The sequence below is a fragment of the Zea mays genome, chromosome 9 (assembly GCF_902167145.1).
Source record: "Zea mays cultivar B73 chromosome 9, Zm-B73-REFERENCE-NAM-5.0, whole genome shotgun sequence".
Lineage (NCBI taxonomy): Eukaryota > Viridiplantae > Streptophyta > Magnoliopsida > Poales > Poaceae > Zea > Zea mays.
In genome coordinates this window covers 153,235,283-153,306,093 of record NC_050104.1, presented here as the reverse complement: position 1 = coordinate 153,306,093, position 70,811 = coordinate 153,235,283, and the positions used below count along the sequence as shown (strand labels likewise).

Genomic DNA, 70,811 nt, shown 5'->3' with positions numbered 1-70,811 from the left:
TAATTGATCTTTAGTGTTAATGTAAGAAATCTCGATATCCCCCTTTTGTTGGTGATCCCTAAGAAAATGATACCGAATGGCTATGTGTTTAGTGCGGCTATGCTCGACAGGATTGTCGGCCATTTTGATTGCACTCTCATTATCACATAGCAAAGGGACTTTGGTTAATTTGTAACCGTAGTCCCGCAGGGTTTGCCTCATCCAAAGCAATTGCGCGCAACAATGGCCTGCGGCAATGTACTCGGCTTCGGCGGTGGAAAGAGCGACCGAATTTTGCTTCTTTGAAGCCCAAGACACCAAGGATCTTCCCAAGAACTGGCAAGTCCCCGATGTGCTCTTCCTATTGATTTTGCACCCCGCCCAATCGGCATCCGAATAACCAATTAAATCAAATGTGGATCCCCGAGGGTACCAAAGCCCAACCTTAGGAGTATAAGCCAAATATCTCAAGATTCGTTTTACGGCCGTAAGGTGAGATTCCTTAGGGTCGGATTGGAATCTTGCACACATGCAAACGGAAAGCATAATGTCCGGTCGAGATGCACATAAATAGAGTAATGAACCTATCATCGACCGGTATACCTTTTGATCCACGGACTTACCTCCCGTGTCGAGGTCGAGATGCCCATTGGTTCCCATGGGTGTCTTGATGGGCTTGGCATTCTTCATCCCAAACTTGTTTAGAATGTCTTGAGTGTACTTTGTTTGGCTAATGAAGGTGCCCTCTTGGAGTTGTTTGACTTGGAATCCTAGAAAATACTTCAACTCCCCCATCATAGACATTTCGAATTTCTATGTCATGATCCTACTAAACTCTTCACATGTAGACTCGTTAGTAGACCCAAATATAATATCATCAACATAAATTTGGCATACAAACAAGTCATTTTCAAGAGTTTTAGTAAAGAGTGTAGGATCGGCCTTTCCGACTTTGAAGCCATTTGCAATAAGGAAATCTCTAAGGCATTCATACCATGCTCTTGGGGCTTGCTTGAGCCCATAAAGCGCCTTAGAGAGCTTATAGACATGGTTAGGATACTCACTGTCTTCAAAGCCGGGAGGTTGCTCAACATAGACCTCTTCCTTGATTGGTCCATTGAGGAAGGCACTTTTCACGTCCATTTGATAAAGCTTAAAGCCATGGTAAGTAGCATAGGCCAATAATATACGAATTGACTCAAGCCTAGCTACGGGTGCATAGGTTTCACCGAAATCCAAACCTTCGACTTGTGAGTATCCCTTGGCCACAAGTCGAGCTTTGTTCCTTGTCACCACACCATGCTCATCTTGTTTGTTGCGGAAGACCCATTTGGTTCCTACAACATTTTGGTTAGGACGAGGAACTAAATGCCATACCTCATTCCTGGTGAAGTTGTTGAGCTCCTCTTGCATTGCCACCACCCAATCCGAATCTTGTAGTGCTTCCTCCACCCTGTGTGGCTCAATAGAGGAAACAAACGAGTAATGTTCACAAAAATGTGCAACCCGAGATCTAGTAGTTACCCCCTTATGAATATCGCCGAGGATGGTGTCGACGGGGTGATCTCGTTGGATTGCTTGGTGGACTCTTGGGTGTGGCGGTCTTTGTTCCTCATCCTCCTTGTCTTCCTCATTTGCATCTCCCCCTTGATCTATGCCGTCATCTTGTGGTGGCTCATTTGATTGATCTTCTTCTTCATCAACTTGAGCTTCATCCTCATTTTGAGTTGGTGGAGATGCTTGCATGGAGGAGGACGGTTGATCTTGTGCTTTTGGAGGCTCTTCGTATTCCTTAGGACACACATCCCCAATGGACATGTTCCTTAGCGCGATGCACGGAGCCTCTTCATCACCTATCTCATCAAGATCAACTTGCTCTACTTGAGAGCCGTTAGTTTCATCAAACACAACGTCACATGAGACTTCAACTAGTCCAGTGGACTTGTTAAAGACCCTATATGCCCTTGTGTTTGAGTCATAACCAAGTAAAAAGCCTTCTACAGTTTTAGGAGCAAATTTAGATTTTCTACCTCTTTTAACAAGAATAAAGCATTTGCTACCAAAAACTCTAAAATATGAAATGTTGGGCTTTTTACCAGTTAGGAGTTCATATGATGTCTTCTTGAGGATTCGGTGTAGATACAACCGGTTGATGGCGTAGCAAGCGGTGTTGACTGCCTCCGCCCAAAACCGATCCGAAGTCTTGTACTCATCAAGCATGGTCCTTGCCATGTCCAATAGAGTTCGATTCTTCCTCTCCACTACACCATTTTGTTGTGGAGTGTAGGGAGAAGAGAACTCATGCTTGATGCCCTCCTCCTCAAGAAAGCCTTCGATTTGAGAGTTCTTGAACTCCGTCCCGTTATCGCTTCTTATTTTCTTGATCCTTAAGCCGAACTCATTTTGAGCCCGTCTCAAGAATCCCTTTAAGGTCTCTTGGGTTTGAGATTTTTCCTATAAAAAGAATACCCAAGTGAAGCGAGAATAATCATCCACAATAACTAGACAGTACTTACTCCCGCCGATGCTTATGTAAGCGATCGGGCCGAATAGATCCATGTGTAGGAGTTCCAGTGGCCTGTCGGTCGTCATTATGTTCTTATGCGGATGATGAGTGCCAACTTGCTTTCCTGCTTGGCATGCGCTACAAATCCTGTCTTTCTCAAAATGAACATTTGTTAGTCCTAAAATGTGTTCTCCCTTTAGAAGCTTATGAAGATTCTTCATCCCAACATGAGCTAGTCGGCGGTGCCAGAGCCAACCCATGTTAGTCTTAGCAATTAAGCAAGTGTCGAGTTCAGCTCTATCAAAATCTACCAAGTATAGCTGACCCTCTAACACTCCCTTAAATGCTATTGAATCATCACTTCTTCTAAAGACAGTGACACCAATATCAGTAAAAAGACAGTTGTAGCCCATTTGACATAATTGAGAAACAGAAAGCAAATTGTAATCTAAAGAATCTACAAGAAAAACATTGGAAATAGAATGGTCAGGAGATATAGCAATTTTACCCAACCCTTTGACCAAACCTTGATTTCCATCCCCGAATGTGATCGCTCTTTGGGGATCTTGGTTTTTCTCATATGAGGAGAACATCTTTCTCTCCCCAGTCATGTGGTTCGTGCACCCGCTGTCGAGTATCCAACTTGAGCCCCCGGATGCATAAACCTACAAAACAAGTTTAGTTCTTGACTTTAGGTACCCAAATGGTTTTGAGTCCTTTGGCATTAGACACAAGAACTTTGGGTACCCAAACACAAGTCTTTGACCCCTTGTGCTTGCCCCCAACATATTTGGCAACTACCTTGCCGGATTTGTTAGTCAAAATATAAGATGCATCAAAAGTTTTAAATGAAATATTATGATCATTTGATGCACTAGGAGTTTTATTTCTATGCAACTTAGCATGGGTTGGTTGCCTAGAGCTAGATGTCTCACCCTTATACATGAAAGCATGATTAGGGCCAGAGTGAGACTTCCTAGAATGAATTCTCCTAATTTTGCTCTTGGGATAACCGGCAGGGTATAAAATGTAACCCTCGTTATCCTGAGGCATGGGAGCCTTGCCCTTAACAAAATTGGACAATCTTTTAGGAGGGGCATTAAGTTTGACATTGTCTCCCCTTTGGAAGCCAATGCCATCCTTGATGCCAGGGCGTCTCCCACTATAGAGCATACTTCTAGCAAATTTAAATTTTTCATTTTCTAAGTTATGCTCGGCAATTTTAGCATTTAATTTGGCTATATGATCATTTTGTTGTTTAATTAGAGTCATGTGATCATGTATAGCATTGATATCAATATCTCTACATCTAGTACAAATAGTGACATGTTCAACAATAGATGTAGAGGGTTTGCAAGAATTAAGTTCAACAATCTTAGCATGAAGAATATCATTTTTATCTCTAAGATTGGAAATGGTAGCATTGCAAACATCTAGTTCTTTAGCCTTAGCAATTAAATTTTCATTTTCTACTCTAAGGCTAGCAAGAGAAATGTTTAAATCTTCAATCCTAGCAAGCAAATCATCATTATTATCTCTAGGATTAGGAATTGAAATATTACAAACATGTGAATCAACCTTAGCATTTAAACTAGCATTTTCATTCCTAAGGTTGTCAATCATCTCACGGCAAGTGCTTAGCTCACTAGATAGTTTTTCACATTTCTCAATTTCTAGAGCATAAGCATTTTTAACCTTAACATGTTTCTTATTTTCTTTAATTAGACAATCCTCTTGGGAATCCAAAAGGTCATCCTTTTCATGAATAGCACTGATTAATTCATTTAATTTTTCTTTTTGTTCCATGCTAAGGTTGGCAAAAAGGGTACGCAAATTATCTTCCTCATCACTAGCATTATCATCACTAGAGGTTTCATATTTAGTGGAGGATCTTGATTTTACCTTCTTTTTGCTGTCCTTTGCCATGAGGCACTTGTGGCCGACGTTGGGGAAGAGAAGTCCCTTGGTGACGGCGATATTGGCGGCGTCCTCGTCGTCGAAGGAGTCACTTGAGCTTTCGTCGGAATCCCATTCCCGACAAACATGGGCATCGCCGCCCTTCTTCTTGTAGTACCTCTTCTTCTCCTTTCTTCTCCCCTTCTTGTCGTCGCCTCGGTCACTGTCACTTGATATAGGACATTTAGCAATAAAATGACCGGGCTTACCACATTTGTAGCATACCTTCTTGGAGCAGGACTTGTAGTCTTTCCCCCTCCTTTGTTTGAGGATTTGACGGAAGCTCTTGATGACGAGCGCCATCTCCTCATTGTCAAGCTTGGAGGCGTCGATTGGTTGTCTACTTGATGTAGACTCCTCCTTCTTTTCTTCCGTCGCCTTGAATGCGACGGGTTGAGCTTCGGATGTGGTGGGTTCGTCAAGCTCGTTGATCTTCCTCGAGCCTTCGATCATGCACTCAAAACTTACAAAATGCCCGATTACTTCCTCGGGGGTCATTTTAGTATATCTAGGATTACCACGAATTAATTGAACTTGAGTAGGGTTAAGGAAAATAAGTGATCTTAGAATAACCTTAACCACCTCGTGGTCGTCCCACTTTATGCTCCCGAGGTTGCGCACTTGATTCACCAAGGTCTTGAGCCGGTTGTACATGTGTTGTGGCTCCTCCCCTTTGCGAAGCCGGAACCGACCGAGTTCCCCTTCGATCGTTTCCCGCTTGGTGATCTTGGTGAGCTCATCTCCCTCGTGCGCGGTTTTGAGCACATCCCAAACCTCCTTGGCGCTTTTCAACCCTTGCACTTTGTTATACTCCTCTCTACTTAAAGAGGCGAGGAGTATCGTTGTCGCTTGAGAGTTGAAGTGCTCGATTTGGGCCACCTCATCCTCATCGTAATCCTTATCCCCTACGGATGGTACCTGTGCACCAAACTCAACAACATCCCATATACTTTTGTGGAGTGAGATTAGATGAAATCGCATTAAATCACTCCACCTAGCATAATCTTCACCATCAAAAGTTGGTGGTTTGCCTAATGGGACGGAAAGTAAAGGTGCATGTTTAGAAATGCGAGGGTAGTGTAGGGGGATCTTACTAAACTTCTTACGCTCTTGGCGTTTAGAAGTTACGGAGGGCGCATCGGAGTCGGAGGTCGATGTTGATGAAGTGTCGGTCTCGTAGTAGACCACTTTCCTCATCCTCTTTTGCTTGTCCCTACTCCGATGCGGCTTGTGGGAAGAAGATTTTTCCTTCTTCTCTTTGTGGTGAGAAGAAGATTTCTTCTCCTTCCCTTTGTTGGAGGAGATCTTCTTCTTCTCCCTCCTCTTGGTGCGGGACTCTTCCGATGAAGTGCTCCCTTGGCTTGTAGTGGGCTTTTCGCCAGTCTCCATTTCCTTCTTGGCGTGATCTCCCGACATCACTTCGAGCGGTTAGGCTCTAATGAAGCACCGGGCTCTGATACCAATTGATAGTCGCCTAGAGGGGGGGTGAATAGGGCGAAACTGAAATTTACAAAATTAATCACAACTACAAGCTGGGTTAGCGTTAGAAATATAATTGAGTCCGCGAGAGAGGGTGGAAAACAAATCGCAAGCAAATAAGAAGTGTGACACGCGGATTTGTTTTACCGAGGTTCGGTTCTCGCAAACCTACTCCCCGTTGAGGAGGCCACAAAGGCCGGGTCTTTTTCAACCCTTTCCCTCTCTCAAACGGTCCCTCGGACCGAGTGAGCTTTCTCTTCTCAATCAAACGGGAACAAACTTCCCCGCAAGGATCACCACACAATTGGTGTCTCTTGCCTTGGTTACAATTGAGTTGATCGCAAGAAGGATTGAAAGAAAGCACGATTGCAAAAGCCAAGCGACAAGAGCGACAAATAACACACGGATCACTTTCTCTCTCAAGCCACTAATCACTAATGATCTCTTTTCTCAATTGTGAAACTTGGAGAGATGGAGGCTTTGAATGTGTCTTGGAATGGATTGCTAGCTCTTGTATTGAATGTTGAAGGTTGGAATGCTTGGATGTCTTGAATGGAGGTGGTTGGGGTTGTATTTATAGCCACCAACCACTTCCTAGCCGTTGGGCCATTCTGCTGAGCGCGGACGGTCCGCGAGCCAGGTCCGGACGGTCCGCCCTTGTAGATCAACGGCTGAAAATGCAACGGTCAGCAGTAACGGCTATATCAACGGCTATATTGCATTTAATGCGTCGTCAGATGTCAGACAGAGCCAGTCGCGGACGGTCCGGTCGTGCACCCCGGACGGTCCGCGAGGCCCTCTATAATTCATTTCTCCGAACCCGTCACCTTCGGGTTTTTCGGTTTCTTACCGACCGGACGGTCCGCGCCTGAGGCCGGACAGTCCGCGCGAGGGCTCGGACGATCTTTGCTTTCCCTTCGGACAGTCCGTAGTGGAAACTTGTGTTTTTGCATTGGTTCTGTCCGAGGGTCATTCTTGTGTCGCGGACGGTCCGCCGCAAGGGCCCGGACGGTCCGCGCTTGGCCTGTTTTTCCAAAAAACTTCTCCTGTCCGGAATAATCTACAGTATTCCGGACAGTCGATTTCGTATAGTTATAGATGAACCTTTGGCACCTGTAGAACATATAATCTGGAGCAAACTAGTTAGTCCAACAATTTGTGTTGGGCAATTCAACCACCAAAATTATTTAGGAACTAGGTGTAAGCCTAATTCCCTTTCACGGAGCAACGGCTATCTCCGCGCCAACGGCTACCTGCAGAGCAATAAATGCGCGCGCAGCGCGCAGAAGTCAGGCGTGCCCATACTGGCACACCGGACAGCAAACATTACCTGTCCGGTGTGCACCGGACACCCAGGCGGGCCCACAAGTCAGAACCTCCAACGGTCAGAATCCAACGGCAGTGATGACGTGGCAGGGGGCACCGGACTGTCCGGTGTGCACCGGACTGTCCGGTGCGCCATCGAACAGACAGCCTCCCAACGGCCACTTTTGGTGGTTGGGGCTATAAATACCCCAACCACCCCACCATTCATTGCATCCAAGTTTTCCACTTCCCAACCACTACAAGAGCTCTAGCATTCAATTCTAGACACACCAAAGAGATCAAATCCTCTCCAAATTCCACACAACGCCATAGTGATTAGAGAGAGTGATTTGCTTGTGTTCTTTCGAGCTCTTGCGCTTGGATTGCTTTCTTCTTTCTTGATCTTTCTTTGCAATCAAACTCACTTGTAATTTGAGGCAAGAGACACCAAACTTGTGGTGATCCTTGTAGGAACTTTGTGTTCCAAGTGATTGAGAAGAGAAAGCTCACTCGATCCGTGGATCGTTTGAGAGAGGGAAGGGTTGAAAGAGACCCGGCCTTTGTGGCCTCCTCAACGGGGAGTAGGTTTGAGAGAACCGAACCTCGGTAAAACAAATCTCCGTGTCTCACTTGCTCATTCGCTTGGGATTTGTTTTTCACCCTCTCTCGCGGACTCGTTTCTTTATTACTAACGCTAACCCCGGCTTGTAGTTGTGTTTATATTTGTAAATTTCAGTTTCGCCCTATTCACCCCCCCTCTAGGCGACTTTCACATACATACCCTAATGGAGTAAATACCCATCGGGAATCGGGTCGCGGGTACCCATTGCCATCTCTACGCCACACGCACGCTAGATGTGGAGACTTCCGAGCGTCCGCTATCGGGGCGAGGGATTGGGCTCCCGTCGGGGTGAAATTTCTGCACACTCGGTTCTCCCTTCCCTGGCGACTTCGATCCCTGTTGGCGAGGGGGCCTCGCGCGGGGGTCGTCAGAGGAGGCGCCGAAACTGGGCTCGAAGAGGCCGTGCGCGGGTGGGCCCGACACGGACCACTCTCGACGGCTGGAAGCAAGGAGGTGGGCGGCGTGGAGAGCAAGATCTAGGAGTTTGGTGACAGCGTTGGTGTTCCTTGACGTCGAACCACCATCGCGAAGAGGTTGAGAAGGTCGACAGCGCGCGAAGAAGGTTGGTGTAGAGAAACGCAAGCGCAGCTCGTCGCCCCCATCGTCATCGTCGTCCATTCGCTCCACTGCTCCAGATCCGAATAGAACAAGGTAAAAGCTTGGATTGTGTTTGCGGATCCTTGGGTTCTCGCGGTTTCATACTTCATATGTTGCAAATCGTCCAGATCCAGAATGCCGATTAGGGTTTTCATTCTATTGTAGTCGTCAAATGAGGTTACATCCTGGTTACCAAGAGTTGTTGAAATTAAAATGCACTAATGTTTATGTACATGAACATGTTTGGTTGTGGTGAATCACCGATTGCAATGATAGTTGAACAAATCTTTGTGCAAAAGTAAGGATATGTAGTTGTTAGACTATCGCAAGCCATAGGTTTGTGTTCTTTCATGGTAAGAAGTAAACACATATACTCAATCCAAGCCATTGTTGCCTTGGTTTTGGTTTAGTGATCTTCATGAAATTGTTAAATTGTGACGGTTAGGGTTGAGAAGTCCCTTTACACACAGACAAGTAGCTGGTTCGGAGCCTGTCAGGTGTCTAGATTTTACCAAATAGGAGTAGATAACTACCTCAACAATCTGTTTTATGTAGACCATGGATTCGGAGAACGAAAAGCTCCGAAAAGCACTCGCTCATTTAATCAGAGTTGTGGAGCAGCGTTGTTGTCCACGTTGCCTTCCAACCAGTTAACTCACCAGTCTTCAATGAAATGAACCATGATTTAGTTGAGATCAAGGACCTCGCGAAGGACCTTGATCACCTAGCACTGGAAAAAGACTGGGAGGTGGAGCACATGGACCATTCAGACAATGTCGAATCATCAGATGCAGATGATGAGCTTCCGATTGACTATGATTCAGAGTTGAACAATGATGATATAATCGGCTACGACGACAGACATGACTACACTATGGATGACACCTATCCCTACTAGATTAGCATAGACCTAAATAAAGTGTTAGCACTCTGCAACCAAGTGTCAACAACTTCGCTGCTAACATTATTGTGCTGGTAGAAAAAAGGCATCCGTGCCGTTACCGCGCCGGTCTACAACCCAGGCCCATAAAAAGCCTAGACGCGAAGAAGACATGAAGGTGCCAGTGTCTGGCTCAGGCCCATATGTTTGCACGATTCGCAGCCCATCTCTCTCCTCGACTCCTTCCTTATAACACGGAGGTCCGCATATGGGCAAAGAGAGAGAAGGTGAGTGCTTTGACAAGGGAAAAAAAACCAGGTCTGTGTGTGTGTGAGAGAGAGAGAGAGGCGAAGGCAACTCAGGCGACGCGATGGCGATGGCGGCGCTGCGACGCGAGGGGAGGCGCCTCATCCTCTCCTCCACCGTCCCCAACCCGTCTCTGGCGGCCGCTTCCTCTGCGGTGACGCGATCCTCCGCCGTCTCGCAACCGTAAGGCTATGGCCTTCCCTCACTCTCAGATCTCTCTCGTGCTCGATCTGGGATTCGGGACCGGGGGGTGGGGGTGGGTGGCGCACGGGGTTTGCATCCGGGGACGTTCTAGGAGCAGTATGCCCGCGTTTGATTTGCGTATAGGTGATCAGTGCAAGCACACAACTAGAAATGTTTCGTATGTAGACCAAAGACATAGCAGCCCATTTCATATGTACCCTATCGATAAGTTTCCGTTGGTTTAGTGGTCGTGTATGCATTTGTTTAACTTGCACTCAGGAACTTGAAATCTTGTGCGTGGAATGTTCTCTCTCACTACACACATCTCTATAAGTGTGTATTTGTTGAAATGCTATCAATCTCAAGCAGCTGAGAAATTTGTATTTTTCGACTCCAAACAAAACGCTTCACACTTTTGCTATTCATAACATTGATTTTGCAAAAAAAAAAGGAACTCAAAATTTGTCACATTTCATTTTAATGCTATTTTGGACATTTTTGCTCTTATGTGTCACAGAAGGGCGCAGAAGGGCAAAAAATGCCTAAAATAATATTAAAATCAAGCATGACATGGTTTGAGTCCTATTTTTGTGAAGTCAATGTTAAAAATGATAAAAGTGTGAAGCACATTATTTGGAGTCCTAAAAACAAATTTCTCCAAGCAGCTTTGTACTCTGCACGTTTTGGTTCATATATAACCTTCTGTCTTGCTGACTGCACACTACATTAACAGGGAGATGGCTCCACTTGGTGCACGGTCTATTTCAACTCAAATCGGTAAGAGTTCTTGTAGTCTGGTTGCTTTGCTCACTTATATTAATTGGAAAAGGTTCCTCAGCACTAGTATTTTTCTGTTATGACCTGCAGTGAGGAACCGGATGAAGAGTGTCAGGAATATCCAGAAGATCACAAAGGCTATGAAGATGGTTGCAGCATCAAAGCTCCGGGCAGTTCAGACAAGGACTGAAAATTCACGTGGCTTGTGGCAACCGTTCACCGCCCTTCTTGGGGATGCTCCTAGTATGTGTATATATGGTGTTTCCAAAGCCACTGGATACTCTTTTGTCTAGTTACTTTCATATGTTCTGTCTTATGTGTAGTTGATGTTATGCTTCTTTGACATTGTTTTGATCTGTCACCCATAATGCTCAGTAACATACTGTAAGATTTAAGTTTGATTTATTAGTTGAATTTAGTCATTACAGGGTTTGCTAGTAGTATCATGAAATGTTCAAGCTATGCTTCTTTAACTAGTTTTTTCCCCCTACATGTAAGGGGCATCGTTCCTGCAACATGTACTTGGAAGTATATTTCAAGTCGATCAGTTGAAATATTGATGTTTCTTGTATGCTTTTATCAGAAACTAAAAGATACAGTGTGATACTTCTGTAGATACAACGTTTCATCAAAATCAGTCTATATACTAGTGTGTTCCGTTTCATCAAAATCAGTCTATATACTAGTGTGTTCTTTTCATGTTTATCGGATGAAGATTTCTTCTTGCGAGCAAATTTCCACATCAAGAAAAAATTGTAGTGAGTGTGTGACACAGATGGCCTTTGCTCATAGTATTCTTTTGAACTTTTTGGTCATGTGCTGTTGCATTGCTCTGCAGAGGTTTGAAGTTTACTTAAGTTTTCTCATGTTGATCTTCAACTTTTTCTGCTTTGACTCGACAGGTGTTGACGTCAAGAAGAATGTGATTGTGGCCATTACCTCTGATAAGGGACTCTGTGGTGGTATTAATTCAACATCAGTGAAAGTTAGCAGGGCCCTTCACAAATTGACATCTGGTAGTTTTTCACTTGGTTGGCATGAATATAATCTTTATATATTGTTCCAAGTTCGTGAATTTAATCTTATCGTCCTATTTTCAGGTCCAGAAAAAGAAACCAAGTATGTTATATTAGGAGAAAAGGGCAAAGTTCAGCTGTTGCGTGACTCAAAGGACAGCATTGAAATGACTGCAACTGAACTGCAGAAGAACCCTATCAACTACACACAGGTCTGTTTTTATTAGTTTCCAGATCAAGGTTTGCATATGTTTTAGTTCAAAAAAGATTTGCATCTGTTTATTTTCTTGATGCCTGATTGTTTTCACCTAATCATGCTGTGGTGTTTGTTCTCTGCCTCTCCGGGCTATATAACTCCTTGACTAATTTGTGAAGCTACTATTCTGAATGTGCAGAAAAAGGATATCTAGTCGGTTAACTTCAATGCAATTCTGGACTCTTCTAGGCCCAAATGAAATTCTCTGCTGTAACAGTCAAGAGTATAAAAATTGATCATCCTCTTTGCAAAGCAGCTGAGTGCCTGAGTCTTTGTGACATCAAACTATTGAGTATATGATAAACTAATGCTAGGAAGACCTGACCATTTGTGTGCTTCCAATCGTTTGCTTAGTAGCACTTGGATTATGAAAATATGTCTTAGCATGTTGTTGGGTTCTAACTTTAGCTTCCTTAGATGTCAGGAATGTATTGTTTCTGTGATGAAATTTGTGAATACATTCACTTTAGTACATTTTTTATATAAATATAGTTTCCTTTGTTGCTCTGAAGTTTAATGCTTTCAATTGAATGAATTGCAGGTTGCCGTGCTCGCGGATGACATATTGAAAAATGTGGAATATGATGCTCTGAGGGTTATTTTCAACAAGTTCCAATCTGTCATATCGTTTAAGCCCACAATGGTAACAATACTTTCCCCCGAGGTAAGAAGCCCTGAGCCTTGTGAACCAGTGCTTTAATCGATATCCAAAACATCGTATATTTTGCTCATTGTTTATTGCTCTTTCCTTGAGCAGGTTGCAGAAAAAGAATCAGAAGCTGGTGGGAAGATGGGTGACCTAGATTCTTATGAGATTGAAGGCGGCGAGACAAAATCAGAGATTTTGCAGAATCTAGCTGAGTTCCAGTTTTCTTGTGTAAGTCTATGATCACTAAGGCTCAATCCACCTCAACACACGTGGATTGAGCTCAATACTAGAGTACCCAAATTGGGCCTAAGGAGTTACGTGTAGCTCTGTCTAGTATCTAGGGAGAACTAACTATGCTTTATCGTTCAAAGCAACAACTTTACAATTGCTTTAGCATTTTGTGTGAAGTATAAATATACAGGAAAATGTGTAACATTCCATGAATTTGGTTTTGGGTTTAAGACTAGATAATTTTGTCTCCCTTATTGTAATATATTGCCATGTCTGGCGTACTGCAGGTCCTGTACAATGGTGCCCTAGAGAATGCATGCAGTGAGCTTGGAGCCCGTATGTCTGCCATGGACAGCTCTAGCAGAAATGCTGGCGATATGCTTGATCGTCTCACTCTCACTTACAACAGGTTTGTTTTCACCAACTAGCACCTTTTTAAGCGAGCATATTGTAATGCTACATGACCACATGAAATGCATGCGTTAGCAAACATGATTTAGAAGATACTGATCCCTCATTTTCTATATTCAGGACACGCCAAGCATCCATCACCACAGAGCTTACTGAGATTATATCTGGTGCATCGGCCCTTGAGGGGTAGTGAAGAGACTGCGGACTTCTTCCTTTTGCCGTTTGTGTTCCTCTCCCATGAAGGCTTTTTCCCTCGGGAGTCTCAGTTTCAGCTCCTTTCATTTCACTTTTCCTTGAGAAACTTGCTCTCATGCTTTGTTGCAATAATCAGGCCAACGACAATGATAGTGCCGTGCACCCTTGGCACATTGCAGAAAGAGTGTAAACAGCTATGGTTAATGGGTGGTTTTCATGAATGGTGATGATCAATATATGTATTGTTGCACATGATCAGCAATGTTGTATTGGTGGGGTGACTAATGCCTGCCGCCAAACTGAGCGATATAACGCGTCATTAATGACATTTGTTCAATCTGAACTTTAAACATTTTTCCACTTGGAGAATCTATTTTGAATTTTGGTATTTCACTTCTTGGGAGAAAGTTTACATGGTCAAATCTCAAATGAGCTTCAGGAGCTCACTTCTTGATAGGATGTTCTTCACCTCGGATTGGGAACAACTCTTTCTCAATTGTATTTTGCAGAGCCCAGCTTCTATAATCTCAGATCACTGTCCTTTGCTGTAGGACTGCATGAATTCTCACAAGGAAAACTAGGCATGGACGTTTGGTTATTTAGTTCGATGATGTCCTTGTTTTTTTAGAAAATTCGGTTCTTAAAAACTAGAGCTGAAATATACATCCAAGACAGACGGAACCGAGATTTTTATTTATTTTGTTCGGTTTTGGTTCTAACCGAATAGAATGAGGGTGTGTTTGGTTTAACTTTTGACTTTGACTTTTGCCCCCTAAAAGCCAAAAGTCAACCAAAGAGCTGGATCTAGGAAGCAACTTTTTCTAAAAGCTGACTTTCTCGTAGTGCAAATCTGAAAGCACCTCTGAACCTACTTTTAGTGGCTTTTCGGATGGAACTGTGAAAACATATATCGAAGAATTTTTAACGACTTTTAGTGGTTTTCACTAAACGGTTTTTAGCTTTTTAACAGCTTACAGCCTACAACAGCTTTTTCCACAGCTAACTGCCCACAACAACTTTTTTTTCACAGCTACAACCCAACCAAACAGACCCTGAACCAAGCGGGGCTATAAAGGCTAGCCTATAGATGGCCAATAAGTGCGAGGTTCGAGAGCTCGACATGAAACTCGCTATTTAGGCCTGATCCGAGCTCGGCATGGTCCGGTTCTATGTGGGTCTGGATCAGTCCGACACGAATAAGCGGGTCGGGCTTGGACAGGAAACTAAGCACGGTGGGCTAGCTCGGCATGACCCGTTTACCTTTAAGTCCTCTTAGCCCGTTTTTCGGCCCGCTTTTTCCGTGCTTACCGGCCCGACTCGAGTTTTTAGGATTGTCTTGCTATTGCTATTGCTCTAGCTGGGTTTTTGGGTTTGATGCTATATATAAATCATGATCATGTTCTATTTATTACTGCTGGATTAGTTATTGTTTAAGATAATATTATTGTGTTAACTAGAAGGAGATTCATCCGGGAAAACAATGCTACCATAAGGGTATAATGGGACGCCCTTGGCCAAGTAATTAGAAAAGTTAGGGAGAGATTACCTTATTCGAAATGGGCAAGCGGGTAGCACGTCGCTGCAGAGTATATGGAGGTCCTCGGGTCGAACTGTCTGTAAAGCTTTTCGGACGAGGGATTTATATGCTTCCTTCTTCGTGACACCGTAGCGGGTTTTCTCGAACTAGTGGAACTTTGAAAGGCCTCGTAGTGCTACCCTGCCTTGTCTCTTAGGTAGAGATGTATCTGATTCATGACCCTGTAGCAAATGAGTATCACGGCTTGTGGGTAAAGATGCACAAGCTCTGTAGAGTGTAAAACTGTTATATCAGTATGCTCACGGTCATGAGTGGCTCGAACACTCAGATGGTTAACTTATAGAATTAAACTTAATCTGTCATTTGCATTGCACTCTGAGATTTCTTATTAATTGTGATATCTTATTAAATTGAGATGGTAACTATTTATACTTAGTAACTGCAAATAAAATTTTAATCAACTTGTTGAAAGCAACGCTCAACTTTAATTATATTCATTGGCAAGCCTTACACTTTACATGAGAGCTCATGTACATTACTCCACAAATGTATGTGAGCTCACTATTGCTGTACTTACCCCAGGTCAAGAACAAGTACCACAAGATGATGAGCATGCAAGATGCCGCAATGAGTTTGTGAGAGGTCTTGACCGTCGTCTCTCGGTGCTGCGATGAGCTCACTCTCGCTGCGGGAATTGTTGTCGTAATATAATGTAATTATTTATTATTTTGTATAGAACTTCTATTAAATAATAAAGACGTGACATTCTTATAATGAGTCATCATACTTGATCCTAACGCATATTTAATTCGCATCCGGTTTGTCCTTAAATCTAGGTGTGACAGATCCATTTACATGAATGAACCACGAGGTACAAGAATAAATCCATGTGTCACTAAAAATGAACATCATGGAGTTTTGTCTCAGATATGATGATTTTTTAAAGCGTTGATGTTTGTTGCTGAAGTCTAACATATGTGGGCTTTATACAATTGTTCAAGCCTATGTCTTTTTTTGTATCCACTATCATGCAAAATTACTTTCTGTAATAAGCCTAAGGTCACGCCTCGTATGGAAACACCATTTTTAATTGAGGAAAATAGCTGGGCACGTGCTATGGAAATTTTCGATTCGGCTTCTCCTTGACATGTTCGAATTCGAGATATCACCGAACTGGCCTAGAACCTGCAGTTATCACCGGTCTGGCACTCTGGCCTAGATCGGATCCGAATACTCTGGATATTCAATTAAACCTCCAGCAATCACCTGTCTGGCCTAGATCAGATCCAAATACGTTGGATATTCCGTTGCTTAACTGAGTATGACACATCGATGCTTACCCCGAATATGAAACTGGAGATCCATTGCAATAAAAGTTATCTTTGTGATGAAATAGGTTCTGAGTCTTTGATTTCAGTAGGCATGTCCGTCGACATCGAGGTGGCTGGCATTTGCGATTGTACTGTGTTTCAAGAGGACATATACTATATTTTAGGTGGAATGGGTTAAATATAAAATAACAATCATCATTAGATCTAGATCGGATACACCAGATCGCTTGATTGCACGCTTGCACCAGGATAAGTGATTGCACATGATATGTCCTCGTGTTTCAAACAGGCCATAAGTTAGCTCGGCTCGGGTTTCTGGAATTCACTTCTTTGGGGGCCTTTAGATCCGCCATTAGTTTTGTACATGGTCGCACTCGCACAATTCGCACGTCAGGTCAGGCCCTCCCCTATCTGTAACTTAGACGTCACTCTTTGGTTCCATAATCTATTGGCTCGCTTTTATTCCACAAAAATGGTTTACAGAAAGCGAGAGAAGTCCGTCTGCTGGTCGCAACCGAGCAGGATGCTGTCATTGCCCAGAACGGCGGCGGCGGTGACTGTGTATGCGCTGGTCGCTCTTATCGCCGGCGCCGCCGCGGCGGGAGGTGGCGAGCAGCCGCTGTCGAGGATCGCCATCCACCGCGCCACCGTTGCGCCCCAGCCGGGTGCCTTCGTCGACGCTTCGCCGGCCCTTCTCGGCCGGGAGGTGAGCCCTCTGAAACGCTGGCGCCTCAGGCTAATTCGAGTGATCGCTGGACGCATCAGTTCGTGGGCTCGAGGCGCTCTAAGCTCTTCCGAGGACGCGTGCACAGTAGTTTGAGAGCTTCCTTCCCAATTCGGGGCTAATTTTTTGCAATTCATCATTAGAAATATGCTCGCTCAATACTCGAATGTCCAAATAAGACTTAAATTTGCAGCACAAGGGTTATATGTTGGGCCATTGCCCTTTGTAATGGTTCCCTCTGCTGCAATCAGATTATCGGCTGCTTTGCTTGTTGCAGGGGGAGGACAGAGAATGGGTGACCGTCACATATAGTAACCCCAGGCCCTCGAAGGATGACTGGATTGGAGTCTTCTCCCCTGCTAATTTCAAGTATAAACTGATACACCATTTGCTACTGCAGGCTTTTTTGCTAAATGCGAAGCTGGACTGATATTGTGTATTTTGCTTCGTTGGGTTTGTCAGTGATTCCATTTGTCCACCAGAGAATGAATGGGTGGAGCCCCCTCTTTTATGCACAGCTCCTATCAAGGTTGGGTTGTTTCCTGCTAGCTTTCTCCGTGTGAAGCTTAGGTATCTTCGTTACTCTTATCTGAACATACACCTGATGAAGGCTTCATATTTCGGCAGTTCCAATTCGCAAACTACACGAATCGTGATTATGGAAACACTGGAAAGGGATCGTTGAGGCTTCAGCTGATAAATCAGAGAGAGGGTTTCTCTTTTGCATTGTTCTCTGGAGGCCTGTCGAATGTATGTGATAAATGCTCTTCTTTTCGTGAACCAATCTATTGAACTGCAGGGTTTCAAAAATGTGAACCTTTTCGTTTGATATGCAAGCTATCAGTACTGTACATCCTAATCGAATTCATCTTTTCTCCTAATAGACAATTGTAACCCACCTTGAACACAATTATTAACTAAGCATGGCATATCCTTTTATTGCTGGACGCACCTTCGCTGAGGTGTTTTTGTTTATAATTACTATAATAATTTGCTTGTCCGTTGTCAGAAAATACGAACCATATACAACCTCTACAGTCAAATTCCAACTGTAGAGTTCTAGATGTCACACACCAGTACACCACTACACATGCTATGCTAGTAAAAGTCTTGCCTAGATTTTTAGCAATGAGCACCTTGTTGTCTCTTTAAAAACAATAGAGAGCCATTTTGATTTAGAGTTTAGGTTGTTTTTTAACTCAAACACGCAAGAGAGCTTCATGTCATTGTAAGACAGAAAACATGCGCTGACACACTAGTACTATTGTGTTTTATATTTTTGGGTCACTAATATTGCTGTCATTTTTGTACCATTCTCAGTTTAGTCTGCATACCACGATGTAGTATGTGCTTTAGCATGACTCTGCGTTTTTCATGTAATAGCCGAAGCTCATCGCCCACTCAAAGAGTGTTACTTTCATCAACCCAAAGACTCCGGTGTACCCGCGGTTAGCACAAGGAAAATCCTGGAACGAAGTAAGTTTCAGTTTCAATTTTTTTCTTGTAAGTATGAAGGAAACATCAACTTTGTTTTGTATGACCCACAAAGTAAAAAGCATTGAATGCAAATATGTTATAGACTTTGACCATTTCTCTAATGTACTTTTTTTGTAGTTGCAAGTAACATTTCCCTTTAATCAAATTATAATTTGTAGATACATTTAAAGTAACACAAAAACAAGAACTTTGGACATTTCAGTTAGTCCTTATTTAGATGAACATTTCTTAGCTTATCTTTAGAATTTGTTCTTAGTTATAAAAGTTTTTTAAAGGAAAAGTGAACACAACTGCTTTCAGGAATGAAATTGCATTGTATCTTCAATTTTTTTACTGATTTTAGTGACTCTAGATAACAGTGACATGGACAAGTGGCTATGGTACCAATGAGGCTACACCATTTGTCAGATGGGGCATAGAAGGGCAAATCCAAACCCTTTCTCCTGCAGGCACCCTTACTTTCAGTCGCGACACCATGTGTGGTTAGTAATTTTCATATTTTATCCTTCAAAAAATAGAGAGTAATATCCTCAATTTTTATCTGCAATGTATGGATCTATCTTAGGATGAAATTACAATGTCCAACAGTTCCTATGCTTTGAATTTAGTGTTTCCATGTTCGGTGTTCCGAAACTAAGTTTGACTGCTGTTTTCACTTTTCCTGAAACCCAATGAGCCATTGACATTGCTATGGAACCTAATAAAAACATAATCATTAATTCATTGTTATGTACTTTTATGGCTCTATGTCAGGTCCTCCTGCAAGGACAGTTGGTTGGCGTGATCCTGGTTTCATACACACAAGTTTTCTCAAGGACTTATGGCCCAATCTCTTGTAATTGAATTTCATGCAACCTTTTTGCATCTTCATTTCTTTCCTATTGCTCATTCATTTGTGCTACTGCAAGGGGCATCAAGAGTTACATATGATTTCAATTTTCAGGTACACATACCAAGTTGGTCATCGCATTTTTAATGGTTCTATAGTTTGGGGACATCAGTATAGCTTCAAAGCACCTCCTTATCCCGGGGAAGACTCTTTGCAACGTGTTGTAATTTTGGGGGATATGGGCAAGGTACGAATTTTATGTCATAGTTTTCAAGATACTTGTCCTTTCGATATCCTATGCAAACATGCAATATAATTATTAGATCGATGCCTGCTGAATAGCTATTTGCAGTAGGCCAGTTTAGCATCTCTCGACCTTCAACATCTGCTTTCTCCTTACCTAAGAACTTATCCACCAAAATGTTGTATGTTCATTGCTAATTTTGTTTGGTGCTGGAAACATTAGGACCTTTTCTAATCTCAAGTCAAACTAACAAGAAAGAAAAAAAAGGAGATTTAGTGGTCTGCTACTGTGTTTAATTTTGTTTGCTTATTAGTACAGGAGGAAGCGATTCCTCCAAAGAAGTAGATGGAATTTCTTTTAACTGCTTGACACGAAAGTTGGCATTTTTTTATCAGGCTGAGGTTGATGGTTCAAATGAGTTCAATGACTTTGAGCCTGGTTCACTTAACACAACAAACCAGCTAATTAAAGACTTGAAGAACATTGATGTAGTTTTCCATATTGGAGACATCACATATGCCAATGGCTATCTTTCACAATGGGACCAATTCACCGCACAGGTTGAGCCCATTGCTTCTACTGTGCCTTACATGGTTGGGAGGTTCGTCCAGGATTCCAATTCGACAACAGATCAAATAATGAAATGATACAGTTTTTATATGTTTCTGATGCTACTGATTTGTGGTTGCAGTGGTAACCACGAAAGAGATTGGCCTGGATCAGGATCTTTCTATGGAAATCTTGACTCAGGTGGTGAATGCGGGGTACCAGCTCAGAATATGTTCTACGTGCCAGCAGAAAACCGTGAGCAGTTCTGGTATGAAATTAAACATGAAGCTACTGCTGGTCAAATACAAAGATATTTCTGGTTCAACTAAAATAAGGGAAATAGAGAATCCGTTTCTGAATATAGAATAGACAGGCAAAAGAGGACATTAACAACCTTTTATGGTGTTTGATGAAGCTGATATGGTTGAAATTTCACTACTCATGACACCTGCAAAAAAGTCAAAAACAAATACTTATGGCAGTTAACAAATGCAGCATTGAAGCTATTTGTTGATGGAGCATCGCTGTCCATCTAGAAAGTTACAGTATTTTCCAACTTTTTTCTGTAAGAATCTCTCATCGAACATCAGCTTATCATTCTAGGTACTCAACGGACTACGGAATGTTCCGTTTCTGCGTAGCCAATACCGAGTTGGACTGGAGGCCAGGAACGGAGCAGTACAGGTTCATCGAGCACTGCCTGTCATCTGTTGATAGGCAGAAACAGCCATGGCTCATCTTCCTCGCGCACCGTGTCCTGGGTTACTCGTCGGCCACCTTCTACGCCGACGAAGGAACGACCGAGGAGCCCATGGGCCGTGAGAGCCTTCAGCCACTCTGGCAGAAGTACAAGGTCGACATCGCTATGTACGGCCACGTCCACGGCTACGAACGGACCTGCCCAGTATATGAGGTTGTTCTTCTCGACTTGTATTTCTCGTCGCTAGGTACTTGACGCTCATTCTGTAGAAGACTTATCACTCTGGCCGGATCGGATCGGGTGTGTGGAACGCAGAACGCGTGCGTGGCCAAGGGGTCCGACCTCTACGCCGGCGCCTTCACGGCGACGACGCACGTCGTGGTGGGCGGCGGCGGCGCCAGCCTCGCCGACTACACGGCCGCGCGGGCGCGATGGAGCCACGTGCGGGACCGCGACTTTGGGTTCGTGAAGCTGACGGCGTTCAACCACACGAGGCTGCTGTTGGAGTACAAGAAGAGCCGGGATGGCAGCGTGCACGACCACTTCACCATCTCCCGCGACTACCGCGACGTTCTGGCCTGCGGCGTCGACAACTGCCCCAGCACCACCCTGGCGTCGTGAGCGAGCGGTGGTGTCGATTATATTCGGTTTGTGTCGCTGTTGGATTTTGATTTCAAGATCGATGCACTGTGCTGTACTGTTGTGGACGGAATGAAATACCTGAGTGAGGAAGCAGCTGCTGGTGCAGCAGGTCCACATGCTGCTTCGGAGTGTCCCCACGGCCAAAAATGATCACACCCCTGAATTCTTTGCTTACTAGGTGAGTGCCCGTGCGTTGCAACGGAAATATATAATACTATAATAACTTATATATAAACATGTGTTATATTGTTAAGATAAAAATGTTTCGTAATCCATTTATGATCCTAGCTATATATAAATTTTATTATCTTAATCTAGCTATTTCACCCCTACATAGTACAGTGTTAGTTGTTGTCTCTCTTTTCTTGAAAAGCTATTCTATTCTTAGTGCCTTAGCCAATCTAGGTCCCAAAGTCTTGCTGCTCGTCCGGCAAGTCAGGGGCATGCTTAACGTGCAACCTTATATGGTTAACAGACACAAACTCATCACATCCTTCATTGTCATCATGAGTCCTGATGTTTGCTGGAAAAATTTCAAGGGTACTCGAGGTTAGACGAGATTCACCAAAACATATGGTACAACGACAATGTACAGATATCTATAAGGTTAATAGTGGATATGCGGAATGAAGAAAGCACACTACTTCTACCTTAATATAATTATGGTCAAAGTGGTAAAGACTTGTCATAATCATTCTTCAGACATGTGACCAACCTTGATGATTTTCAGTGCGAGAACACGTATGAAAAAGTTTACCATTCTTTGTAGCAGGTGATATTATATTCAATGTGTGACACAGGGTGCTAGCATGACCAAAAAAACTCAGCAAGATTACAAATACACAGTATTAGGAACCTGAAAAAAGTAGAATTCTTAAGTAATGAAATGTGAAAGAGAAACATGTCAATATAGATGGAAAGCTGTGGATTCTACCTGATTTTCAGGTCGCACAAGATCACACACCCTGCATCCTTCTGAACACATAATAAACAGATGAGGGGTCTACATCACACCTGACACCCTCACCTCCATACTGTACAAAGAGGTATTCTCTCGAAGACACTTGAGGGGGCAAAAGATCTGATACCAGGGCTAGATCTTGGTCGGGAAGTAAAGATTCCCTTTGGTTTAGTGAGTAGTACACATCTGCAAGGAGAAGCCAGACAAGATCAGCATCCATGCAGGCAAGGCCTGCCAATGCCCTTATAGTAGCTTCCTGCAAACCTGTCAAACTACTGTAGGCAATGCCTACCACAAGGCCACAGACCTTCTTTAGTACGCTTTCTAGTGCAACAACATTTCTCTTGTTCGAAGATATTGCAGCGATCATGTCCAGGACTGCAATCTGAATCTTTTGGCTAGAGATCTCAGCCATAGGTTCCTCTGAGTTAAGTGAGGTATCCCTATATGGTAAAATGATTGCTTTTTCATCCATCTTTGACAGACGTCGGAATGGAGATAAAGCCAACAACCTCCAAACAATAGGTCCATCCTTATGAAACCTGCGTACATAAAAATCGCCGCCAGATATGCAAATTGCTCGACTCAACATTTCGGTGCACTTCCTAACAACCGGCTGCAAAACAACAGTATGGTAAGTGAATATCTTACACCTCAGGAAGGTAGCATACAATCAGGTTAAAGTTAGAGAAAAAGCAGGTACCCCATAAACTAAATGCAACATTAAAACTCTAGTCCAGGAGCCAAGAAAATATAAATGTCTATAAATTTGCTGTTTATTGACTAATACTCCCTCTGTTCCTTCCACGAAAAATTAAATCTGCATGCAGGTGAGCATGCGAGCGTGAGTACTGAGTATGATGCAGCATCAATTGCACGGAGCAGAAAAAACAAGTATTAACTCAGCGTTAATCTCATCCTTGTCTGTGCACTAAGACAAATATGATATCTAAATAAAAACGAAGGGAGATGTCAAAAATCCATAGATATCTAAACTGACCACTATAATTCCTGACCCAAGCTCAAGCATATAAATTAGGATAAAGATTTTCAAAGAGAAACAATGGCACCTATTGTTTAGTATATTGCTGCTCAGAATATGATGCACAAGGATAAAGATAGGATCATTAGAGGCTTAAGACTTAGGAATCATAGGAGAATAACTAACTCCAATCATGACATTAGAGCAAGTTAATAGCTCACCACTTGATCATCTCCAGTTCTGATCACTGAAATAGCTTGATATCTCAAATAGCAATCACGATATATGGAGAATAGAACAAGAAAGGAGCGCACTAATTGAGTAGTCGGCATAGAGAAAACATAAAAGATTAATTGTGTTTTCATTAATGGTCGAGTAGGTTGGTAAATACCATTTCGAAAGCTCATTGCTCATATTAATAGCACACAGACACAAAGGAATCATTTCATAACTCAGCAGAAACACAACTGACTTCATGATCATCGAACTATATATATTCCCAGGAAAAAGGTTGAGCTTTATTTTTAAAAATATATCTGCTATAAAAGAAAAACAAATGAATTTCAAGCCTTCATCAAAATACATCACTGTCACATCTTCAAACAGCTATTGATGTTTACATAGGGATGCACAGGATTTAAAATCTCAGTTAGATTATTTAATCAGCAAGACTGGAATATGTATCCAAAATTCCAAATTGATAACCTACACACCTCCCGACACTCCAATAGAAATCTATAGCCCTTCTTAGTTGTCTTAAATTTCTTACCTTCACAAGAGCATCGATCACACCCAGGCTGGTAAGCCTCAAGAACTCATACTCTCTTGTTTTGTAGACAGTGTTCAAGAAAGGGTAAAGGTACAGTGCAACCAGTGCTGCAAGAAGAGATAGTTACTGAAAAATGTATGTTATAAACCAGAAGACTAAAAAGTGAAAAGTAAAATCAGTGCAGGGGAAATTTTCTACAGGAAACACTATCTATATGTGATACATACTTTCTACAACTTAGAATCAAATCTATGTTAAACAAGAGAAAATCCGGGATAACAGGGGCACATTCTTTAAAGTACACCATCATAAAGGTATTCATATTTTTGTCATAAGCATGGTAGCGGTCATTACCATTTACGAATGGCATCCTAATATCAAGGTGCAATGGTCAGGCGGTCAGCAACCCCAGACAGAACAATTAATTTATGCAAGTTATGAAACAATAGTTACAAGTCATTTGTTTCTATCACTTTTCTGGTTTAATAGGTGAGTGCCCGTGCGTTGCGACAGGAACATATAATATCATGATTATATATATGTGCGTGTGTTATACTAAAAGTTTTCGTAATTCATTGGTGATTCTGGTCATGTAAATTTTGTTATTTTAATCTATTTGTTTCACCACTACATTGCAATCATCAATATCACGCAGGCTTCTATATATGATAGTTAGATGCTCATTAATAAAACGTTAGTGCACAACGATTACATGAAAAAGAACAACACATTATCATCAACCTCAATATCTCACTATTTTTTTTGCAAACAACCAATACAGAACTACACTGGAACAAATCAAATTATACTGCAATGTGAAATCTCAAAACAATACGCTAGCCAAGTTCCAATTCTTTTTGCTTAGTTGCAATCGTCATATCTTTCCAAAGCCCTAACCAATATCTGGTTTCTTCGCCCTTCCCAATAAAATAAGTTAAAGTAATTTTGGATGCTTGACCATGATCTGTTGCTTCATTTTAAAATGATTTTGTTGCTAACCCGAGCAGTTTTGCATTTGTATATAAAAAATAAACAAAATATAATGGAAGTATAGGTATGAAGTAGGTCCAGTGAGAACTGGGAAACAAATAGGCTGTGAAAACTTGAAATGCAGTAAGTGACATTCTTCTATACAATGAGCACATTGAATATGAAAAAAATAAGTTACTTGAAGCAATAAATTCACAGTATATGACGATGATCACAAGAGTTAAAAACAATAGAATTTGTCATACATGTATCTGGTAATAGATGGGAGCACCCAACTTTTCTTGTATATGGACTTCATCATCTACAAGCAACCAAGAACATTGGACTACAACTCCACCAGTGAGGCAGTGAACCAGTTGGTTCCATTAAAGCTTCACACTATATGGCTAAAGTGGAAGAACAACCTTCAACAGTATAATTAATTCTAATAAGATTATAGGACCAAAATCTCAGTAAGGATCTGTCTGGCATTGTATAGTGGCTTTATGTATGTTGTTATACCTGTTGTCCAGTTGTTAGACGTGGAATTTAGTGATGGGGTTCATGTCGAGAATACGAAGAGATGTCAACATCTCCCCTTATCCCCACAGCTGCAACACAGGCCCTTGGACATTGCCTTGTGTATACTGTATAGTTTAATTCATTGTCCAAATCAACTCCATCCTCCTCATCTCCCCGAACTTGAGGGCTTCCTAAATTTGAACATGGAGATTTTAAAGACCACATAGTGATGATGTGCATAATTTATTTTCCATTAGAAAATTTAAACAGATGTTTGCAATATCCAGTAACAGATTTCATCAAGCAGTTTGAACTTGCAAAGTATTGAGTAAGCTCAGTATGTACACAAGAAACAGACCTTTGTGCCTCTTGTATCTAGTTTTGCATTGAGGACAACATTGATTCCCCTCTTTGCGCTCATACTCATAGCGTGACCGACACACAGGGAAGGCACATTCGTTGCACGCAACAAAAATATCGCCTGTTGCTAAGAACCCGACAGTGTCACCATAGATTTGACATTTGTGTTCATTCACATTCTTCAACTGCTTAGCCTGCACACCAACAACGTAGATGTAGGTGAGATTATGACAGCAACAAGACCACAATCAGAGGTTTTGTATAAGAATATCATAAAATCTAACAAGACTGCAATCAATTCCCCTCATGGCCCACAGATTTAGGAGAAATGGATATATTAATTAAGACCAAAGTTTGACGCATTAGCAGGTCAATAGCTTCTTAATATCAACAAACTGGAGCGTTTGAACTATGCCTAGAAAGTACAGATGACAAACCGAAGCGAGTTGAATAATCCATCTCAACCAAATCCTCTCTACATTTCCTTACAACACCGTCACGAGCAGGTGTCAAAGGGAACACTGAAACTAATAGACTCGTCAGCGACCAGCACACCGCCCCGAAACCCCCCCAGAATTACATGTACCTATTGCTGGACTCAAAGATAAAATCGTGCTTCGCAAGTTATGTAGTGTGAAAATGAAACTCCTTCCTACAAAACTTGGAACATGAGAATATGTTAATCACTTCGAATATATTTAACATTATATAGGAACTAACCATCACATTCACATGAAAATTAGAACAAAAGCATAGTTGAAGCAGAAACCATCACATTCACATGAAAAATAGAGAAAAAACATAGTTCGGAGCAGTAAGGTAGACCATAGAACAACACCTGAGATGACTGCAACTGTCATACGAACCGTGCACGGCATCAGCATGAAGAACGACCTTATTCTACACAAATTTTAGGGGAGTTTTTGTTGTGGTCTTTTGACTCCTTTATCTCTTTTAGAACTGGATGATAGTGATTAGACACGTGTGTTAGGACTTTTCCGGATGTTTGGAAGTTCAGTTATAGCAACAATTATAGATCATTTTTCTCCTTTTTATGTAGTATGAGAGTAGCTATCTAAAATGACTAAACCAAGTAAGTAATGTTGCTGAGTACCTATATCCATCATCAAGCGATTATATTTAGATGGCTAAAGTGTCTAACAACAGCTGCTTCAGTGGGCTTTAGTTAGGTAAAGATTGGCTCAATTTTTTCTGTTTCGGCGACACACTTGTGACCTTTGAAATTCAATGTTCCAGAAGAAGATTTTTTGAGGCTGCCATGATTTGATCAGGGTTAATCTACAGACGATATATACTCCATACCCGACAAATACCAAATAATAAGGAAATAAAATTTTAGTATCATAATTTCCAAAGGACAAGGAGTGCAGCAAAGTCAACTACAAGAATACATGTAACAATTCATTTTAGATGTGAGATATTTGAATGCTCCATAGATACACAGATATATAAATCCATCAAATCTTCAAAATTTATTGTATAGGGACTTAGAGACTCGAAATTTTGAAAGCTAAGGTAGTTGGTACAAACCAGTTATCAAGTTCCAAGTTTTTTGAATGTATGAATTCCTAGCCAAACCAAGGTTAATTAAATTAAAGAACCATTGTTGTACTAAAGACAAAATTCTCTAACTGGTTTGAAGTGTGTGCACAAGAGGAAAGTGTGTTCTGTTCCTAATTAAGTGCGGCCTTGGTGCATATAAAGATCTAACCTAACATAATTATAAGGGGGCAAAAATAATATAATAGCACAAGAAGTGTTGTAAGAGTATGCTGTAAAAAACCAAATCATGTGATAATAGACAAAATCATTTTCACCCATTCACTTCCTTGGCCTCAAATTAACATAGGGCAACAATCACACACATGGATTTTATTGAATGGAAGGAAATTGAATCAATAGCAGAAATCTAGTGAGCGGAATATGAGGACTGAGGATCCTAGTACCAGAGGTTCAAGTAACATCGATAGCCATAGCAATCCAGGTTTAACAAAAACCAGCGACTTTCTATTTACCTTCGACCTAGTTGGGTATGAATGAATAAATTAATTTGAAACCACACAATAATCAAAGGGCCAAAAGGCAAATGCTTTCCTCTGAAAGGTGGAATGGAGGAAGTGGATAGGGGCATACCAGGAGGGAGCCAGAAGAGTAGCATTTCGAAAAGCCTCGATGTGTAACTATCCCTTGATTCGCCATTGCAAGGTCTACACATAGTTTATGATTTCATCGAGCATCACTGCCTTGCCCACCACCCAAAATGAGAAACATTTTACTCTGAATTCAAACCTGAGCAGCACACCAAACTACTCGAGTGACAACAAGTGCCTGATGTTAATTGAGTGAGTGAGTGAGGGTGTCTTCTCGGTTACCTTGTTGCAACTCGGCACGAGATCCTGCAGCGGCTTCATCTGCTAGCTAATCTTCTCCCTTCTCACATGAATTATACATAAGAAGCAAGGAAAAAAAACTCAACACACGAATCTCTGTAGCCAGTAAGGATGACGATGCAAAGAAATAATAGTGCAACAGAGCCTTAGGGAAATGTACCCTCTCCACGAGGTTGTGACAGTCCATCGCCTCGCCATGCCTTGCTCGCCACGCCTTGCCCAGACATGGATGTAGTCCTTGGGCAGCTAGGGGGGCTTCGTTGCGTTGTCCTTCCCCTGCTTCTTTCCACCATTCTCGGGTTGTCCTTCGTGCCACCGCGCTTGGTCGATCTGCACCGCTTCCCATTGGATTCCTCCTGTAGAAAACACAACCAGAATGAAATACAACAGGATGATTTTTTGCTTCTATTGTTGATCAAGCAAGAGATAAACCTCATATTTCAGATAACATTCGAGAACATCTAAAAACATTGGACTACTTTTAGCACTCTTGCTCCCCTCAGCTTCACTTTTGTTAGAGAAGTCTTTCAGTTCATTCTATCAGAAGTCCGGCTGATTTACAAACAAAACGGGGAAACATATTAATGGATATTGATATCCAAAATATAAAAATGAAATATTATGAATGGTCACCAGTTACCAGGTTACACTCTGGAAAGTAAAGTTTCATTGTGTGACTTAGTTGTGGTCACTCCAAGTATTCACAAACAAGTGCAGTCAGTAACCTACCTGCAAGCAATAGAAATCTTAGAATGTAAAACCATTCCATGTTATGAGCAGCTTGCAAAACGCATGGCTAAACTTAGTATTGAAGATCATTTAAAGCCAGCATAACAACCCTAAACATTTGAGATATCCTAGTTGGGACTTAAAAACAACATAAACATTAACAACTGAATACAATAGGGGAATGCTTCTGGGACAAGGAATACCAATTTTGTTACCTTTCCAAGGAGCTGCACACTGGAGGCCCTAGAGTAGGACATGCCGATCTCGAGGAGGGTGCCCCTCATACATGAACTCAGCACAGCTAGTGCTCATAGAAACTCATCATGCTGGACATTAGCACATTATCTGTTACAACCTATGGGACTAAGCTTGTGAAATGTATCTCAAGTTATTGATTTGTTATGCCAGTCACCTATAAGAAAGGTACAAAGTCTTAAAAGCCATGCTTAAATTGGATGTCACTGTTTAGGTCTATTTAAAGGGTGAACATGTTGGACAATGATATCACAGTTAGGAAGCCCATCGCCAAACTACGTAACTTTAGTTTAAGAATTGGTCACGAAGACGTGAACATGATGTATCGAAGAAAGATCAGCAACGAAAGTATACAATCCAAAAAGGGCTTAATCATCATTCAAGGATTAAAAACATAGTATCTACTGTCATATGAACAAGTATCTGCATTTAGCATGTACGCCAATACAAATGTCGACCAACTGATACTTGACACTTAGGCATCAACCATATCCAATGTAACATAGAATTTTTTAAAAATGCATGGTCTAGCATATACATCACCTTCTAGGGAGAAATTTCGTCAGGTAATAAGGCTTAATAGATAGAATGAAAAGAAGAGAGGGGCATAGATTCACACACTGTGCCAATTGCCGAACCTCCTATAAATTACTACTGAATAGGTAGCACATCCCGTAAAAAACAGAAGGAAAGAGTCGGTATGGCTCCTAGTATGAGATAGAGATTTGAGTTCTGAACCTGACAGAATGAGCAATTATCTAAGAGAGATAGTAATCCACTATGCGATTGAATTCTTTCGTAACTAAATTTTGTCTTAAAGCCTTCTTAAAAAAATATCTGCAAATTATTATTCAATAGGCGGTTACAACTTACTAACAACGAAAAAATGATGCACTGCTACACCAGTTCAGCAATCTACCAGAACATACTTGATATTTTTTCCTTCAGATTTTCGCTATTCTGAAAAAATAGATACACGACAGATGTTCATGATCTTCAATTTTTTTGACAGGTTCATCTGATCTTCCACCCGAAACCATGATGCATAATGTTTGAAACAAATTATTCAGAAACAACAAATTACATTATTTATTGATGCAGTGTATTTGCACGCATAGTGAAGTATGCTTAGTCAGAACTTCTGAAATTTTGTCCAAAAGTTGTACCCCCCACCAAAAAACACGCCTTTGCCGTTAATGAGTATAATTCATACCGTCCAGGTTGAATGGAAAAAATCTCCGAGCTTGCGAATCGGATCTACTCGTTACACAAAATTTGCTACTGATGTTCTAACGTCGAAAGTTTATTTTGCCAGCTAACAAGATTTTTTTGGCAATTACAGAACTTTATTAAAATTTTGGATCGTTTGTTGCCACTGCCTTGCTTCCATTTAAAGTTGTGTTGTGCGATAAATAAAAAAGGTTCCCATTTGTTAATGCAAGGAAAAGGAAAGGGAAAAGAGAGGTGATATTAGTACATACATGGCTTGGTGGTGGGCTCGGACGTTGCATCCTCGTCGTCATCCTTCCTGGTGGGCAAGCCATCCTTGTTGGAAACCGCCGCCATGTCCTTCCTCATAACGGCAGCTTCTGGCAAGCCGGGTTCCTCGGAGCCTGTAACACTCTCACGTGGATCGACGGGATCTATGTTGTCGTCGCCGCCGCCTAGCGTCTCTTGCGGCGGGATGGTCTCCCTCTCCGGCACGGGCGACTTGGACAAGGTGGGAGGCGAGTTCTGCTGCATCAGCGCAGACGTGTCGACTGGGCTGGCTGAGAAGAGAGGAAGGCAGCTACGGTTAGATTCATGGGGAGGATGGATAAAGGGGAACTCGAGCGCACGCACCGAAGTCTGCGAAGAGCTTAGCGAGGGAAACCTCTGCGATCAACTGGATCCGGCAGGGCACAAACTCCCCAGCCCCTACACCTGCACCGCCACGGTCGCCGTTGTCAGAGCGCCCGCTGTTGGGGTAGGTGGCGGCGGTGCCGAGGAGCACCACGCTGCACGCCAGGTTATTACGGAAGGAGGAGGTACTGGGAGGTAGGTGAGCGAGCGGTGATGAGCATGGATCTGAGAAGCATCGCCAGTCTTGGCCGTCTGCAGTTCTAGGCCAGGTGGGAACGGAGTTGGACGGGAAGAGGTGGAGGATGCGGGCATGCGGGGCGTGGACGGTTCTGCAGAAGTGCCGAGGTTGAAACGGCGCATGGTCGTGGTCATGGGGGAGGAGGTCGAGGTCGTGGGCAGAGTGCGGCGCGCCGTCGTGGAGTGGAGGGCACCACCACACCGAAGATGACAGGCGCCGTAGGCTGGGCTGCACAATGGGCCGCACCAACTGTTGGGCCGCACGAACCACTGGGCTGCATAAACCGCTGGGACACAGGCGCTGCTATGGGGTTTTTTGATTAGTGCCATATCGGCCACTGAAAGCGTCGAAACGTGGCTTATAAGCGTCAGTGTGTGTTGTTTGTTGTTCATACTAACGCCTCTAGTGCCGCATCAAAATGATTTTTTAGCTTGTACGACCGTCGGTGGCAGAACATGTCAGATAGGGGTGAAAACGGGCGGATACGGACGGATATTAGCTCATCCTGTATCCTACCCTAATGTATTTAAAACGGATTCGGGATCGGATACGGATAGTTAGAAACGGGACGGATACGGATACAGGGACCGGATATTTATCCGGGCGGATAAGTGACAGATACGGATATTATTTGATCGGATATCGGATACTTGTCGGATAATGCATTAATTGGTTATCAAAAAATATTCTTGTTCGACCACGAAATTGCAAGTAAATTAATACTAATAAGCATTTAATAGAAGATAATCTCAAGTTCCCACGTAAAAATGGTAAAGTGAAGTATTGATTATGTTGAAACTTGGATACTTAGAGTGATTTCACGTGTAACTCACGCAATAAGTGGAAATAAAATAGAAGAAACGTTGACATCATGTGGATTTTATGGTCCCATTATTTTTTATGACTATATGTGGCCATATGTTGTACCTTCGTATAATTTCATAGATTTCTGAGGCTATTTATACATTATTAATTTCTTTCTACATAAAATCATCAAAGTATAATTAAAATTCATAAATACACTAGTTTTGATCCAAAATTGCAAAAAGCTTACCAAAACAAATAAACATTCTATTCAAATAAAACCTCAAGTCGCCACATGAAAATGATAAGTGAAATATTAATTATGTTGAAACTTCGATATATAAAATGATTTCACATGTAACTCACGCAATAAGTGGGAGTAGAATAGAAGAAACACCAACATCTTGTGGATTTTATAGTCCAAATGTTTTTGAAACACCAACACTTTGATATATGTTGTGTCCCCGTAAAAATTCATGAATTTTTTAGGCTATTTGGTGTATTATTAATTTCTTGTTGTAGAAAATCATCAAAATACAATTAAATTCATAAAAATATTGTAGCGTCGACCGAAAATTGCAAATAAGTTACCAATATTAATAAATAGTTTATAAAAAGATAATCCTAAGTTCCCATGTGGATATAATCTTAAGTCCCCACATGAAAATGATAAAGTCTATTATTTTGATATAAATTTAGACATTATTTTAATGATTTTGGCCTAAAGATATGTTTAAACAAAAATGTGATGTACTACAAAGTTATAGATCTCTTCGAGCTCTACAATTTTCATATAAACTTTATCTTCATCCGATTTCATTTGTAAAAGTTATGATTTTATAACTATATTATTTTGCAGAAAAAGAAAAAACGGGTACCCGAATTCCGGGTACCCGTATCCGACCCGAATATCCGGGTATTTACCGGGTAGTACTCGCTCCGTATCCGACCCGAATCCGAAGCCATACTATCCGGGTATTACCCGTATTCGTCCCGAATCTAAAAAATACCCGTATCCGTATCCGAAAAATGGTCCCGAATCAGTATCCGTATCCGGTACCCGTTTCGGGTACCCTACCCGTTTTCACCCCTAATGTCAGAGGCAGACTACTATTGCTTACTTAATAGGTAGTAGAGATTAGCTTGTACGACCGTCGGTGGCAGAACAGGTCGGTGGCAGAACATGTCAGAGGCAGACTACTATTGCTTACTTAATAGGTAGTAGAGATAGGGCTGGGCATTCGGTATTTTTTGAAACTTCGGTTCGGTTTTTCGGTTTTAAAAAACTTCGGTTTTCTAAACATTAGAAACCGATCGGTTTCTAGAAAATGAAAAACCGAGAAATTTGGTTTTGGTTTTTTACTTCTGATTTTCGGTAAAAACCAAATACCAAACTTATACTCAAGACAACACATACAACAAGTTTATGACACATAAATTTTAAAAGTAAAAATTATATAGGTACAAATATTTAGAGATATATCATACATCACATATAAATAAGTGAATAACAATTTAATTATTTCACACATTTAGTTCACATAATCAAATAATCAAATTTTAGAATTGATAAAGTTTGGTATTCGGTTTTTTTGGTATTTCGGTTCGGTATACGGTGAAAACCGATTACGATACCGAAAACTGAACTTCTGAGATACAAAAACTGAAACCGAACTACCGAAAACAACCGAAATTTTGGTTCGGTGCGGTTCGGTTTTTGGTTTATGGTAAAAAAGTGTCCATCCCTATTTGCTTGCGCCTTGTGCCTCCACCACCTTAGAGTGAAATATACCCGAACTTCGACGTCTTGTATCACTTGAGTCTCCAAATCGTGAAAACCAAGAAAACTGATGTTGTAACTTGGTCGGACTGTCCAAAACCTGGTTTATTCAAACTAGATACCGACATGATGTGTTATATTGGAGCACACTAATAAGAGTTCGGGACCCAAGTGACGCAACTAATGGAAGTTTGGGACCCAAGTGACGCATCTAGACTTGAGCATGGTTTGTCCGACCCAACTCAACCAATACAATGGACATGTACGGACCATAGTTTTTTATCCGCAATAATCCACGGTCTAGATACATGCCATGATTTTTAAACTAAAACCTGGTCCAACCCGAAAAAACATGACCTGACATGTTCAACAGGAAGGCGCAGGTCAACCCAAACCGACACTAAGCATGGGTACAGGTCGTGCTAAATAGCCCATGGCCTAACCTTGATCCGGTGATAAACCCAACGAGTAGGAGGGAGCTCGATCTTTCGATGAGAGATGGTGGAGATTGAAAAAATGTTGGAGGCCGATGTTAGCTGTCCGACCACCACAACCAAGATAGTGTGACGCCTTGAGCGACAGGTACACTGTCTCCTGATGACTACGATTAGGGTGGAGGTCAACGTTGTGCTATCCGACTACAATAACCACAAGGGTGTTGCGCATTAGCGATAGTTACACTGGCTCCTGTTATTACTGTTCTTTCCGTGCCAAGAACAACCTTGAACTTGCAAGCAATCGAAAACAAGCAAGAACAAGATAACAAGCAGACACTCACGAATCTGATGAAGTTGGGTCCTGTTTCAAGTAATTGAGTGGTCTTGCCGACACACACGTTTACAAGGAAGTATCAAAGGCTAAACTTACATCAAATAAAACCCAAGTTGTTTGGTGGCTGCTACTTTCTTAAATAGAGGAATAGGAAGAAGGAATTCTGGTGGAGTCATGAAGCTCTCTCGGTATTTCTTGGACGCCTCGTGTGTGATCTCCCATGATTCTTGATCCACCAGCAAGTAGACGAAGAGAGATTTCCAACAAGTACTTATTTGCACTAAACAACTTTGAAAGTTGAAAGGTATGCTACATTTAATCTAGTGCTTGCTGCAATTATAAAATTCACTTAAGAAGAGCAGGACTTCACTCGGCAGTTCCTGGGCACTTCGGGTTTGATCTATCATTGATTCTTGATCCACTAGAAAATAGATGAAGAGAGCTTTCCAATAAGTACTTATTTGCGTTAAATGGCCTTAGGAGCTGAATGTTATGCCCCATTTGAACTTGTACTTGATGCAGTTACGAGATCCACTCGGGTGCAGCAACTTTGATTGTCTTGTTGCCTCCTTCACTTCTAGGTGGTTCAACTCCCAAAACCTAAGGATAATAAAGTGATCACAAGGCTTTAGTACCTCATTTAGAGGAGGAATAGTTTCAACAGCAAGGAACTAGTTCACCTGATAATTAAGTTCACGTGCACGGGCACAAGTCCTTGCTTAGTCATAACTTGTGAAGGGTTGTCATTGTGGTTGTATCAATGGCAGCGATGTTCTCATCACTCGATCCAACGTCTGAACAGGTCTAGACGCAACATGCCAAGTTTATGGATATAAGTGATAAACATGCCAAGTTCGAGGACCTAAGTGACTTTAACGTGGCATGTCACGTCAGCATCTAGTTTAAACAAATATGGTTTTGGACGAGCCCCAAGTTTCATCACCCGTCGTTTTGCTGGCTTTGAGTGTTTGAGACCCAAGTAATACAACATGTCAAATTTGTGAGTCCTTGATGCATTTTAATCTCTCTGGTTGGCGAGAAAAAAAAATGAAATTTTATGGTCTTCCTCTTCCATATTTTTCTTGTAGTTGGCTCTGATCAGGTGAAAACTTCCAAGACAACACCTATCTATATGACTATACCCAAGTTCAGGTACTTGAGAGAACCGGTACTGGCCCTTCACTTTTAACATTGATGTTTTTTAAGAGCTGATAAGTAATTTGGACGCCAACCCAAAACTTATAGCAGGAATGAAAAAAAATTCTTTTTAGTACCGACTATTTGTTAGAACCGGTACTAAAGGTTGAATTTGTGCAAAGGTTGAATTTGTGCACCGGTTCTTGTTTAAAATCGGTACTAAACATACATGCTAAAAGATTTGATATTTGTAACGGTTGACTTAACTTTTAAAACCGACGTTGATAACCCGATTTTAGAAAACTGGAACAAATGTTAATACGGAAGCCTCGTTGTTCAGCGGTGCTTCAAGTTCACGCCGACGACGGACGCACGTCGTGGTGGGCTGTGTTGGATTTATTATGGGCTTGGCCCATTTAAATTTAATAAATGAACTCTATGGTGTGTCATTGTAGATAATACTAATAGTACTATATTGGAATTCTAAGAGTCGCTGGCTTGACTTATATGGTAGGAATTATTCCACTTAATTTGAGCAGTTAAGAAACGAACAAAGGCGTGCCACACGCGCGCCGCCGCCGGCCAGGCACGGGCGCGGCGCGGTGTGCAGGCGGCGAGCGAGCGAGCTGAGGGGTGGTTGTGTTAATTTTTAGCACTCATTAACCGCGGGAGTTTCAACTCCGGGTTAAAACCTTTCAGATGCTCGTCACTTGAATAGCCGCATGCGAGACCCTTTCCCTTCACCTTCCCTTACGGTGATGAAAGGTTAAAGTGAGAACTCCTGTCGCTTGGGGCGTGTTTGATTGATGAGCTGGAATTTTGCCTGATATAGACATACATCCCAGGTGTCCGATTTTCTATGTCTAGATCAAATTTTGTTGTTTGGCAGACACATCTAGACCAGGATACCAAGCAAACAAGCCCACTTCTTACAGATTTCACATGTATTAAAAAATTACAACACCCAATCATCAAAATAGGAAGAGCTATGAATAAAATGTGCCACAGACTGCAATTCCTAGCTCTTGCGGTTTCTCATGCGAATCATTAGGTTGTCTTCAACAACTTACTCATCATATCTCATATTTTATCTTTTATTTTAAATTTCATTTTATAAACAATGCAAAACAATGTTTTACATTACTATATACACATTCTGTTGGAGGAGACGACTTTAATATATAAATATTATATACTGCCCAATCTAGTGTGGAACTTTCCGTGGGATTTGTTTTGCTCCGTCTCTGCATTTCGTCGTTGTTGAGTAACGAGAAAATTTACCCTTTCAGCAAAGAAAAAAGGGAAGGAAAAAAATGGACGGACGAAGCAAGGGGTCGCAACCAGCGCCGGCCCTGGTGGGGGTCGAGCAGTGCCCCCGACCAGGGCCCCAAGATTATTGGGGCCTCACATCATATACTAAATAATAATATATATATTGTATACGTTTGTCTGCTAGCTCTATAAAATTTTTAAAGGCCTAACTATAAGTCAACAACATGAAAGCAACAAGCAAAGATAATTAGGCATAGCCTATCGATCTTGATTTCTATATTCTAGTAGAAGTACTTCATAGTCTTAGACCCAACCATCTAGACTCTCAGCGTACAACGAGACAACGACGTTTGACGTTTCATCTCTATTTCTCACACAGTTGTAGACAATATATATATATATATATATACTATATTTATGTGTAATAATTATTAGTATAAAGGGCCTCCTTTATAAGTCTTGTACTGGGCCTCTAAAATATCAGGACCGGCACGGGCCGCAACGTGTAAGAACTGTGTTACATTGCATAACAAAATGGCCAACACACATAAAGTAACTGTGTTACATATAACGCCCTCATCGATCAATGTCCCATTTTCTTGAATTGAAAAAAGAACACCACATATTAAAGGCTGTCACATGCATAGATAAATAGATAGATAGATAGATAGACGGTGCCACTCTACCAAATGTGGCGGCGCCACTTCCGATTCAGACCCCGACCTCCGGGAGAGCCGACCGAGCAGGTATCTCTACTTGGTGAACTCGAGCGCCCAGGCGCCGGTGAAGACGTAGGTGGCCCTGCATCCGCCGGAGAAGCCGGCCTCCGCGGCCAGCTCGGTGAACTCCCGCTCCGTCCGCTCCTTGGCGCCCCTGAGGCGGTTCAGCATCACCACGTCCAGGAGCAGCGCGCCCTGCGCAACCTGCGTCGGCTCCGGGCTGGCCGGGAGCACGCACTCCACCACGATCACCTTCCCGTTCGCCGGGAGCGCCCGGTGGCAGTTCTTGAGGATCTTGATGCACTCCTCGTCGCGCCACAGGTGCAGAATCCACTGCACGTTTTTGTTGTTGTGGTTGTTGACAAAAAAAATAGTAAACTATATACGATATATAAGCCGACGAAAGGTACCTTCAGCAAAATTGCGTTTCCGCTCGGAATGTACTCAAACATGCTACCACCAGCATGTTCCACACCTGCATACATACATACAAACGTGTATTTATAGAGATATAGAGACTGAGTGTGATGGGTGGTATGCAGCAAAAGAAATGACTTTTATGTCGCCCGCCCCACCCAGCTGCGACTGCGACTGACCTTGGACCGGCGGCGCCTGCGCGATGACGTGGGGGAGGTCGTAGTTGACGCCTCTCAGGTGCTTGTACTGGGCGGTGACCATCCGCAGCGTGGAGCCGGTGCCGCCGCCGACGTCGACCAGCACGTCGACGCCCTCGAAGCCGCGGTACACCTCGAGAAGCTTGCTGATTACGATCTCCGAGTGACCGGCCATGGCCTGGTTGAAGAGCGTGTTCAACGCCTCGTCCGACCCCAGGTGCTCGAACAGCGGCATGCCGTAGGCCTTCTCGGTCGGCGTCGCCCCTTCCGCCACGGCGTCCTTCATGTAGTACCAGGTCTCCATGAACCCCTTGTTCAGGTTCATCAGCCCGATCGGAGCCCACGAGCCCTGCCCGGTGCCGTTCCGAGCGATGAGCCACTTGCACACCGGCGCCGCCGCGTAGCTCCGGCGGGCCCTCCCGTCTGGCCCCGCCGCCTCCGTCGTGCACCGGACGACGCTGTGCGACGCGAGGAACCGCAGCATGCGGTCCACCGCGGCGGCCGCCTCGGCCGGCCGCGCCCACCGCGCCGCCAGCTCCTCTGGGGTCACGAAGCGCCCGTCGGCCGCGAGGAGGTCGTCGATGAGGCCCAGCTCGATGACCGCCTTCAGTGTCATGGGCACGACGAAGCAGCTCAGGAGCTCCTGCGCGTACATGCACGCCTCGTCGTCGTTGGCCCTGTCATGCTGCAGGGATGCTGCCGTCGTGCAGGCCATCGGTCGATCTCGGGAATGCTAGTTAAGATCGATAGGTAGATGCAGAACACTAGATAGATAATGTCTTGATTAAGCTCGGCTAATTAAGCTCCGTCGTTCAGAACACTAGATGGCTGATTAAGCTCGGCTGGTTGCTTGCTTGCATGCTCTCTTTGCTCAGAGCTAAGCATATTTATATACTACTAGCTAGTAGATCGTAGTTTATTTGTTACTAGAAAACAGTGCAGTCGAAGAGGGCCGGCCGACTGGACAACCGAGTCCATGTTTTGAGCATTATGTGCGACACTGGACACGGCTAACTGTCCGGCTTTGAGGACCGAATGATTGACCGAACTGTCCGGTCTGTGGACAGTTCGTCCATAGACGCGAATGGTCCATGAATAGATCGAATCAGACGGTAACAACTTCAAATTTTTCTAATTATCAACTCATAAGTATAGATAGAAAATGCTTCATTTCACCACGGGCACTCATCACAGTGATTGATGACTAAATCGATGCCTATATATATTATATAATATATATATATATATATATATATATATATATATATATATATATATATATATATATATATATATATATATATATATATATATATATATATATATATATATATATATTGTTGGTAATGGAAGGCTAGGGCTTCCGTCGGGTCGGGCCGGTAGTGTGCGTGTGTCCGCGCGATTGTGGGGCATGTTTATGCATGGGTAAACATGTGTTGTGTTTTGCGTAAACAAAAGGTGCGCACGTGGTGGGGTCGAGTTGGGATGGACGAAGGTGGGCTAGCGTCGTGTTTGCTGGTCGGGTAGTTGGTTCCTACTCGTGTTTATACTAGCATATTTAATGGTTTAGACTTGCATAACATGAGAGCGACAACAAACCTTTCATTGGTTTGTTCAGGTGGGTCCACACACCACCGTGATTAGCGCGCAGACAAAGCTGGAAGTTACCGTATATATCGGAACAGAAGATATGGAGTCGATCGTGCGTGAGAGCTCAAGCGGATTTCAGCATAAAACGTTAACTAAACAGCGTAAATGGGCATGAATTTTAGTGTAAATCATCGATCTATTTCATAACGAAATCATGTATGGAAACAAACAAAAAAATCTGATTTAAATGTTTTATTTCCTCCATAAATATAGGATCTCTCCAATGTCCATGCATCAAGGCTCGTTAGAACCAGTTTATGATATATACTTATACTAATTATGCTACACGGTGACATTATTTATACACTACGGTAGACTGCGTAAAAATCTGTTTTCTACGACATGTGCACAAATTTAGGATGACAATAATGTGAGTAAATGGATCGGCATACGCGAGATTTATAGAACCATGGCAAATGACTTCATTTCTTAGAGCAGTTACCTTTTTCTAAATTTCTATTTTGTTGCGTAAATGTGTGGGTCGTAAATATATCTTATACATATGGCATAAATGGTAGGAATCCAATACACAATGGATTAAGTAAACGAGATAATGCATAAAATCAATAAATCGATTGCGTAAAATATGAATAGAAATATCATAAACAGACATAGATGGAAGCAGAGCCATGAACTAAATATATATCGTAAAAACCTATTGACATTGACATAAATATGTACACAAAATAACATAAAAATAGGACCGCCGAACCGCCGCCTCGCATCTAGGATGTACCACCACTTCGTGTCTAGGGGAGGCTGTCGTCGTCGCTCGCGTCTAGGGAAGTCTGCCATTGCCGCTCCCACCTTGGATGTGTTGGAAACTTATTCTCAAATGCTTCAGCTTGACAGAAGGCAAAAGTACAAGCGTGACGCACGAGCGAGTACAAATCAGCGTGAACAGTACAGGGGTACTGTTCACCTATTTATAGGCACTGGACGCAGCCCGGTCAAAATTACATTTATGTCCTTGACAACTAGTTACAATCATGACACAAATTACTATGGACTGATTGGTCTTTTTCTCTTCAAGTCGGTGCAGCCTTTCGTCTCAAGTCATGTCGCTATGTCGAAGCTCCCTGGATGGTAGCTTCGGCGTGTCTCTTCGCGCTATATTTGCTTATGTACTGATCTTCCGAAGGTGTTTCTTCTTAAAGGACCTTCAGCGACGAAGCAGACCCCCAACAGATAGCATCACAGTCGTACGCGCTCAGGGGTCGACCCTCGCACGTGTGCATCCCGAGATCTGTCGCACCAGCCGCTTTTGCCTCGCCGACGAAGCAGACCCCCAACAGATAGCATCACAGTCGTACGCGCTCAGGGGTCGACCCTCGCACGTGTGCATCCCGAGATCTGTCGCACCAGCCGCTTTTGCCTCGCCGTCATGCACGCCTTAGGGTGCTGTCGTTACTCACGTGCCCCCGAGATCTGTCGTCGCGCTGCCGCAACCGCTCCAACCTCACCGTTGTGCGCACGCCAAGGGATCGTTGTCACGTGCACCTCAGGGAGACGCTGTCGCGCTCGTGCCCCCGGGATCCGCCGCCGCGGCCGCTCCCACCTCATCGTCGCGCGCACCTCATGGGGCCACCGCAGCTAGAGATGGCAATGGGTAAAAACCCGCTGGGTATTACTTGCCCAAACCCGTACCCGCGAAGAAAAAATACGCCCACTAAAAAACCCACACCCATGACGGGTATAAAATTTTGCACAAACCCGTACCCATGCGGGTTTTGGGTACCCAACGGGTTTCCCATACCCACTAACATCAACACAAAAAATAATTCATCATGTAAATGATAGTCAATGTATTAATAAGCCAGAATAAAAGGAACAAGTGATAACTAATTTTAGCTTAAACTTTGTTAGATGGAGTTTATTTCAATTAGAACATATTCAATTAATAATATTATGAGATATATTTATAAGATATGTTGATTTTAAGACGGGTTTTAAAAACCCATGGGTTTGCGGGTATGGGTAGTGGAAGAACAAACCCATACCCACGTACCCGTTGGGTTTCCATTTGAACCCATTAATAAACCCATGGGTACAGAAATTGACCCAAACTCGTACCCTAATAGAGCAAAAACCCACCGAGTTTCGGGTAGCGGGTACCCATTGCCATCTCTAACCGCAGCGTGCGTGCCCTCGGGACCCGATGCCGTCGCCGCTCCCACCTCGTCGTCGTGCGCGCCTCAAGGGGGCCATCGCCGCGTGCTGTCCTCAGAGATCCACCGCCGCGAGCATGTCCCCCGGATCTGCCGTCGCGCGCTTGCTCCCAGGATCTGCTGCCGCGCGCGCCTCTCAAGGGTGGGGGCGTAACTGTCAGCGTCGCTAAAACTGAACCCTAGCGATCTGGAGCTTCTTTTATAGACGCTTTGGACCTGGTGCGGCTGAACCGGTTGACAACATCGGGTCAGGGCTTCCACCAGCTATTGGAAGCCCATGGCTACATATACATATACTATATATATGTTTTTAACTCTAAATATGTTTTTTTGAGTTCGTTAGGTGCCAAAACATTTATAGGAATTTTTCTGGATTTTTTGTAAGCATCTATAATATTTTGAGCGCGAAATATGGATTTCTAAGCTTTTCCGAATTTTATAAATTGTTAATTCCGAATTTGAACCGAATTTCAATCTCGTCTGAACCCCAACTATATATATATATACACGACTTCTCCTCGTCGAGCCCATTCCAGAGCACGAAATGGTTTCCCCATATTCAATTCCCAACTCCCGGAATTGCTCGCCGAAGTTCGGAAGCGGTTTCAACTCCGGCCAGCAATTACTCTCAATCTGTGCATCGTCTGCAGGATCCGAGGGTACCGCTGCATTCAACCCGTCAAGGGCTTCGTCTCGGTGCGTCCGGTTCATCGATCGGACCTCCAAATCTACGTCAAACGACGATTTACTCCTCAGCTCCGGTGAGAGTCTTCTTCCCCGGTGAGAAACATCCATTGTTGCACCTAGAGTTTCGTCGTTTGTTCCTTTTCCAGTCTGTGCATGGGCTCCCTCTCCCTCCCCTCACTTCCTCTGGCATGCAACAGAAAACATATTTTATACACGGTGTACCGCAATGCACAAATACCTTTACCTTGTACTATAATTAGTCTCAGTATATAATCATAAATTGGTTCTAATCAGGCTAGATGTATGACCTTTGGAGAGATCCTATATCTATAGAGAAAATTAAGCATTTAAATTAGATTTATTTGTTTCCATGTATGTGAGAGCACCTAGAGGGGGGGTGAATAGGTGATTCTGTAAAAAACTTGAAACTTAAAGCCACAAACTTGATTAATTGTTAGCACAATGAAATCAAGTGGCTAAGGAGAGCTCTTGTGAACCACAATTGACACAGTGAGAACAAGCACAAGAGACACAGAGATTTATCCCGTGGTTCGGCCAAGTACAACACTTGCCTAGTCCACGTTGTGGCGTCCCAATGGACGAGAGTTGCACTCAACTCCTTTCAAGTGATCCAATGATCAACTTGAATACCACGGTGTTCTTTTTCCTTTACTCTTTCCCGTTTGCGAGGAATCTCCACAACTTGGAGCCTCTCGCCCTTACAATGAGATGATCACAAAGAAGCACAGATGTAAGAGTGGGAAGAGCAACACACACAAGCCTCAAAGCACGAGCACAAACACGCACACAAGTCACAACTTGAGCTCTAAGATCACACACGGAGTTCTCAACTCAAGAGGAGCTCAAATTGCTATCACAACGAATCAAATGCGCTAGAGAGATGTCTTGGTGCTAAGAGATGATCAAAGAATGCTTGGTGTACTCCTTCATGCGCCTAGGGGTCCCTTTTATAGCCCCAAGACAGCTAGGAGCCGTTGAGAGCAATCCAGGAAGGCAATTCTTGCCTTCTGTCGACTGGTGCACCGGACAGTCCGGTGCACCACCGGACACTGTCTGGTGCAGATTGCTTTCCTATTCTGGCGCAGCCGACCGTTGACGATTTGGAGTCGTTGGCGTACCAGACACTGTCCGGTGCACACCGGATAGTCCGGTGCCCCCATCAGACCGTTGGCCTGGCCAAGCGTGTGCGGCCGACCGTTGGCTCACCGGACAGTCCGGTGATTTTTAGTCGTACGCTGTTGACCTGATTCCCGAGAGCGGCGACTTCGCCGCAGCCGACTCACCGGACAGTCCGGTGCACCACCGGAAAGTCCGGTGATTTATATCCGTACGCCGCCGTCGAGACCCGAGAGCAGGCAGTTCACCAAACGCCAGTCTGGCGCACCGAACACTGTCCGGTGCACTACCGGACACTGTCCGGTGCACCACCGGACAGTCCGGTGCACGCAGACTGAACAGCAGTTGGCTGTACACAGCCACCTCTCTTTCCTTTTGTCTTTTCTCTAATTCTAGCACTTAGACAAATATGTTAGTACACAAAAACCAATGTACTAAGTCTAGAATCATACCTTTGTATTGATTTGCACTTTGTCCACCATTTGGCATAGTTTAACACATAACCATTTGTGTTGGACACTTAATCACCAAAATACTTAGAAATGGCCCAAGGGCACATTTCCCTTTCAATCTCCCCCTTTTTGGTGATTTATGCCAACACAACAAAAAGCAACATATAGAAGTGCAACATCAATGCAAATGAGAGCAAGAATTTGTTTTGATTCAAATTTGGCATATTTGGATCATTCTTTGCCACCACTTGGTTTGTTTTTGCAAAACAAACGCAATTTCCTATCTCTAAGTCAAATTCACTTGTTGAGGCATAGAGAGAGGTATTCCAAGAGAAATCGATCAAAGATTAAAAAACTCCCCCTTTTTCCCATAATCAAACATTCTCCCCACAAGAGACCAATTTTTGACAATAAGAGACCATAAGAGTATTTTGACAAAACAAAAACTCTAACTCTATTATTTTCAAGATTCGCAAGTGGTAGCTGATCCATTTATTGCTTTGGCTTTAACTTCTCCCCCTTTGGCATCAAGCACCAAAACGGGATCATATTTGGCCCTTTAACCCCATTGCCTCACCAAAATCTTCAATTAAGAGTAAAGGGCAATAAGAGTATGGAGATGAACTTGGAGTAAATTACCCTCTCATCGGAGTGCAGTGGAAGTCTTTCATGGTCCAAGTCCACCTTTCCCTTTCAATATATCTTTGAGACTAATTTTAAGAAAACTCAAGCACATGGTTAGTCTCAAAGGATCAAGTTTTAGCACATCTCTCCCTAAATATGTGCATCACTCACACATGGACTTTTGAGATCCGGGGATTGCGTTGTACAACTTGATCACCATAATTAAGCAAGAAAATGCATAAAGGAACATGATCAAAAGGCATAAAACACATGTATGCTATAAATCAATCCAAGTTCCACAAATCTAAGACATTTAGCTCACTATGCAGCCTGCAAAAGGTCTTCTCATCTAAAGGCTTGGTAAAGATATCGGCTAGCTGGTTCTCGGTGCTAACATAAAACACTTCGATATCTCCCTTTTGCTGGTGGTCTCTCAAAAAGTGATGCCGGATGTCTATGTGCTTTGTGCGGCTGTGTTCAATAGGATTATCTGCCATGCAGATTGCACTCTCATTGTCACATAGGAGTGGGACTTTGCTCAGATTGTAGCCAAAGTCTTTGAGGGTTTGCCTCATCCAAAGTAGTTGTGTGCAACACTGTCCTGCGGCAACATACTCGGCCTCAGCGGTGGATAGGGCAACGGAAGTTTGTTTCTTAGAACTCCAAGACACCAGGGACCTTCCTAAGAATTGGCATGTCCCTGATGTACTCTTCCTATCAACCTTACATCCAGCATAATTGGAGTCTGAATATCCAATTAAGTCAAAGGTAGACCCATTTGGATACCAGATCCCGAAGCAAGGCGTAGCGACTAAATATCTAATAATTCGCTTCACGACCACTAAGTGACACTCCCTTGGATCGGATTGAAATCTAGCACACATGCATACACTAAGCATAATATCTGGTCTACTAGCACATAGGTAAAGCAAGGAACCTATCATAGACCGGTATGCTTTTTGATCAACAGACTTACCTCCTTTGTTGAGGTAGACGTGTCTGTCAGTTCCCATTGGAGTCTTTGCGGGCTTGGCGTCCTTCATCCCAAACCGCTTGATCAAGTCTTGCGTGTACTTCGTTTGGGAGATGAAAGTGCCGTCCTTGAGTTGCTTCACTTGGAACCCAAGGAAGTAGTTCAACTCGCCCATCATCGACATTTCAAACTTTTGAGTCATCACCCTGCTAAATTCTTCACAAGACTTTTGGTTAGTAGAACCAAATATTATGTCATCGACATAAATTTGGCGTACAAATAAGTCACCATCACAAGTCTTAGTAAATAAAGTTGGATCGGCTTTCCCAACCTTGAAAGCATTAGCAATTAAAAAGTCTCTAAGGCATTCATACCATGCTCTTGGGGCTTGCTTAAGTCCATAGAGCGCCTTAGAGAGCTTACACACGTGGTCGGGGTACCGTTCATCCTCAAAGCCAGAGGTTGCTCTACGTACACCTCCTTCTTGATTGGCCCGTTGAGGAAAGCGCTCTTCACATCCATTTGGAACAACCTGAAAGAATGGTGAGCGGCATAGGCTAACAATATGCGAATTGACTCTAGCCTAGCCACAGGAGCAAAAGTCTCCTCAAAGTCCAAACCTGCGACTTGGGCATAACCTTTTGCCACAAGTCGTACCTTGTTCCTTGTCACCACCCCGTGCTCGTCCTGTTTGTTGCGGAACACCCACTTGGTTCCCACAACGTTTTGCTTGGGACGTGGCACCACTGTCCAAACTTCATTTCTCTTGAAATTGTTGAGCTCCTCCTGCATGGCCAACACCCAGTCCGGATCTAGCAAGGCCTCTTCTACCCTAAAAGGCTCAATAGAAGAGACAAAAGAGTAATGCTCACAAAAATTAACTAATCTGGAGCGAGTAGTTACTCTCTTGCTAATATCACCCAATATCTGGTCGACGGGATGATTCCTTTGAATCGTCGCTCGAACTTGAGTTGGAGGAGCTTGAGGTGCTTCTTCCTCCATAACACTATCATCTTGTGCTCCCCCTTGATCACACGCCTCTTCTTGATGAACCTGTTCATCGTCTTGAGTTGGGGGTTGCACCATTGTTGAGGAAGAAGGTTGATCTTGCTCTTGGTGTTCCTGTGGTCGCATATCTCTAATCGCCATGGTGCGAATTGCGTCCGTTGGAACATCATATTCATCTACATCATTAGGATCAACTTGCTCTCTTGGAGAGCCATTAGTCTCATCAAATACAACGTCGCTAGAGACTTCAACCAAACCTGATGATTTGTTGAAGACTCTATACGCCTTTGTATTTGAGTCATAACCTAACAAAACCCTTCTACAGCTTTGGGAGCAAACTTGAAATTCCTACCTTTCTTCACTAGAATGTAGCATTTACTCCCAAATACACGAACGTATGAAACATTGGGTTTGTTACCAGTTAGAAGCTCATATGAAGTCTTCTTGAGGAGGCGATGAAAGTAGACCCGGTTTATGGCGTGGCAAGCCGTGTTCACGGCTTCCGAACAAAACCGCTCGGGCGTCTTGAACTCTCCAAGCATCGTCCTTGGCATGTCTATGAGTGTCCTGTTCTTCCTCTCTACCGCAACGTTTTGCTGTGGTGTGTAGGGAGCGGAGAACTTGTGCTTGATTCCTTCCTCCTCAAGGTATTCCTCCACTTGAAGGTTCTTGAACTCGGACCCGTTGTCGCTCCTTATCTTTTTGACTTTGAGCTCAAACTCATTTTGAGCTTTCCTTAGGAAGCGCTTGAGGGTCCCTTGGGTTTCTGTTTTATCCTGCAAAAAGAATACCCAAGTGAAGCGGGAAAAATCATCAAATATAACAAGACCATACTTACTTCCTCCTATACTTAGGTAGGCGACGGGTCCGAAGAGGTCCATATGAAGTAACTCCAGAGGTCTTGATGTGGTCATTACGTTCTTGCTGTGATGAGCACTTCCCACCTGTTTACCTGCTTGACAAGCTGCACAAGGTCTATCTTTTTCGAAAGTCACATTTGTTAGTCCTAACACATGTTCTCCCTTTAGAAGTTTGTGAAGGTTCTTCATCCCCACATGTGCTAGACGGCGATGCCACAGCCAGCCCATGCTAGTCTTAGCCATTAAACATGCATCTAGACCAGCCTCCTCCTTTGCAAAATCAACTAAATAGAGTTTGTCGTCTAGTACACCTTTAAAAGCTAATGAACCATCACTCCTTCTAAAGACAGACACGTCTACATTTGTAAATAAGCAATTATACCCCATATTACATAATTGACTAATAGACAACAAGTTATATCCGAGTGATTCTACTAAAAACACATTAGAAATGGAGTGCTCGGATGAAAACGCTATTTTTCCTAGTCCTTCAACCTTGCCTTGGTTCCCATCACCGAATATGATTGAATCTTGGGAGTCCTTGTTCTTGACGTAGGAGGTGAACATATTCTTCTCCCCCGTCATGTGGTTTGTGCATCCGCTGTCGATAATCCAGCTTGAGCCCCCGGATGCATAAACCTGCAAGGCAAATTTAGGCTTGGGTCTTTGGTACCCAACTCTTGTTGGGTCCTACAAGGTTAGTGACAATAGCCTTAGGGACCCAAATGCAAGTTTTATCTCCCTTGCATTTTGCCCCTAATTTCCTAGCAAACACTTTCTTATCCTTTCTACAATTTGCAAAGGAAGCATTGCAAGCATGCTAAATTGTAGAAGGTTCATTACTTGCTTTCCTAGGTACATGAACAACATTTCTCCTAGGCATATGATGAATAACATTTTTTCTAGGCATATCATGCACAATAGAGGAACTAGAAGCAGGCATAGCATATGAATCATAAGAATAATTCCTATAAGCATTTCTAGAGAATTTTCTATCACTATAAATGAAAACATGATTCTTTTGAACACTATTAGCCATAGGGGCCTTCCCTTTCTCCTTGGCGGAGATGGGAGCCTTATGACTTGTTAAGTTCTTTGCTTCCCTCTTAAAGCCAAGCCCATCCTTAATTGAGGGGTGTCTACCAACAGTGTAGGCATCCCTTGCAAATTCTAGTTTATCAAATTCATTTTTGCTAGTCTTAAGTTGGGCATTAAGACTAGCCACTTCACCATTTAGTTTGCAATAGAAGTAAGGTGTTCAACACATGCATCAACATTAAAGTCCTTACACCTATTGCAAATCACTACATGTTCTACACAAGAACTAGATTTACTTGCTACTTCTAGCTTAGCATTTAAATCATCATTAACACTTTTTAAACTATAAATAGTCTCATGGCAAGTAGATAATTCACAAGAAAGCATTTCATTCCTTTTAACTTCTAAAGCAAGAGATTTTTGGACATCTACAAATTTATCATGCTCTTCATACAAAAGATCCTCTTGCTTTTCTAACAATCTATTCTTGTCATTCAAAGCATCAATTAATTCATTGATTTTATCAATTTTAGTTCTATCTAAACCTTTGAATAAACTTGCATAGTCTATTTCATCATCGCTAGATTCATCATCACTTGAAGAAGCATATGTAATAGTATTCCTAGTGCATACCTTCTTTTCCTTTGCCATGAGGCAGGTGTGATGCTCGTTGGGGAAGAGGGATGATTTGTTGAAGGTCGAGGCGGCAAGTCCTTCGTCGTCGGATGAAGATCAATCCGAGTCCCACTCTTTTCCAAGTGTGCCTCGCCCTTCGCTTTCTTGTAAGTTTTCTTCTTTTCCCTCTTCTTTTCTTGATCCTGGTCACTATCATTATCAGGACAGTTAGCAATAAAGTGACCAACCTTACCACACTTGAAGCAGGAGCGCTTCCCCTTCGTCTTGCTCTTGTTGGGATGCTCCTTGCGACCTTTGAGCGCCGTCTTGAAGCACTTGATGATGAGGGTCATTTCATCTTCATTCGGCTCGGTCGCCTCAACTTTAGCCACCTTGCTAGGTAGCGCCTCTCTGCTACTTGTTGCTTTTAGAGCAATGGTTTGAGGCTCGTGGATTGGGCCATTTAACGCCTCATCAACATATCTCGCCTCCTTGATCATCATTTGTCCGCTTACGAACTTTCCAAGTATCTCCTCGGGCGTCATCTTGTTGTACCTAGGATTTTCACGAATAGAGTTTACAAGATGTGGATCAAGAATGGTGAAGGACCTTAGCATAAGCCTGACGACGTCGTGGTCCGTCCATCTCGTGCTTCCATAGCTCCTTATTTTGTTGACCAGAGTTTTGAGCCTGTTGTAAGTTTGAGTTGGCTCCTCCCCTCTAATCATCGCGAACCTTCCTAGTTCGCCTTCCACCAACTCCATCTTGGTGAGCATGGTGACGTCGTTCCTCTCATGCGAGATCTTGAGGGTGTCCCAGATTTGCTTGGTGTTATCCAAGCCGCTCACCTTATGATATTCTTCCCTGCATAATGATGCTAACAACACAGTAGTAGCTTGTGCATTTTTGTGAATTTGTTCATTGATAAATATGGGACTATCCGTACTATCAAATTGCATTCCATTTTCTACTATCTCCCATATGCTTGGATGGAGAGAGAACAAGTGACTATGCATTTTGTGACTCCAAAATCCATAGTCCTCTCCATCAAAGTGAGGAGGTTTACCAAGTGGAATGGAAAGTAAATGAGCATTGGAACTTTGCGGAATACGAGAATAATCGAAAGAAAAGTTCGAGTTAACCGTTTTCTTTTTCTCCTCGTATTTGTCGTCCTTTTGGGAAGAGAAAGACTCGTCGCTGTCGTAGTAGACTATCTTCTTGATCCGCCTCTTCTTCTTCCCGTCCTTCTTCTTTTGGCTCAAGCCGGAGTCAGTGGCTTTGTCGTCCCTCAGCTCATTGAAGATGGACTCCTTCTCCTTATCGTTGACCACCATCCTCTTTCCCTTAGGATCCATCTCTTCGGGCGATTAGTCCCTTTCGTGAAGAGAACGGCTCTGATACCAATTGAGAGCACCTAGAGGGGGGTGAATAGGTGATCCTGTAAAAACTTGAAACTTAAAGCCACAAACTTGATTATTTGTTAGCACAATGAAATCAAGTGGCTAAGGAGAGCTCTTGTGAACCATAATTGACACAGTGAGAACAAGCACAAGAGACACAGAGATTTATCCCGTGGTTCGGCCAAGTACAACACTTGCCTAGTCCACGTTGTGGCGTCCCAATGGACGAGAGTTGCACTCAACTCCTTTCAAGTGATCCAATGATCAACTTGAATACCACAGTGTTCTTTTTCCTTTACTCTTTCCCGTTTGCGAGGAATCTCCACAACTTGGAGCCTCTCGCCCTTACAATGAGATGATCACAAAGAAGCACAGATGTAAGAGTGGGAAGAGCAACAAACACAAGCCTCAAAGCACGAGCACGAACACGCACACAAGTCACAACTTGAGCTCTAAGATCACACACGGAGTTCTCAACTCAAGAGGAGCTCAAATTGCTATCACAACGAATCAAATGCGCTAGAGAGATGTCTTGGTGCTAAGAGATGATCAAAGAATGCTTGGTGTACTCCTTCATGCGCCTAGGGGTCCCTTTTATAGCCCCAAGGCAGCTAGGAGCCGTTGAGAGCAATCCAGGAAGGCAATTCTTGCCTTCTGTCGACTGGTGCACCGGACAGTCCGGTGCACCACCGGACACTGTCTGGTGCAGATTGCTTTCCTATTCTGGCGCAGCCGACCGTTGATGATTTGGAGTCGTTGGCAAACCGGACACTGTCCGGTGCACACCGGACAGTCCGGTGCCCCCATCAGACCGTTGGCCTGGCCACGCGTCACGCGCGGATTGCGCGGCCGACCGTTGGCTCACCGGACAATCCGGTGATTTTTAGCCGTACGATGTTGACTTGATTCCCGAGAGCGGCCACTTCGCCGCAGCCGACTCACCGGACAGTCCGGTGCACACCGGACAGTCCGGTGATTTATATCCGTACGCCGCTGTCGAGACCCGAGAGCAGACAGTTCACCAGACGCCAGTCTGGCGCACCGGACACTGTCCGGTGCACCACCGGACAGTCCGGTGCACGCAGACTGAACAGCAGTTGGTTGTACACAGCCACCTCTCTTTCCTTTTGTCTTTTCTCTGATTCTAGCACTTAGACAAATATGTTAGTACACAAAAACCAATGTACTAAGTCTAGAATCATACATTTGTATTGATTTGCACTTTGTCCACCATTTGGCATAGTTTAACACATAACCATTTGTGTTGGATATTTAATCACCAAAATACTTAGAAATGGCCCAAGGGCACATTTCCCTTTCAGTATGCCAATCCATTTCATTTCGACGTAAATTCTTGCCATCCTAAATTTTTAAGCATGCATTACGAAACATATTCTTAAGCGGTGTACCACTTTGCATAAATATTTATATCGTGTAACATAATTATTATCAGTATATGTCATAGATTGGTTCCAACGATCCTAGCTACATGGTTATTCTAGAGATCCTGCTTTTATGAATGAAATAAAGCATTTAAATCAGATTTTTATTTCCATGCTTGTCTATCTATTTCCTTTCGACGCATATTCTTGTTATCCTAAATCTGTGCGCATACAGCAGAAAACATATTTTTACTCGGTGTACCACAATGCATAAATATCGAAACCGTGTAGCATAATTAGTATCAGTATATGTCATAAACTGGTTCCAACGAGCATATCTGCATTGTTGTTGGAGAGACCCTATATTTATGGGGAAATAAAACATTTAAATCATTTTTTTTATTTCCATGCATGTGAATCTATTTCCTCTCAAAGCACATTCTTGTCATCGTAAATTTCTGCACACGCAGTAGGAAACTGATTTTTACGTAACGTCACCTTGTAACATAATTACTATTAGTATATATTGCATCAGGAAACTGGTTTTCTACGTAGCGTACCTTATTGCATAAATACATACACCCTGTAGCATAATTACTATCAGTGTATAACATAAAATGTTTTAACGAGCGTAGCTGCGTGGCTGTTATAGATATCTTATATTTATGGACGGAATAAAGTATTCAAATCAGTTTTTTTGTTTACATGCATGCAGCAGTTAACAGATAGGCTTCCTAAATTTTTGGTCATACAAATAGAAACAAGCAAGGAATGAGACGCATGTAGGAGGAGGACTAGCGAAGGCTGGTCCGATGGTGCGGCGGGGGTGGCTAGAGCTTTCTATAACTGTTGGAAGTTCTGGTCTCTCAATATCGCCTCATAAATTCATACGGTTTTAGTCACAACTCCACGAGTATCTCACCCATAGCTGGATGAAGAACAAGAGGGCAGGTTTGAATTGTGCGGTGACTTCGGCTGCAACTTAAAAGGCAAAGTTCGTTCAAATTCAACGGTTCATTCAGAGTCACAAAAAAAGTCGTACACGTGGAGGCCGAGGTAAGACAAAGAAAATAGCAGGTTTACACTCGTTACATGACTGCTGGTGCCATGAGCAGTAGAAAACAGGAAATGAAACTGACCTTGCGAGCTGCAACTGCGACCAACTGGTGGCAAAAGCCAAGAAGGCTACGTGGTCAGGTACTCTCAGGTGCCAAACTCGATCTGCGTGTTGTTCACTTCTGCCAGCTGTGCTCTGGCGCATCGGGTGTTTACGTGGTGCAAATTATTCGGGGTTTATATGTAGTACTTCCTCCATTTAAATTTATAATTTGTTTTTTTAATATAACTTTATTTAGGACTCCATTGGATCGGATCGGAGGGTAGGCGTTGAATTTTTGGAGGATTCGTGTTCCCATGGATATTTTTCCTATCTAGAGCTTTGGTTCACGGGAAAATAGAAGGAATGATTCAATAGGATTTCAATCTTGTAATTCAATTCCATAGGAAAGTAGAAAAAGAGACCAGACTTCATGGAAGTTTTCTTTTTATTTTTATATAAAAAAGACTATTGGACTAACTGCTTTGATTCCTTTCCTATGGCGCTACCAAAGATCTTTCGATAGATTCCTGTGTTTTAAGTTTCCATGGGATTGAAAAAATCGAACACCTCAATTCCTGTGTTTTTTCTACCCTATGTTCCAAAGAGCCCTTACCGTGTAAATCTCGAGCCTGAATATTCAGGTTCATACATATTACTCCCTCCTTTCAAATTTATAGTTTTTTTAATTTTTAATATAACTTTATGAGATGTCTAAGTGTATATTAAAAGCTATGTATCTAGCAAATAAGAGATCTTCTTAAGTTCACTTAGTTGGGAATGTATCTCGTACAAACCAATCCTCCATGCAACCATGTAAACTTCTAATCTGAACCACATGATGTTGATCCAAGGGACGCAGGGGCGTGGATAATTTTACACTTAACCGCCCGCTGCTAATCACACTTTTTCAAATCCCCCTCTCACTCCTCCGCATGTCCCCTTGGATTAACATCATGTGGTTCAGATTAGAAGTTTGCACGGTTACACGGAGGGATTGGTTTGCACCAGATACGTTCCCCACTTAGTAAGGGTGGATTCAAAATTATGGTAAATTAGAAAAACACTGAATTGCGCTAAGTTCATGGTCACGATCATCATCTCAATCTATCCTAGCCTATCTCATCATCATCATATAGACCATGCTTAATCAAACTCATTGCTAGCATCGATCTGGACGCCAAACACTAGAACGAACCACCTGACGGTGCTCTCTGCAACGGCGCGGATGGTCCGCGGCATAGGGTTGGCCGGTCTGCGACCTAGACGTAGAAGCAGCTCCTTCTATGCGTACTCCGGACGGTCCGCGCCTGGGCTCGAACGGTCCGTGATGGCGCAGAGGGTCGTCTTCTTCACAGCAGACCTAGATCTCGCCTCCCGTGAGGGACCCCATCGAGGAGGAGATATCCTAGGATGTGTCTTGACGTCGGTATGCCACCCAAGACGCTTATAGTCGACATAGAGCTAACGAGAGGTGAAGATTTAAGGTAGAAGAAGGCTAAAGTAGGGATACTCCTGATGCGTAAGGTAAAAATGATAAGTACAATTGATTGAATCGATTGTGCGGGTTCAATCGACGTAATCCTTCATCTATATAAAGGGAGGAGGTCTAACCCCGTTACAAGTCGGTTCCCAAGTTAATCCTGTAGGTTTTGCTAACGAATTCCGATAGGAATTCGGAACCCTAACTGATTCTGCACACGCGCGGACCGTCCGTGTTGCCACCGCAGACCGTCCGATGGCACTTTTAGTTAGGACTGGGCAAAAAAACGAGACCGAAAACCGAACACGATTAAACCGGAACTGAAACCGATCAGACCGAAATATCGGTTCTCGTTTGTAAATTCGGTTCCTGTTTGCTATAAACCGATATTTAGTCCGGTTCTTCGGTTTCATACCTCGTTTACCCGATCAGACCGATATTCAGCATTTCATTTTCAGCCCATATTCGCTGACGGCCCATGTCTCCAGTTCTTAACCGAAACAAACCCTATCAAGCTAATCGGCTATCCCAGTATCCAGCCAAACAAGGCGGCAGCGCGGGCTCGCGGGACGGCGGGTCTGCGGCAGGCGGCGGCGCGGCGCAGCCCCTTGCTCGGCGAGCGCGCACTACCCCGAGCGCCCCCCGGAGCCACTAGCCCACTACCCCAAGCGGCGAGCGCGCCCTCCCCTAGTCCCCTGCTCGGCTGTTGGTTGCTGCCTTGCTGGAGGCTGCTGGTTGCTACCTTGCTGGAGACTGTCCCCCGGAGCCCCCGACGAGGCGACGACGACGGCCGAGGCGTCGAGCCACGACAGACATCTGGTATCCAAGTCTTTCTGAGACCTTGTTTTGGGCTTTGGCCATATGTTGTTTAGCTGCCAGTCCTAGCATGTGTCATTAGAGTCTTAGAGTTGCAGATATGAAGTACTAGCTCTATTTCTCTGTTTGTTTTTAGACTGATTGGATATGCTCTACTCTGTTAAATAGATGGTAATTTTTCTTTAGAATTGGTACCCTAAACCTTGTTAGTCTCACTTTGTACTGTGTCTATTTTTAGCTTACCAGTATTGTCTGTGTCCTGTAGTGGAGTCTTCCTCCGCTCGCTCGACGTCAGCTGCTCGGGAACTCGGCCTCTCCAACGCTCAAAGTCACCACTCCCCAGCTCGCAACGGAGTCCTTTGAGTCTTGTAATTGCAACGTAAGTATGCTCTTATCCCTAGATTTTCTTAGTTGTGAAACTAGGTGTACTCATGTTTTTCCTTCGTCAAATCTATTCTATTTGTTGCCCCAAGGCCCCAATACAGACTATTTGAGTGATTTGTATTACTATTCAATTATGTAGATGTCCTCTGAACCTGATGATGAGATTGAGGCAAGAACTGAAACTGAAAATGCAGAGGTGGATGGTGCAGTGGTAAGGGTTGATGAGAATGTGGATAACTGAAAGGGAAATAGGGTCAAACCTTTTTCTAAATGATTTTGGTGGTTGAATTGCCCAACACAAATAATTGGACTAACTAGTTTGATCTAGATTATAAGTTCTATAGGTGTCAAAGGTTCAACACAAACCAATAAAAAGTCCAAGAAAGGGTTCAAATAAAAAGAGCAAAATACAACTGAAGGCAACCCTGGTCTGGCGCACCGGACTGTCCGGTGTGCCACTGGACAGTGTCCAGTGCACCAGGGAGATCAACTCCGAACTTGCCACCTTCGGGTTTCTGGAATTGCCCTCCGCTATAATTCACCGGATTGTCCGGTGTAGCACCGGACTGTCCGGTGTGCCAAGCGGAGTAATGGCTACAACGCCAACGATTGACTGCAAAAGTGAACAGTGAACAGTGCGAACTGCGCGCACAGAGTCAGAGCAGGCGCCAGATGGCGCACCGGATAGTTAACAGGACCTGTCCGGTGCACCACCGGACTGTCTGGTGACCCCACATGTCAGAGCTCCAACGGTCGAACCCTAACGGTTGGGTGACGTGGCTGGCGTACCGAACTGTCCAGTGCGCCCTTCGACAGCAGCCTTTTCCAACGGCCACTTTGGTGGTTGGGGCTATAAATACCCCCAACCACCAACACTTCAAGGCATCCAAGTGCATTCAATACAAGACACAAATAGAGTGAATCAAAATCTCTCCAAGTCTCAATTCCACTCAAAGCAATAGTGACTAGAAGAGAGAGTTTTGTCGTGTTCTTTTGAGCCCTTGCGCTTGGATCGCTTTTCTTCTTCCCCATTTCTTGTTCCCAAGTCATTTGTAATCAAAGCAAGAGACACCAATTGTGTGGTGGTCCTTGTGGGGACTAAGTGTCCCAATTGATTGAGAAGAAAAGCTCACTCGGTCTAGGTGATCGTTTGAGAGAGGGGAAGGTTGAAAGAGACCCGGTCTCTGTGACCACCTTAATAGGGAGTAGGTTTGCAAGAACCGAACCTCGGTAAAACAAATCATCGTGTCACTCTCGCTATTTGCTTGTGATTTGTTTTTCGCCCTCTCTTTCGGACTCGATTATATTTCTAACGCTAACCCCGACTTGTAGTTGTCCTTAAACTTTATAAATTTCAGATTTGCCTATTCACCCCCCTCTAGGCGACTTTCAATTGGTATCAGAGCCTAGTACTTCATTAGAGCCTAACCGCTCGAAGTGATGTCGGGAGCATCCGCCATGAGGGAGATCGGGACCGGCAGCGACAAATCCGCAAGCTCGGGGAGAATACATTCGAGTGAGTCCGCACACAAGCACAAGGAGGAATCCTCTTCCTCCATCAAGTCCCAACGGAAATGTGACAAGAAGAAGATGAAGAAGGTGGTCTACTATGAGACCGACTCTTCGTCACCTTCCACCTCCGGCTCCGAATCAGCATCCACCACTTCTAAGCGCCATGAGCGCAAGAAGTATAGTAAGATGCCCCTTCGCTATCCTCGTATTTCAAAACGCGCTCCATTACTTTCCGTCCCATTAGGCAAACCACCGATGTTTGAAGGTGAAGATTATTCTATGTGGAGTGATAAAATGAGGCATCACCTAACCTCACTCCACAAAAGCATATGGGATATTGTTGAATATGGAGCGCAGGTACCAAAGAAAGGGGACAAGGATTATGATTCGGAGGAGGTCGAACAAATCCGGCACTTCAACTCCCAAGCCACTACTATACTCCTCGCCTCTCTAAGTCGAGAGGAGTATAATGAGGTGCAAGGGTTGAAGAGTGCCAAAGAAATTTGGGACATGCTCAAGACCGCGCACGAAGGAGATGAGGTGACCAAGATCACCAAGCGGGAAATGATCGAGGGGGAGCTCAGTCGGTTCATGCTCAACCAAGGAGAGGAGCCACAAGTTATGTACAACCGGCTCAAGACCTTGGTGAACCAAGTGCGCAACCTCGGGAGAACAAAATGGCATGACCATGAAATGGTCAAGGTTATTCTAAGATCACTCGTTTTTCTTAATCCTACTCAAGTTCAATTAATTCGCGGTGATCCAAGATATAAACTAATGTCTCCCGAGGAAGTGATAGGAAAGTTTGTGAGCTTTTAACTCATGATCAAAGGCTCCAAACAAATTATCGAGCGAGGCGCCACCTCCACACCCGAGGCACAACCCGTCGCCTTCAAAGCGACGGAGGAGAAGAAAGAAGAGTCTACATCGTGTAGGCTTCCCATCGACGCCTCCAAGCTCGACAATGAGGAGATGGCGTTAACCATCAAAAGCTTTCGCCAAATCATCAAGCAAAGGAGGGGGAAAGACTACAAACCCCGCTCCAAGAAAGTTTGCTACAAATGTGGTAAACCCGGTCATTTCATTGCTAAATATCCATTATCAAGTGATAGTGACAGGGGCGACGACAAGAAGGGAAGAAGGAAGGAGAAGAAGAAGTACTACAAGAAGAAGGGCGACGATGCCCATGTTTACCGGGAGTGGGACTCCGACGAGAGCTCCACCGACTCCTCCTCCGACAAGGACGCCGCAAACATCGCCGTCAACAAGGGTCTCCTCTTCCCCAACGTCGGCCACAAGTGCCTCATGGCAAGGGACGGCAAAAAAGAAGGTAAAATCTAGAGCCTCCACTAAATATGCAACATCTAGTGATGATGAGGATAATTTACTTGCCCTTTTTGCCAACCTAAACATGCAACAAAAGGAAAAATTAAATGAGCTAATAGGTGCTATTCATGAGAAGGATGAACTCTTGGATAGCCAATAGGACTTCCTAATTAAAGAAAACAAGAAGCATGTTAAGGTAAAAAAAGCTTATGCTCAGGAAGTATAAAAATGTGAAAAGTTAACTAGTGAGCTAAGTACTTGCCATGATCTTATCTCAAACCTTAGAAATGAAAATGTTAAATTAATTGCTAAGGTTGAGAAGTTAGATGTTTGTGATGATTCAATTGTTAATCTTAGACATTATAATGCTAGTTTAATTGCTAAGATTGACAAGTTGAATGTATCTCTCTAGCCTTAAAATTGAGAATAAAAAACTAATTGCTAACGCTAATGATTTAAATGTTTGCAATGTTTCTATTTCCAATCTTAGAAATGAAAATGCTATGTTACATGCTAAGATTGATGAATTAAATGTTTGCAAACCCTCTACATCTACCGTTGAGCATGTTACTATTTGCACTAGATGTAGAGACATTAATATTGATGCTATTCATGATCACCTAGGCTTAATTAAACAACAAAATGATCACATAGCTCAACTTAGTGCTAAAATCAATGAGCATGACTTAGAAAATGAAAATTTTAAATTTGCTAGAAGCATGCTCTATAGTGGGAGACGCCCTGGCATTAAGGATGGCATTGGCTTCCAAAAGGGAGACAATGTCAAGCTTAATGCCCCTAAGAAATTGTCTATTTTTGTTAAGGGTAAGGCTCCCATGGTTCAGGATAACGAGGGTTACATTTTATACCTTGTCGGTTATCCCGAACACAAAATTAGGAGAATTCATTATAGGAAGTCTCACTCTGGCTCTCATCATGCTTTTATGTATAAGAGCGAGGCATCTAGTTCTAGGCAATCCACTCATGTTAAATTGCCTAAAAAGAAAACTCCTATTACATCAAATGAGCCTATTATTTCATTTAAGACTTTTGATGCTTCATATGTTTTAACTAACAAATCAGGCAAAGTAGTTGCCAAATATGTTGGGGCCAAACACAAGGGCTCAAAGACTTGTGTTTGGGTACCCAAGGTGTCTGTTTCTAATGTGAAAGGACCCAAGACCGTTTGGGTACCTAAGAACAAGGCCTAAACTTGTTTTGTAGGTTTATGCATCCGGGGCTCAAGTTGGATCATTGATAGCGGGTGCACAAACCACATGACTGAGGAGAAAAGGATGTTCTCCTCCTATGAGAAAAACCATGATCCCCGAAGAGCTATCACATTCGGGGATGGAAATCAAGGTTTGGTCAAAGGACTTGGTAAAATTGCTATATCATCTGACCATTCTATTTCCAATCTTTTTCTTGTAGATTCTTTATATTACAACTTGTTTTCTGTTTCTCAGTTATGTAAAATGGGCTACAATTGTCTTTTTACGGATATAGGTGTTACTGTCTTTAGAAGAAGTGATGATTCAGTAGCATTTAAGGGAGTGTTAGAGGGTCAGCTATACTTAGTTGATTTTAATAGAGGTGAACTCGATACTTGCTTAATTGCTGAGACTAACATGGGTTGGCTCTGGCATCGCCGACTAGCCCATGTTGGAATGAAGAATCTTCATAAGCTTCTAAAGGGAGAGCACATTTTGCAACTAACAAATGTTCATTTTGAGAAAGACAGGATTTGTAGCGCATGTCAAGCAGGAAAGCAAGTTGGTGTTCATCATCCACACAAGAACATCATGAAACCTGACAGGCCGCTAGAGCTACTCCACATGGATCTATTCGGCCCGATTGCTTACATAAGCATCGGCGGCAGTAAGTACTGTCTAGTTATTGTGGATGATTTGGCGGCATACGGCTATAATTCATTGGACTGTCCAGTGGTGCACCAGACTGTTCGGTGAGCCAACGGCCGCCAGCGCAATCCGCGGGTAACGCGTGGCCCGCGCCAACGGTCGGCAGGGGCACCGGACTGTCCGGTGTGCATCAGATAGTGTCCGGTGCGCCAACTGCCACGAATCTGCAATGGTCGGCTGCGCCAGAATTGGAAGGAGATCGCGCACCGGACATGAACAGTGGTTGTCCGGTGGTGCACCGGACTGTTCGGTGCGCCACCCGACAAAAAGGCAAGGATAGCCTTCCTTGTTAGCCTCCAACGGCTCCTAGCTGCCTTGGGGCTATAAAAGGGACCCCTAGGCGCATGGAGGAGTCACCTAAGCACACTCTAAGCATTCCAAGACTTCTAGTCCTCACTTTCACGCAATTGTTCATCGTTCTTGAGATTGGAGCACTTTTCGAGTTGCAAACTCCCCGCGCGTGTTTTGTGTGCTCGTCTTCTCACTTGTGTGCGTGTTTGCGGTGTGGATTTAATTCTAATGTGTGTTGCTCTTCCCAACCTTACTCTGTGCTTTCTTTATGATCAGTCTTGTAAGGGCGAGAGGCTCCACCTTGTGGAGATTCCTCGCAAATGGGAAGAAAACTATAAGGAAGAATACCGTGGTATTCAAGTTGATCATCGGATCACTTGAAAGGGGTTGAGGGCAACCCTCGTCCATTGGGACGCCACAACGTGGATGTAGGCAAGTGTTATACTTGGCCGAACCACGGGATAAACCACTGTGTCTCTTGTGTTGTCTTTCTCTGTGATTATTGTGATTTGCAAGAGCTCGCTCTATAGCCACTTGGTTCTATTGCACTAACATCTTTATAACCAAGCTTGTGGCTATTTAGTATTGAATTTTTATAGTATCACCTATTCACCCCCCTCTAGGTGCTCTCAATTGGTATCAGAGCCGTTCTCTTCACGTAAGGGACTAATCGCCCGAAGAGATGGATCCTAAGGGAAAGGGGATGGTGGTCAACGATAAGGAGAAGGACTCCTTCTTCAACGAGCCAAGAGATGACAAGCCAACTGACTCTGTCTCGAGTCACAAGAAGAAGGACGGGAAGAAGAAGAGGCGCATCAAAAAGATCGTCTACTACGACAGCGACGAATCTTCTTCTTCACCAAGAGACGACGACGAGAAAAAGAAACCAGTTAATTCAAATTATTCATTTGATTATTCTTGTATTCCTTTCAATTTCAATGCTTATTTGCTTTCAATTCCTCTTGGTAAACCTCCACACTTTGATGGAGAGGACTACGCTTTTTAGAGTCACAAAATGCATAGTCACTTATTTTCTCTCCATCCTAGTATATGGGAGATAGTTGAAAATGGAATGCATTTCGACAGTACCGATAACCCGGTGTTTATCAATGAGCAAATTCATAAGAATGCACAAGCTACCACTGTTTTGTTAGCATCCTTGTGCAGGGACGAGTACAACAAAGTGAGCGGCTTGAACAACGCCAAGCAAATCTGGGACACCATCAAAATATCACATGAGGGAAACAACGCCACCATGATCACCAAAATAGAGTTGGTGGAAGGCGAGCTGGGAAGGTTCGCGATGATCAGGGGAGAGGAACCAACACAAACGTACAACAGGCTCAAGACCCTGGTCAACAAGATTAGGAGCTATGGAAGCACAAGATGGACGGACCACGACGTCGTCTGACTTATGCTCAAGTTTTTTACTATTATTGATCCTCATCTAGTGAACCTCATCCGTGAAAATCCCAGGTACACAAAAATGACGCCCGAGGAGATATTCGGAAAATTTGTAAGCGGGCGCATGATGGTCAAAGAGGAAGATACGTTGATGATGCATTAAATGGCCCAATGCCCATATATGAGCTGCAACCCGTTGCGCTCAAGGCAACAAGCAGCAATGAGGCGCTACCAAGCAAGGTAGCACAAGTTGAGGCTGCCGGGCTCAACGAGAATGAAATGGCGCTCATCATCAAGCGCTTCAAGACCGTTCTTAAAGGACGCAATGAGCACCCCAACAAGAACAAGACAAGGAGAAAGCGCTCCTGCTTCAAATACGGTAAGACTGGTCACTTTATTGCAAACTGTCCCGATAATGATATTGACTAGGGACAAGAAAAGAGCGGGAAGAGGGAGAAGAAGAAGGCCTACAAGAAGGCAAAGGGCGAGGTGCATCTTGGCAAAGAATGGGATTCAGACTGCTCTTCCTCTGACTCCGACGACGAAGGACTTGCTGCCTCAGCCTTCAACAAGTCCTCTCTCTTCCCCAACGAACGCCATACTTGTCTCATGGCAAAGGAGAAAAAGGTAAGCATTCGTGAAATCCCTAAGTATATTACTTCAAGCGATGATGATTCTAGTGATGATGAAGTAAATTATACCGATTTATTTAAGGGTTTAGATAGAGCAAAAGTAGATAAAATTAATGAGTTAATTGATGCTTTAAATGAAAAGGATAGACTTTTAGAAAAGCAAGAGGATATTTTGTATGAAGAGCATGATAAGTTTGTTAGTGTGCAAAAATCTCTTGCTTTAGAGGTTAAAAGGAATGAAATACTATCTTCTGAATTATCTGCTTGTCATGAAACTATGTCTAGCTTAAAGAGTATTAATGATGATTTAAATGCTAAGCTAGAAGTAGCTAATAAATCTAGTTCATGTGTGGAACATGTTGTAATTTGCAATAGATGCAAGGATTTTGATATTAATGCTTGTAATGAACATCTTGCATCCATTACTAAATTAAATGATGAAGTGGCAAGTCTTAATGCTCAACTTAAGACTTGCAAGATAGATTTTGATAAATTAAAGTTTGCTAGGGATGCCTATACAACTGGTAGACACCCCTCAATTAAGGATGGAATTGGCTTTCGAAAGGAAGCCAAGAACTTAACAAGCCAAAGGGCTCCCATTCCCAACAAGGAGAAAGGGAAGACCCCTATGGCTAGTAGTAGTCAAAAGAATCATGCTTTCATGTATAATAGGAAAATTGCTAGTCATAATAGGAGATATGATCATGATGCATGTGATTCACATGCTACGCTTGCTTCAAGTTCTAATTTTAATGGTAGGCCTAGGAGAAATTTTGTGTCTCATGCTCCTAAGAAATTGTGTAATAAACCTACCACTGCCTTTCATGCTTGCAGCACTACATTTGTACTTTCATATAAAAATGAAAAAGTGGTTGCTAGAAAATTGGGATCCAAATGCAAAGGAGACAAGGCTTGCATTTGGGTACCAAAAGCTATTGTGACTAACCTTGTAGGACCCAACAAGAGTTGGGTACCTAAAACCCAAGCCTAATTTGCCTTGCAGGTTTATGCATCCAGGGGCTCAAACTGGATAATCGACAGCGGATGCACAAACCACATGACGGGGGAGAAGAAGATGTTCACCTCCTACGTCAAGAACAAAGATTCCCAGGATACGATCATTTTTGGAGATGGGAATCAAGGCAAGGTTGAAGGTTTGGGAAAGATAGCCATCACAAGCGAGCACTCTATTTCTAATTTATTCCTAGTAGAGTCATTAGGATATAATCTCCTGTCTGTAAGTCAATTGTGCCACATGGGCTACAATTGTTTGTTTACAAATGTTGATGTTTCTGTATTTAGAAGGAGTGATGGTTCATTAGCATTTAAGGGTGTATTAGATGGCAAACTCTACTTAGTTGATTTTTCAAAATAGAAGGCCGATCTAGATGCATGCTTAATAGCTAAGACTAGCATGGGCTGGTTGTGGCATCGCCGTCTAGCACATGTTGTGATGAAGAATCTTCATAAACTTCTAAAGGGAGAACATGTGTTAAGACTAACTAATGTCTGCTTCGAAAAAGATAGACCTTGTGCAGCTTGTCAGGCAGGGAAACAGGTGGGAAGCACTCATCACAACAAGAATGTGATGACATCATCAAGACCACTGGAGCTACTACATATGGACCTCTTCAGACCCGTCGCCTACCTTAGCATCGGGGGAAGTAAGTATGGTCTAGTAATTGTTGATGATTTTTTCCGCTTCACTTGGGTGTTCTTTTTGCAGGATAAATCAAAAACCCAAGGGACCCTTAAGCACTTTCTAAGACGGGCTCAAAACGAATTTGAGCTCAAGGTGAAAAAGATAAGAAGCGACAACGGGTCCGAATTCAAGAATGTGTAAGTGGAAGAGTACCTTGAGGAGGAAGGAATCAAGCATGAGTTCTCCGCTCCCTACACACCTCAACAAAAATGGTGTGGTAGAGAGGAAGAACAGGACGCTCATCGACATGGCGAGGATAATGCTTGGAGAGTTCAAGACGCCTGAGCGGTTTTGGTCAGAAGCTGTGAACACAGCTTGCCACGCCATAAACCGGCTCTACCTTCATCGCCTCCTCAAGAAGACCTCGTATGAACTTCTTACCGGTAACAAACCCAATGTCTCTTACTTTCGTGTATTTGGGAGCAAATGCTACATTTTGGTGAAGAAAGGTAGACATTTCAAATTTGCTCCCAAAGCTGTAGAAGGGTTTTTACTAGGGTATGACTCAAATACAAGGGCATATAGAGACATAGAGTCTTCAACAAATCATCGGGTTTGGTTGAAGTCTCTAGCGACGTTGTATTTGATGAGACTAATGGCTCTCCAAGAGAGCAAGTTGATCTTGATGACGAAGACGATGTTCCGACGGCCGCAATGCGCACCATGGCGATTGGAGATGTGCGACCATAGGAACAACAAAAGCAAGATCAACCTTCTTCCTCAATGATGGTGCATCCCCCAACTCAAGATGATGAACATGTTCCTCAAGAAGAGGCGTGCGATCAAAGGGGAGCACAAGAAGAACAAAGTGTGGAGGAAGAAGCACCACTGGCCCCTCCAACTCAAGTCCGAGCGACAATTCAAAGGAATCACCCCGTTGATCAGATTCTGGGTGACATAAGCAAGGGAGTAACTACTCGCTCAAGATTAGCTAATTTTCGTGAGCATTACTCGTTTGTCTTTTCTATTGAGCCTTTTGGGTATAAGAGGCCTTGTAAGATCCGGATTGGGTGTTGGCCATGTAGGAAGAGCTCAACAACTTCAAGAGGAATGAAGTTTGGAGCCTGGTGCCACGTCCAAAGCAAAACGTTGTGGGAACCAAGTGGGTGTTTTGCAACAAGCAAGACGAGCACGGGGTGGTGACAAGAAACAAGGCTCGACTTGTGGCAAAAGGTTATGCCCAAGTCGTAGGTTTGGATTTCGAGGAGACTTTTGCTCCCGTGGCTAGGCTACAGTCCATTAGAATATTATTAGCCTATGCCGCTCACCACTCTTTCAGGTTGTTTCAAATGGACGTGAAGAGCGCTTTCCTCAATGGGCCAATCAAGGAGGATGTGTATGTGGAACAACCCCCTGGCTTTGAGGATGACAGGTATCCCGACCACGTTTTTAAGCTCTCTAATGCACTCTATGGACTTAAGCAAGCCTCAAGAGCATGGTATGAATGCCTTAGAGATTTCTTAATTGCTAATGTTTTCAAGGTTGGGAAAGCTGATCCCACTCTTTTCACTAAGACTTGTGACGATGACCTTTTTGTGTGCCAAATTTATGTCGATGACATAATATTTGGTTCTACTAATTAAAAGTCTTGTGAGGAGTTTAGCAGGGTGATGACACAGAAATTTGAGATGTCAATGATGGGCGAGTTGACATACTTTCTTGGGTTCCAAGTGAGACAACTCAAGGACGACACCTTCCTCTCCCAAACAAAGTACACTCAAGATCTTCTCAAGAGGTTTGGGATGAAGGACGCCAAGCCTGCGAAGACGCCGATGGGAACCGACGGGCATGTCGACCTCAACAAAGGAGGTAAGTCCGTTGATCAAAAGGCATATCGGTCTATGATAGGGTCTTAGCTTTATTTATGTGCTAGTAGACCAGATATTATGCTTAGCGTATGCATGTGTGCTAGATTTCAATCCGATCCAAGGGAATGTCACCTTGTGGTCGTTAAGCGGATTCTTAGTTATTTAGTTGCTACGCCTTGCTTCGGGATCTGGTATCCAAAGGTGTCTACTTTTGACTTGATTGGATATTCAGACTCCGATTATGCTGGATGCAAGGTTGATAGGAAGAGTACATCAGGGATGTGCCAATTCCTAGGAAGGTCCCTGGTGTCTTGGAGTTCTAAGAAACAAACCTCTGTTGCCCTATCCACCGCTGAGGCCGAGTATGTTGCCGCAGGACAGTGTTGCGCGCAACTACTTTGGATGAGGCAAACCCTCCGGGACTTTGGCTACAATCTGAGCAAAGTCCCACTCCTATGTGACAATGAGAGTGCAATCCGCATGGCGGATATTCATATTGAACACAGCCGCACTAAGCACATAGACATCCGACATCACTTTTTGAGAGACCACCAGCAAAAGGGAGATATCGAAGTGTTCTATATTAGCACCGAGAACCAGCTAGCCGATATCTTTACCAAGCCTTTAGATGAGAAAACCTTTTGCAGGCTGCGTAGTGAACTAAATGTCTTAGATTCGCGTAACTTGGATTGATTTATAGCATACATGTGTTTTATGCCTTTGATCATGTTACATTTATGCAATTTGTTGCTTACTCTTGGTGCTCAAGTTGTGCAAGGGATCCCCGGACCTCACAAGTCCATGTGTAAATGATGCACATATCTAGGGGGAGAAGTGCTACAACTTGACCCTTTGAAGACTAACCTTTGTGTTTAAGTGTATTTGATATAGTCTCAAAGGTGGATTGAAAGGGAAAGGTGAACTTGGACCATGCAAAGACTTCCACTGCACTCCGGTATTAGTGTACTCGCCTCCAAGTTCATTCTTATGCTCTTATTGCCTTTTTGCTCTTAATTGACATTTTTTGGTGAGGCATTGGGGTTAAAGGGCCACTAATGATCCCGTTTTGGTGCCTAATGCCAAAGGGGGAGAAATTAAGGCCAAAGCAAATGGATCAGCCACCACTTGAGAATTTTGAAAATAGTAGAGCTATAATTTTTTGGTTTGCCAAAATACTCTTATTGCAAAAATTGGTCTCTTGTGGGGAGAAATTATAATTATGGGAAAAGGGGGAGTTTTTGGATCTTGTTCACTTTTGGAATATCTCTCTTTATGCCCAAACAAGTGAGTTTGACTTAGAGATAGGAAAATGAATTTGATTTGCAAAAACAAACCAAGTGGTGGCAAAGAATGATCCAAATATGCCAAATTAGAGTCAAAAGCAATTTGGTCTTCAATTTGAATCGATGTTGCATGTTTTGCATTGCTTTTTGATGTGTTGGCATAAATCACCAAAAAAGGGGAGAATGAAAGGGAAATGTGCCCTTGGGCCATTTCTATAATGTTTTGGTGATTAAATGTCCAACACATAGTGAGTGAAATATTATGTGCCAAACAAGCGAAAGATGCAAATCATATGACAAGGTATGTTTCTAGACTTAGTACATCATTTCGAGTACTAACATATTGTGTCTAAGTGCTAGAAACAGAGAAAAGAGAAGGAGAAAAGGACTTGGCTCTGAACAGACAATACTCAGCTCAGTCTGGCACACCGTACTGTCCGGTGGTGCACCAGACAGTGTCCGGTGCGCCAGGCTGAACTCCGGTGAACAGGCCGCTCTCGGGAGAATTTGTGGGCGTATGACTATAATTCACCGGACTGTCTGGTGGTGCACCGGACTGTCCGGTGAGCCAACGGCCGCCAGCGCAACGGTCGGCCGCGCAATCTGCGGGCGACGCGTGGCCCGCGCCAACGGTCGGCAGGGGCACCGGACTATCCGGCGCGCCAACTACCACGAATCTACAACGGTTGGCTGCGCCAAAATTGGAAGGAGATCGCGCACCGGACATGAACAGTGGCTGTCCGGTGCGCCACCCGACAGAAAGGCAAGGATAACCTTCCCTATTGGCCTCCAACGGCTCCTAGCTGCCTTGGGGCTATAAAAGGGACCCCTAGGCGCATGGAGGAGTCACCTAAGCACACTCTAAGCAGTCCAAGACTTCTAGTCCTCACTTTCACGCAATCGTTCATCATTCTTGAGATTGGAGCACTTTTCGAGTTGCAAACTCCCCGCGCGTGTTTTGTGTGCTCATCTTCTCACTTATGTGCGTGTTTGCGGTGTGGATTTAATTCTAGTGTGCGTTGCTCTTCCCAACCTTACTCCGTGCTTTCTTTGTGACCAATCTTGTAAGGGCGAGAGGCTCCAACTTGTGGAGATTCCTCGCAAACGGGAAGAAAATACTACAAGGAGGAATACCGTGGTATTCAAGTTGATCATCGGATCACTTGAAAGGGGTTGAGTGCAACCCTCGTCCATTGGGACGCCACAACGTGGAGGTAGGCAAGTGTTATACTTGGCCGAACCACGGGATAAACCACTGTGTCTCTTGTGTTGTCTTTCTCTGTGATTATTATGATTCGCAAGAGCTCGCTCTATAGCCATTTGGTTCTATTGCACTAACATCTTTATAACCAAGCTTGTGGCTATTTAGTATTGAATTTTTACAGGACCACCTATTCACCCCCCTCTAGGTGCTCTCACCTGTCTCTAGTTGTCGTTGCATGAAAGCGCGTGGACGTTGTGATCTCTGGTTTTTGTCGGACCGTCCGGTTGAGTTAGCTTGATTGTTCGCCTTGGCTCCGGACTGTCCGGACACAAACGCCAGATCATCTGCGATGCACAACACAGGGAACTTTGATTGGTTGTGCGATGGCCCTTGCCCCTTGACGCCTTTGATCTTATTAGCCTTCTTGCCTAGAGCCTTTTGAGTGACCACTCCTCGTGACAGATTTATCGTGCGAGGATCACCAATGATGATGCCTTTGTCTTTGTTCTTATCGGCCACTTTTAGGCCGAACCATGACTTTTTTGTTAGTTAGTTATATTATATTGAAAGGAAATGGTTACGTGTGCACTTGCATCTCCTGAAAACTCATTCGATCCTCGTTTATGGCCGATTGTATCTATCGACGAAAAACATTATAATCATTGGTGCCATAGGAAAAAGAATTATGTCACTTGTAGTAAGCACATCTCTTTAATTCATCTAGAAGAGGAAGAGTATGGGTTACTTTAATGTTGCCACTTTTTACTAGTTCGTCAAATATTTTAACACACTTGGCAACATTAAAAGTAAATTTAACTTATTCTTGATGATTCTCTTGAATCGACTGTAAAGAAGAACAAAGTGAAGATTTAGCCTTTGTTGGCCAAACAAATCTGTTAGATTCTACTCGTATGCAAGCTAGCTTCCACATCCGCCTTCGGACGAGTAGCACCTCAACAACAGCAGGAACGACACACCTGGTGGGCTCGACGGGAGCTGGGCACTGGTCTTGCCCTTTCGAGTCCCATGCCACTTTTTCGAGTGGCGAACATGGAGCGGGAGTAGGAGGATGACAAGGAATAGGAGTGGCCCACGCGAAGACGGCGGTGCGGACAACAAAGGTTTCCTTACCATGAATAATATATTAGGTAAATTGTAGATCCAATCTAGAGATTTAATAACACTTAATTCGTGTAGGGCAGCTCGGCTAGGTGAGAGCACCTAGAGGGGGGGGGGTGAATAGGTGATCCTGTAAAAACTTCAAACTTAAGCCACAAAAACTTGTTAAGTGTTAGCACGATTATTGCCAAGTGGCTAAGGTGAAGTCTCAACAGTATCAACAAAACACAGTACCACAAGAGAATCAGGCACAGAGTGACACAGTGGTTTTATCCCGTGGTTCGGCCAAGACCAACGCTTGC

At 43.4% G+C, this 70,811-nt stretch overlaps 4 protein-coding genes across 47 annotated transcripts; 2 read left to right on the top strand and 2 right to left on the bottom strand.

The window, feature by feature from the left end:
- The first annotated feature begins 11,502 nt into the window (after positions 1–11,502).
- Positions 11,503–13,599, top strand: LOC100274172 (ATP synthase subunit gamma mitochondrial). Its single transcript, NM_001148546.1, has 5 exons — positions 11,503–11,606; positions 11,691–12,526; positions 12,620–12,739; positions 13,030–13,151; positions 13,274–13,599. The coding sequence occupies exons 4-5, from the start codon at positions 13,055–13,057 to the stop codon at positions 13,573–13,575; spliced, it is 399 nt and encodes a 132-aa protein (NP_001142018.1). The 5' UTR covers positions 11,503–11,606; positions 11,691–12,526; positions 12,620–12,739; positions 13,030–13,054; the 3' UTR covers positions 13,576–13,599.
- A 2,891-nt stretch (positions 13,600–16,490) lies between these two features.
- On the top strand, positions 16,491–21,672 carry LOC100382011 (putative inactive purple acid phosphatase 1). Of its 2 annotated transcripts, XM_008660595.4 has the most exons (13): positions 16,491–16,610; positions 16,700–16,922; positions 17,218–17,309; positions 17,403–17,469; positions 17,568–17,690; positions 18,324–18,416; positions 18,790–18,919; positions 19,191–19,272; positions 19,381–19,513; positions 19,906–20,111; positions 20,202–20,327; positions 20,663–20,972; positions 21,075–21,672. In XM_008660595.4, the coding sequence occupies exons 2-13, from the start codon at positions 16,740–16,742 to the stop codon at positions 21,378–21,380; spliced, it is 1,851 nt and encodes a 616-aa protein (XP_008658817.1). In that variant the 5' UTR covers positions 16,491–16,610; positions 16,700–16,739; the 3' UTR covers positions 21,381–21,672. The 2 variants fall into 2 exon arrangements, with proteins under 2 accessions (XP_008658817.1, NP_001168248.1); NM_001174777.1 differs by lacking the exon at positions 16,491–16,610 and having other exon boundaries at positions 16,671–16,922; positions 21,075–21,532.
- On the bottom strand, positions 21,609–31,637 carry LOC103639439 (beta-1,2-xylosyltransferease XAX1). Of its 43 annotated transcripts, none has more exons than XR_004852840.1 (16): positions 31,202–31,621; positions 30,841–31,128; positions 29,320–29,516; positions 29,016–29,104; positions 28,808–28,927; positions 28,536–28,731; positions 28,358–28,415; positions 28,119–28,274; positions 25,963–26,158; positions 25,605–25,795; positions 25,349–25,507; positions 24,114–24,220; positions 22,670–22,978; positions 22,336–22,548; positions 22,052–22,257; positions 21,609–21,924 (listed from the first exon to the last, which is right to left on the bottom strand). XR_004852840.1 is itself a non-coding variant. In XM_020544396.1 (3 exons), exons 1-3 carry the CDS (start codon positions 31,435–31,437, stop codon positions 30,830–30,832), a joined length of 396 nt encoding a protein of 131 aa, XP_020399985.1. In that variant the 5' UTR covers positions 31,438–31,637; the 3' UTR covers positions 30,666–30,829. The 43 variants fall into 43 exon arrangements, 1 of the variants encoding a protein (XP_020399985.1); XR_004852842.1 differs by having other exon boundaries at positions 21,611–21,924; positions 22,117–22,257; XR_004852846.1 differs by having other exon boundaries at positions 21,611–21,924; positions 28,119–28,228.
- A 6,028-nt stretch (positions 31,638–37,665) lies between these two features.
- Positions 37,666–39,452, bottom strand: LOC103640406 (naringenin 7-O-methyltransferase). Its single transcript, XM_020544210.3, has 3 exons — positions 38,519–39,452; positions 38,333–38,397; positions 37,666–38,255 (listed from the first exon to the last, which is right to left on the bottom strand). Exons 1-3 carry the CDS (start codon positions 39,249–39,251, stop codon positions 37,956–37,958), a joined length of 1,098 nt encoding a protein of 365 aa, XP_020399799.1. The 5' UTR covers positions 39,252–39,452; the 3' UTR covers positions 37,666–37,955.
- Positions 39,453–70,811: the final 31,359 nt, after the last annotated feature.

What these genes read in the sequence shown, in the direction of transcription:
- LOC100274172 (NM_001148546.1), top strand. Translation starts at nt 13,055, where the DNA reads ATGCATGCAGTGAGCTTGGAGCCCGTATGTCTGCCATGGACAGCTCTA. An exon ending in CTCACTCTCACTTACAACAG is followed by an intron (nt 13,152 to 13,273) that starts GTTTGTTTTCAC and finishes TTCTATATTCAG; the next exon opens with GACACGCCAAGCATCCATCA.
- LOC100382011 (NM_001174777.1), top strand. Translation starts at nt 16,689, where the DNA reads ATGGTTTACAGAAAGCGAGAGAAGTCCGTCTGCTGGTCGCAACCGAGC. An exon ending in TTCTCCCCTGCTAATTTCAA is followed by an intron (nt 17,310 to 17,402) that starts GTATAAACTGAT and finishes TGGGTTTGTCAG; the next exon opens with TGATTCCATTTGTCCACCAG. An exon ending in GAAAACCGTGAGCAGTTCTG is followed by an intron (nt 20,328 to 20,662) that starts GTATGAAATTAA and finishes TTATCATTCTAG; the next exon opens with GTACTCAACGGACTACGGAA.
- LOC103639439 (XM_020544396.1), bottom strand. Translation starts at nt 31,437, where the DNA reads ATGCTTCTCAGATCCATGCTCATCACCGCTCGCTCACCTACCTCCCA. An exon ending in GCTCGCTCACCTACCTCCCA is followed by an intron (nt 31,283 to 31,390) that starts GTACCTCCTCCT and finishes GTGGCGGTGCAG; the next exon opens with GTGTAGGGGCTGGGGAGTTT. An exon ending in GGATCCAGTTGATCGCAGAG is followed by an intron (nt 31,129 to 31,232) that starts GTTTCCCTCGCT and finishes CTCTCTTCTCAG; the next exon opens with CCAGCCCAGTCGACACGTCT.
- LOC103640406 (XM_020544210.3), bottom strand. Translation starts at nt 39,251, where the DNA reads ATGGCCTGCACGACGGCAGCATCCCTGCAGCATGACAGGGCCAACGAC. An exon ending in GCAGGCGCCGCCGGTCCAAG is followed by an intron (nt 38,398 to 38,518) that starts GTCAGTCGCAGT and finishes GTATGTATGCAG; the next exon opens with GTGTGGAACATGCTGGTGGT. An exon ending in GAAACGCAATTTTGCTGAAG is followed by an intron (nt 38,256 to 38,332) that starts GTACCTTTCGTC and finishes AAAAACGTGCAG; the next exon opens with TGGATTCTGCACCTGTGGCG.